The 72,089-nt window shown below is 35.0% G+C and overlaps 1 long non-coding RNA gene and 1 pseudogene across 4 annotated transcripts; one reads left to right on the plus strand and one right to left on the minus strand.

The window, feature by feature from the left end:
• The first annotated feature begins 25,803 nt into the window (after window positions 1-25,803).
• On the plus strand, window positions 25,804-48,745 carry LOC149568755 (uncharacterized). 4 transcript variants are annotated; one of them, XR_016362641.1, is made up of 4 exons: window positions 25,804-26,003; window positions 44,615-44,769; window positions 45,237-46,224; window positions 48,149-48,745. It is a non-coding gene; the product is annotated as an uncharacterized LOC149568755 (long non-coding RNA). The 4 variants fall into 4 exon arrangements; XR_016362643.1 differs by lacking the exon at window positions 48,149-48,745 and having other exon boundaries at window positions 45,237-45,283; window positions 45,498-46,286; XR_016362642.1 differs by lacking the exon at window positions 48,149-48,745 and having other exon boundaries at window positions 45,246-45,283; window positions 45,498-46,286.
• Window positions 48,746-53,289: 4,544 nt separating this feature from the next.
• On the minus strand, window positions 53,290-55,454 carry LOC149568756 (putative inactive methylesterase 20 pseudogene; annotated as a pseudogene).
• Window positions 55,455-72,089: the final 16,635 nt, after the last annotated feature.

A 72,089-nucleotide genomic window follows, 5' to 3' on the forward strand; every position in this document is an offset into this window, starting at 1 on the left:
ATATTAAATGCCACTGATGGTGCCAAGCATAACCGAATGCTTCCGAGTGCCTTTCTGTCCAAAAGATCCCATTCAGCCTCTGACATAGTTCCCTGATTCTTGGCTTTTCCTTCCAATGGCTTCCATAAATCCTTCTGATATAAATAGTCTTCCATTTGCATCTTCCATAACTGGAAGTTTTACCCATTAAACCTGTCAACCCTCAACTTACCCTCATCTGCCATAGCTCCCACTCAACTGTGAGACTCCCACTTAACCGTGAGACTTTCCTGCAGAGGATAACTGAAAGACAACCTTGCTCTGATACCACTTGTTAGGATAAACCACGGACAGGAATAAAAACTACATGCAAATATAACCAATAACAGAAAATAATAGAACACACAAAAAATGAACACAAGGCACCAATATTTAACGTGGTTCACCCAATCCCTGGGCTACGTCCACCAAACAACAAGTCCGATCTTATTACAATCCAGTGATTACAACCTGATTACAATCCGTAATCCCTTACAGCTCAATACCGCCGCAAGAACCAATTTCGTATCACCACATTATGAAAAATACCCAACCCTAAGCCCTTTTATACAAGTATTAAACCGCTTTAGGGTTATAACATGTCAGCCATATGTTGGCCATAATATGTCGGCTACTGCCCAAAAAAAAAATTTCAGGGTGATGCCTCGAACCCCACTATTTATGAAGTATGTATAATACTTTCCTGATCAGTCACCACAATCTAACAAAATGACTTCTACTACACCTAAGAATGCACCAATAAGAAAACAGTGGTCAAATTGAGACTTGGATAGTGCAATCAAAGACATTGGAGATAATTTGTATTCCATCCGAGCTACTACCAAGAAATGGGGTATTCCTTTTACAACCTTGTCAAATTGGTTGCAAGGTATCACAACTAGAACAAAGAGAGGTCCACCCACTATATTATCAAGTGAAGAAGAAATGGAGATAGTGCAATGGTGTCAAGATATGGCAGAGATGGGATATGGTCTTGAAATAACACAATACAAAGCACATGTTGCTCACATTTGTGAAACTAGGCCAAACCCTTTCAGAAATGGTTTTCCAGGAAAGTCATGGTGGAGAGGCTTCAAAAGAAGACATCTCGACTTGGCACTGAGAACAGTAGAAGGTATAGATAAAGATAGAGCTACCATGCTTAGACCATCCATAACAGCAGCTTTTTATGACAAATTGGTAAAATTTTACAAAAATAAACAATATGGCCCACACCAAATTTGGAACTGTGATGAAATAGGTGTTCAAGCTGGGAGAAATTGTGGAATGAAAGTGATAGCCAAAAAGGGCTCAAGGAGTGTGCCATATGTACTGTCAAAAAGTAGAGAATGGATCACCATATTATGTTGTGTTAATGTTGCAGGACAGAGCATTCCAAGATTCTACCTCTTCAAAGGTCAAAGGCAAATAAAAAATTATATTGCAGGTTGTGAACCAAGGGCTTGTATGGCAGCCCAACCACATGCATGGATGACCAAGGAACTATTCCTCAACTAGTTGCATCACTTTCCCAAATCTGTGCCTGGTGGAGTCTCACCTAGAAATAGGCATTTACTCATATTCGATGGTCATGGGAGCCATGTGGCACTTTCCACAATACAAGAGGCAAGAGTTCTAGGAATTGATCTCCTTACATTGCCAAGCCACACAAACCACAAGCTCCAACCTTTAGATGTAAGTGTGTTTTCTCCTTTTAAGAACTACTTCAAGAGAGAGAGATTGAAATGGATGGCAAAGCATCATGGATTAGAAATAAATAAGTCTAAATTAGCTACCTTATGTAACAAAGCATTCAAAAAGGCCCTCACTCCAGAAAATATAAAGGCGGGATTTAAGAGGACTGGTATCTGGCCATTAGACCCAACATCAGTTATAAATGACATGAATTATAGTAGAGCATTTTCGATTGTTGTTGAAGAGGAAGATGAAGCAATTTCTCTTGAAAGTATTCTATGATTTGCAGGAGTTAGTGAGTCTGATATTCAAGAAAGAGTAGAACAAATTCAAAGAGAAAATGATGCAGAACCAACAGAATGGAGCAGAACCAACAGAATGGAGCAGAACCAAGAGTAAATGATGCAGAACCAACAGAGTGGAGCAGAAGGGAAGCTACACCGGCGGAGGTGAAGGTTTCAGACGAAGCGGCCAGTGAAGATCTGCGGGAGGGCAGCGCCGAGGTGGCCCGTGGGCAGCGGCTGGATAGCAGTGGTCGGCGGGCTGCGCGGTGGCAGCTGCTGGGTGGCATGGCGATGGCCACCCGACGGCCCTATTAAAAATATATATATATATTTTAAAAATCCCTGAGATCATCTGTACAGGTCCGTACGACCCTGTAACCAAAAAATTTTGCCTCTCGTAGCTCTGTGTCCAAATTCGACAATTTTATATGAATCCTGACTGTAAATGGCCTTCCAGATCCAATGGTGATGTCGGTTTGGGCTGAAAGTGCTCCAAAAATTTGTTGATCCCCTGATTTAAAGAAAAAAATGCACAAGCAAACAAGGGTTTGGGACTTCAAATCATAGCTTCAAAAATTTTCAACCAAGCAGCAGCATGAAGACTCTGATACCATGTTGGAGTTGAGGAAAGCCAACTCCAAAGATGCCCAAGATCACCTGCATGTGAGAACCTGTCAAAGAGAAGCCAAGGAGGGGAAGAACATGGAGCAAGGGAAAAACCCTAAACGAACATGAGAAACAAATATGCAAACACAAGAAGAAATGTATTTACAATATGAAAAGTGATAATGTGATACAATGAGGGAGCCCGATTATAAAGAGCTCTAGGAATCTTCTAGAACAAGCTAGAAAATGCTAGGAGATAAGTGTGACAACTAAGCATACATCCACATAAGGTGGAAAGTCCTCAAACAATGTGAGAGGATAAGTATGACTTAGGAGAGAACAAGCTCCCGTATTATCAACAACTTATAACTAACTCCTAGACTACAACTAATAAATGAAATGCATTTACCTAAGTAAGCTTAAGCAATAGAATAAATAATTAATAATTAATTATTTACTCTAACAACTACAACATGATAATGCCACTATTGAACAGGGACAACATGATTCTACCACTGCTAAACAAGGTCAACATGACTCGATATAGACTGTGCAAGATACATCAGATTTAAGTATTCCAACTGAAGTGAGTATTCCTAATTACATCATAGAAGGTGCTAGAAACCTTTCTGTGAACTTGGACTTAAATAATGAGGATATAGGATTGTCACTGCCATCCCCTCCTCCATCTCTTCCAAACACATTGGTTCATTACTATGCAACAACAGAGTTTGGTGTAGAAAATGAAGAAAATCAATCAACAGAGAATGATGGCAATGCCAACATAGTGGATGAAAACATTATGAATATAGATAACAAAGAACTAGAAGGTAACCATATGCCATTACTATCATCTTTCTTGAAGTTACCAAATGCAATTGTTAATGAAAAATACTCTCATGAGAGTAGTGGCACGATCAGGCTCAGTCGACAGTCCCAAATACTCACAGAAGATGAGTTCATACAAATTTACATGGAATAAGAATCTAGAAAGAAATAAATTGAAGAATTGAAGGCCAAAAGAAAGGAACAAGCAGAGGAGAGAAAATCTAGCAGGGCTATCCAGAGAGAGCTGAAAGAACAAAAGAAGTCAGAGAGTGCAATGAAGAAGCAAAAGAAGGAACAACTTCAAATGATACGAAGGAAAGAGAGAGAGAAAAAAAAAGGAACAAGTGAAAAAAATGAGAGAAATTGAAAAAGTTAAAAAGGAGTTGGTAAGGCAGAGGCGTTTAAGCAATCCCTCAAATCATCTTACAGAAAATTCAATTCTCAAGGATATAATGAACATTTACACTCCTGCTTATTCATCTATTGCCAAGTTCAAACAACAATAAAAATTCTACAAGCCAAGCACATCTTCCTATAACACCTCTCATGGAGCAAGGAAAAGGAGGATCTACAACCATAGCTAATGGAGGGTCAAGTTCTAATATTACATCCATACCCATAGATGTTGTAGGTGTACATAAAAGCTAATATGAATGCATCACTAATACTGGCTAAGAGGTATATGTTCCTCGAGATAGTTTTTATTTTATTTGGGGTTTTTGATAGGTACAATAGTCATCGGACCATATTTTTTTCAAGTAAAATCTCCTTGAAATTGATTTATTTTATTCTATTTTTGCAGGTATATGATTCATCAAACCATATTTTTTGAAGTAGAAGTTTCATATTTTGTGGTTGGATGTTACGTACATGAACGATCAAACCATATACAGGTGCTCCTTGAACTAGATATGCCATATGTTATGAAGTATTTTGGCTAACTTCATATATTGAAGTAACTTGAGACTGGATTATGTTGAAACTGGATATACCATGTGCTATGAAGTATTTTGGTTAAATTTGAACATTGATGTAAACCTAGACCAAATTATAAACTGTGATGTAATGTTTCAAATTTTTGGATGGAATATAGGCAAATGAGTGATCACGCCATATACAGGCTCCTTGTAACTAGATATACCAATACCATTCACTATGAAGCATTTTGGTTAACTTCATGCATAGATTGTAATCGAGACCATATTATAACTTATGAAGCAAAAATTTTGATTTTTGGATGGAAGATAGGAAAATGATTGATCGTGCCATATATAGCCTCCTTGAAAGTGGGCATATTTACATAAATTCACATTGTATTTATACATGCATATTTACATACTCATCCATATGTTTGGGCATATTTGATTTTAAAAACTTCATGTGACTATTTCTTGTCAGCTGAAAATTTTATAAATACACTACCTAGTCTAGAGTTGTGTTTTAGTATATATATAAATCCATGCAAATATCTACAAGTACATGAATATATGTATGCTTCTTTGATATGTTAATGATCTCCATTTAACTACAATAATTAAATTAATAAAACAATAAAAACTGCAAGAATTAAATGAATAAAACAATAAACAAAATACAAACTCAAAATTGGGAAAAAATGGATCATTGCCTTAGTGAGGTCTAAATTAACCTCACCTAAAATCAATAGTGACTTCATCATACTTCTAAACAAGCATCACCATCTCAACAAGCATCAGCATCAGCATCTGAACAAGCAGTGAAGCTACAGTGCCATCGGTCCTACAGTGCACCTAAGATGCACACCATAATTATATATCCAACAATAAGAATATTAGAAGTGCGGTTAAATGGAAGAAGACCCATCAATGTTATATATGAAACCTATAGATGTATTCAAATAAAGTTGCATCAACAGCAAGAATTGACCTTCAAAGTTTAGAAGATGCATGGAAGAGCAATATGATGCAAGTGACATGAAGATGAAAAGACTATAAAATATGATTATTTAACTCTGTATACATTACATCCACCTGCAAATTCAATAAATTCAACTTGATTCACATCATTACCAAGCTATATTTTGCACTCTAAAAACTAAAGGAATAAATACAGTCAACAATGATATTGGGAAAAAGCAACTATTAATTCATCACAAACTTTATAGCATTTATGTGTTTAGGGGCAAAATGTTCCATATAATAATTCCTACTTGTCTTACAGAATCCATTTTTCCGTTTTTGGTGACTGCTTGATTTCTATGATACTGACCCTAGACTTTGAATTCCTTAAAGGATGTCTATAATTGTGCTAACTTTGCTTGCACTTCTCACTTGGCTCATCTCAAACATAAATTTCAAGTAAATATATAGGTTTTCCAACTCATTTCCATCTCATTCTCTCATAACATTGTTAGTTTGCATTCATGCAAAGCAAAGGAGCATCTTTAACACCCATTAAAACTTCGAGATCCATGCAGTAGTATAGATGAGGAATATGATATCTACCCACAAAGTGGACCTTAACAACATTACCAATCCATTTCTACACATACAGATAAGTTCACACCATTGGAAAATGAAATCAAATTCTTATCAAATGTACTGACATTTCAATGTATTAGTGCCTTTTGTTTTTTTTAGAAATCTAACATATGTGTAACAATAGCTGAAACTCCAGAAGCTTGTTATTATAAATTACAACCTTGTCAAATTGGTTGCAAGGTATCACAACTAGAACAAAGAGAGGTTCACCCACTATATTATCAAGTGAAGAAGAAATGGAGATAGTGCAATGGTGTCAAGATATGGCAGAGATGGGATATGGTCTTGAAATAACACAATTGAAAGCACATGTTACTCACATTTGTGAAACCAGGCCAAACCCTTTCAGAAATGGTTTTCTAGGAAATTCATGGTGGAGAGGCTTCAAAAGAAGACATCTCGAGTTGGCAGTGAGAACAACAGAAGGTATAGATAAAGATAGAGCTACCATGCTTAGACCATCCATAACAACATCTTTTTATGACAACTTGGCAAAATTTTACAAAAATAAACAATATGGCCCACACCAAATTTGGAACTGTGATAGCCAAAAAGGGCTCAAGGAGTGTGCCATATGTATTGTCAAAAAGTAGAGAATGGATCACCATATGATGTTGTGCTAATGTTGCAAGACAGAGCATTCCAGGATTCTACCTCTTTAAAGGTCAAAGGCAAATAAAAAATTATATTGCAGGTTGTGAACCAGGGGCTTGTATGGCAGCCCAACCACATGCATGGATGACCAAGGAACTATTCCTCAACTAGTTGCATCACTTTGCCAAATCTGTGCTTGGTGGAGTCTCACCTAGCAATAGGCATTTACTCATATTTGATGGTCATGGGAGCCATGTGGCACTTTCCACAATACAAGAGGCAAGAGTTCTAGGAATTGATCTCCTTACATTGCCAAGCCACACAAGCCACAAGCTCCAACCTTTAGATGTAAGTGTGTTTTCTCCTTTTAAGAACTACTTCAAGAGAGAGAGATTGAAATGGATGGCAAAGCATCATGGATTAGAAATAAATAAGTCTAAATTAGCTACCTTATGCAACAAAGCATTCAAAAAGGCCCTCGCTCCAAAAAATATAAAGGCAGGATTTAAGAGGACTGGTATCTGGCCATTAGACCCAACATCAGTTATAAATGACATGAATCCTAGTAGAGCATTTTTGATTGCTATTGAAGAGGAAGATGAAGCAATTGCTCTTGAAAGTATTCTATGATTTGCAGGAGTTAGTGAGTTTGATATTCAAGAAAGAGTAGAACAAATTCAAAGAGAAAATGATGCAATTGAAATGCAACTACTGTTGGAGTTGAGGAAAGCCAACTCCGAAGATGCCCAAGATCACCTGCATGCGAGAACCTGTCAAAGAGAAGCCAAAGAGAGAGAGAGCATGGAGCAAGGGAAAAACCCTACACGGACATGAGAAAAAAATATGCAAACACAAGAAGAAATCTATTTACAATATGAAAAGTGATAATATGATATAATGAGGGAGCCCGCTTATAAAGAGCTCTAGGAATCTTCTAGAACAAGTTAGAAGATGCCAGGAGATAAGTGTGACAATTAAGCATACATCCACATAAGGTGGAAAGTCCTCGAATAATTTGAGAGGATAACTATGACTTAGGAGAGAACAAACTCTCGTATTGTCAACAACTTATAACTAACTCCTAGACTACAACTAATAAATGAAATACATTTACCTACGTAAGCTTAAGTAATAGAATAAATAATAAATAATTAATTATTTACTCTAACACCCCCCCTTAAGTCCAACTTAGGGAAATGTCTTAAGCTCACAAAAGTAAGATGAATGCAGAATGGGTCCCGGCAACGAGACCATGTTAGGTACCCATGAACAATGCAAGAAAATGAAACCTCTATAAAACGGGGAAAGAGAGAAAACCACGTGGGAAAAAACCTCTCCCACAAAGAGGTAAGAACCTAGTGAAGAACTGAAGAAGCCTCCAACTAGGGAAATGTCCCCTAAAATAGGAACAAGGAGTGATCATGAAGAAGCATCACTGAAGCATGAAGAAGCCGCAAAATTTGTCAAACTGCTTGTTAGTAAACAATTTTGTCCTTCCAGAATTAAATACAAAGAATGACTTAAGATGCCCAAATCAAAGAACAATTGCCACTAACAATTGGAAATACTATCATGAGATTGATAGCTTTCCTCTGAATTGAGAGGTACAACTCCCTCTTAAAAGATATTCAATAAATGTGGTATCTGGTTATGTCTTTAACCTGAAGACACAAAGGGTTTTTTAGACATTCACCCATCAATATGGAATAAATGCAATTAAAGATTGCTAAACTAGAAATGAATGAAAAACTAGTAAACACCCATAGAACTATCTACCATGTTTCCATATTACAGAGAGAATGGAGAGAGAAAGCTATAAACATCTTTATGCAAAAGTGTGAATACATAACAACAAGATTACATATATCACATCTGACATAATAATAAAGAACTGCATCTAAAATAGAAATAAAAGGACTTCAAAATCCTCTTAGATCAGAAACACAAATGTATATGACTATAAAATCAAACACACTAATGTCCCTCTTTATTTCAGAGGCATGATAAAACAATAATAGTACTGTTTCATCCCCTTATTACAATCAATCTGCATAAAATGAAACTGCTTCCTCTGTTACAAAATAGAAATCTCTTCCCCTGTAGCAGTAGCTATAGAACTTCTGCCTCCAAAAAGAAGAACCCCCCCCCTTACATTTGAATCTTGCAATAAATAATAACTTTCGGTTGTCTTTTGGTTTCCATAACCGTTTCTTGAAAAATCAATTTAATTATTCTCAAGAATAATCTTCTTCTTGCCCCTTTGGAATTTTAATAGCTGAGCCACTTTAAAGTTTCATAAATTATAAAAAATATTTTATCAAATTTAAAATGAATCCCATGTGCATTCTTGGACAAGTGGCATATGCTGGTTACAGATTGCTATCATGATTTTGTAATTGTCACTAGTAATATATTGCTACACTTAAACAGTCATAACTTTTGATCCATCAAGAATCTTGCAAAATGGCTTGGAGAGAATTTAGATAATTAGGTTTCCTCAAACATATCCAAAATTTAGCTCAATCCAACAGTCGGATTAAATTTGTGGGCCCCGCAACATGACTTTTTTTTTTTTCTGACTGTAGCATATCTGTATTTGCTGGTGTGTTGATAGACCTGCATTCAGTCTCTCATAACTTTTGACTTTGGCCAAATTTTGAAGATCGCCTTGGTGGACCTTTATAAAACTTGATTTTGAACAACATATCCAAAATTTGATCAGATCCAATGGTGGAGTTAAAAGTTATGCCACCCGCATTGTTACTATTATTTTAATGCTATCAAAAATTTTGACTCTGCAGACTCGAACACGAAGTTGAAGTAGAAACCTTTGGTTCAAGTTCAAGTTTGACTCCACAAATATGCTGCACCTTGGAATGTATCAACAATTCAGCCTTTTGCAAACCCAATCTTAAAATGAAGCAGAAAATTGAAGTTCTGAATTTGATGGTTCCACCTCAGCATATCTTCATAACTCTATCTTCTTCACAGGTTAGAGTTCATAATCTATCATCAGCAATTAAAAACCAACCCAAATTGACTTTGCAGAGTTAGCTTGGGAGTTTAGAACGTGGGTGCTAAAAGCATGGTAACAACTGGCTCTGACTGCGGGTGTGGGCCATGAGGGACACAAAGAATCCAGCAATCTCTGGTTGAGACCAGTGTCTAGCAATTGGGCAACAGAGTCATGGGAACAAAGAAAGGAGAAAATTTGTAGAGAAAGGGAAGGACAAAGAGAACACCAAAGCAAAAAGCTAACAACAAGCCAAAAACCAGTAAACTAAAATTAAGCACAACCAAAACTTTATGTACAAAGAACTGGGAAAGCAACCTAGACTCAAAAGAATGTACCTGACTGCTCATGGAAAACCATTAACTGGTTCAGAAAAATATATGCCAGTGCAAAAAAGTGGCTAGAAAATGAGATGCACTACTCCAAGCAACCATCGAGCAGCTGATAAAAGCATGGATCTGAATATCATGTTTTGGACCAACCCTTGAATCACTATGCCAATTCCAAATAGCCATACACCCCCATAGAATTCTGATTTTTCATGTTCCCTCAATGCTTGATCTCCACATGGCTGCAACATTTTGATTTGATTGACATGATGCTGAAAATTTATTTCACAACTTCCTCTTTTGATCAAATTTTCAGAATTGCAATAACTTTTTAAATCTGATTTCTCTTTGATATCAACACCAGGCCTATTTTCAAAGTAAACATGTTCTAGAATAGGCTGATCACAATCTTCTAGAATTTCAAAGAAATCTTTATTTCCTCTTTCATGGAAATAAAAAATTTCATATTCAAATAATTCATTACCCATATCAACTTCAAAACCAAATGATTCTTGCACTTTAGTCTTCTCAAGATCTTGAGATGCTTTGGGCTGTAGAAATTCTTCACTAATCTCCATATAACCAGAATAAAAGCATTCATAAGCAGTATGCAAAATTTCAATTTCAGCATTATCACCCTTAAGTTTTTCTTGATCTTGATGATCTATTACACTTTCTTGATTAAAGTGGCTAGCTGAATATACTTCAGAAATATCAAATCTAAAAGATTCTAATTTGGAAAAGAAAACACCTGGCAACAAGCTCTTACTCATTTCAACATCAACAATGCCATCTAGAGGGTCTTCTTGCTCCCGTGGTAATTCAAGATTTGATCTTTCTCCTTGAGAGGTATAATGAAGATGGAAATTTTCATTTTCCCTACATGTATCAAGATAATAGTTGCCTTGTTGTTCATGCTGATTTATCACATTTTCCTTATTATCACCAATGGATGGGACAGCATTAGATATTTCAAAAGAAAAAGATTCAAGTTCCTACAAGGGCATAGCCAGTAATGAGCTTTCATGCAGCTGATTATCACCAAGTTCTCCTTCAGTAGAAAGCCCAGCAAAGCAAGTCATCATATTAGATGACTGAGGAAGATGGTGATCATTAATTTTAGCATGCAAACCAGATTCTTCATTTTTTATGCACTCAAATTGAAAATATTCATAATTAGCTTGCAAGGGGTTTTCTATTTTACCATTATCACTGTTGTACCTTTCTTGGTCTTGTTGATTTGTCGTACCTTCTTGAAAAATATTAGTTACTGAAATTGCACTAGAGGATCCAAAAGAAAAAGACTCAAATTCAGAAAATGGAGAGGCCATTGGTAAACTCATACTTAATTTATCACCATCAAGTTTTTTCTCAACAAGAGGCATAACAAGGCAAGCCATTATATTTGATGTTGGAGAGATGTGCTCATCATTACTCTCCATGTGCAAACAATTTTTTGACATATTAAAACAATTATTTTCAGCTGATGGGGTTTCTTGAAAATCTTCATCATCATACTTAACATGTAAATGATATGCTCCAGCCATATCACAAAGATTATCTTCAATCAAAGGAGGCGTTAGAAAATCCTCTTCATTAAAAACTGTCAGATTTTGACAAACAAAAACAGGGGGTGTTGATTTTTCTTTTCTAAAAACCAGCCTTTTTTGTGTGGGTTTTATCTTTGGATAATACTGCTGTTCTTGGAAGCATATTTCAGCCTGTGAGGGTTTAGCACATTTCATCCCACTTAAAATCATGTCATCATCTAAACTGATAGCCTCCCTTTGTACATCTTGTAACCTCTGCAACTTTAATCGTAGAAGCAAGAATTTAACTTCAGTTTGCATGGTAGCAATGAATATACACAACTGGTTATTCTCACTTGGCTAGCTAGCTAGAGGAATCTTACCAACACTTCTATTAAATCTATCAACAAAATCTCTCATGGCTTCCCCTTCTTTGATCTTAATTTGAAAGAAATTTAATAGCAACTTAACAACATCAACCACAGGCATAAACCTCTGTAGAAATTTTACCTTAAGATCATTCCAACAAGTGATGCAACTATCTAGTAAATTCTGGAACCAATCAGCAGCATTTCCCATAAGGCTTTGAACAAACAGCCTGATGGATACATTTTCTTCCTGCACACCAAGAATACCGCATGCAACAATGACTGCTTTAATGTGGTCATTTGGATCCTGAGTCTCATCTCCAGAAAACTTGGGAAGGTATTCCCATGATCTTTTAGGCAAGGTTGAATATTGGACCAAGGCAAACGGTCTGATCTGAGCCCCCCATGGCTGAGTGGCAACCACAACCATAATAAACACTGGAACTCCAAAATCAAGATTCAGCAGGTTTGAAATACAGAGTCGCCAATCTCTGTCCTCGGGGAGGTAACCTTTAGATTTTCAAGAAAAGAAAAGCACTGGAACTTGCTTTCTTCCCTAGTAGAGTCACCAAAAACTGTTAGTAAACAGTTTTGTTCTTCTAGAATTAAATGCAAAGAATGACTCAAGATGCCCAAATCAAAGAACAATTGCCACTAACAACTGGAAACACTATCATGAGATTGATAGCTTTCCTCTGAATTGAGAGGTACAGCTCCCTCTTAAAAGATATTCAATAAATGTGATATCTGGTTATGTCTTTAACTTGAAGACACAAAGGGTTTTTCAGACATTCACCCATCAATATGGAATAAATGCGGTTAAAGATTGCTAAACTAGAAATGAATGAAAAACTAGTAAACAGCCACAGGACTATCTACCATGTTTCCATATTACAGAGAGAATGGAGAGAGAAAGCTATAAAAATCTTTATGCAAAAGTGTGAATACATAACCACAAGATTACATATATCACATCCGACATAATAATAAAGAACTGCATCTAAAATAGAAATAAAAGGACTTCAAAAATCCTCTTAGATCAGAAAAAAAATGTATATGACTATAAAATCAAACACACTAATGTCCCTCTTTATTTCAGAGGCATGATAAAACAATAATAGTACTGTTTCATCCCCTTATTACAATCAATCTGCATAAAATGAAACTGCTTCCTCTGTTACAAAATAGAAATCTCTTCCCCTGTAGCAGTAGCTATAGAACTTCTGCCTCCAAAAAGAAGAACCCCCCCCCCCCCCCCCCCTTACATTTGAATCTTGCAATAAATAATAACTTTCGGTTGTCTTTTGGTTTCCATAACCGTTTCTTGAAAAATCAATTTAATTATTCTCAAGAATAATCGTCTTCTTGCCCCTTTGGAATTGTAATAGCTGAGCCACTTTAAAGTTTCATAAATTATAACAAATCTTTTATCAAATTTAAAATGAATCCCATGTGCATTCTTGGACAAGTGGCATATGCTGGTTACAGATTGCTATGATGATTTTGTAACTGTCACTGGTAATATATTTCTGCACTTAAATAGTAATAACTTTTGATCCATCAATAATCTTGCAAAACGTCTTGGAGAGAATTTAGATAATTCGGTTTCCTCAAACATATCCAAAATTCAGCTCAATCCATCTGTCGGATTAAAAGTTGTGGGCCCCGTAACATGACTTTTTTTTTCTGACTGTGGCATATCTGTATTTGCTGGTGTGTTGATAGACCTGCATTCAGTCTCTCATAACTTTTGACTTTGGCCAAATTTTGAAGATCGCCTTGGTGGACCTTTAGAAAACTTGATTTTGAACAACATATCCAAAATTAGATCAGATCCAATGGTGGAGTTAAAAGTTATGCCACCCGCATTGTTACTATTATTTTAATGCTGTCAGAAATTTTGACTCTGCAGACTCGAACACGAAGTTGAAGTAGAAACCTTTGGTTCAAGTTCAAGTTTGACTCCACAAATATGCTGCACCTTGGAATGTATTAACAATTTAGCCTTTTGTGAACCCAATCTTAAAATGAAGCAGAAAATTGAAGTTCTAAATTTGATGGTTCCACCTCAGCATATCTTCATAACTCTATCTTCTTCATAGGTTAGAGTTCATAATCTATCATCAGCAATTAAAAACCAACCCAAATCAACTTTGCAGAGTTAGCTTGGGAGTTTAGAACGTGGGTGCTAAAAGCATGGTAACACTACTAATCTGAAGAACCTCCGCTGAAGAAGAAGGCACGAACCGAGCATGCCTATATGGTAGATGATCCATCTCACCGAAATGCATAGGTAGCCAGCCACTGCAATCGCCTTGTACATAGGATCAACCACTGAATACATAGTTCACACTAACGAACCATCAAACCATGGATGCATTAGAACAATAGTATAACCCCCCCCCCCCCCTAATGCAAACGGGGTATGATGACAGGCAACTAAGAAGGTGGGCCGAAGTCTCCTACAGATGAGCTAAGAACGACGAGAGAGGAAAAGAGGTACAAAACACCCATAAAGACATGGTCAAACTGACTCTACATGGGGCTGATGTCATAGAAGGGACACTCACTTGACAAAGGGAGAATGCCTAAAATAGCAAACAACTATCCCCCCCATGGTGCTTTACGAAAATAGTGCATGTACAACTGACTCTAAACAACATTCATGATCCTCGGAATGCAAGAGTGGCACTTTATCTCAGTGCGATACATAAAAGTGCTTCGAAATGATATCTACAATGATCAAAACTGAAAAAGAGCTACAACAAAACAAAGTATAGCTAAAGACAAGAGAATCCATGCTAGGAAAATGATCCTCGAGCCTAAAACACTCAAAATATCCACCATATAGAAAAAACACCAAATCTATGATAGAAAAAGCATGGGCCAAAAACTAAGAAGAATGACCACATTTTTGAAAAGGTGACAAAACCAGCTTTTCAAAAATATAAAGTTTTCAAAAAATGGGCATGCGAAGCAAAAGATATGCTTGTCGGAGTCAAAAATAGAACTTTAGACTTTGACTGAAAAAAAAGCAATAAAAAGGCATCAAAACTAAAAATACCTTACCAATGTCTCTGTCTCGAAACCAACTTTTTGACGTTTCTTTCAGATTAGAAAAATACGTCTGTATGCTCAAGTTATGGCAAAAAAACACAAGTAGCTCCAAAACAGAATCAGGGGAGGTGCATGCAAGGTCTGATGACATCATGCTGATGTTAGCAAATCACTGCAAAAAAATTGACAGTTTTAAAGCCATTGCAACAAAAAAAAAAGCCACATGGCAGTCCATGTGGCAAGGTGCCACGTGGAAGCCCTGCCACATGTCACGCATTGGACACGTAGAAAACACTGACTGGGCCTCAAAAATCCATGTAGAGCTGACACCTGTCGAGTGGAGTGGAGCGGGTTGTAGAACCGATAGAGCGGAGCGGAAGGGAAGCTACACCTGCGGAGGCGGAGGTTTCGGGTGGAGCGGCCGGTGAAGTTCTGCGGGAGGGCAGTGCCAAGGTGGCCCGCAAGCAGCGGCCAGCAAGCTGCGCGGTGGCAGCTGCTGGGTGGCATGGCAGTGGCCACCCAGCGGCCCTGTTAAAAATATATATTTAAAAAAAAAAAATCATCGAGATCGTCTGTACGGGTTTGTACAGCTCTGTAACCAAAAAAATTTGCCCCTCAGAGCTCTATGTCCAAATTCGACAAGTTTTATATGAATCATGACTGCAAATGGCCTTTCAAATCCAATGGTGATGTCTGTTTGAGCTGAAAGTGCTCCAAAAATTTGTTGATCCCCTGATTTGAAGAAAAAATGCACAAACAAACTAGGGTTTGTGACTTCAAATCACAGCTTCAAAATTTTTCAACCAAGTAGCAGCAGGAAGGCTCTAATACCATGTTGGAGTTGAGGAAAGCCAACTCCAAAGACGCCCAAGATCACCTGCATGCGAGAACCTGTCAAAGAGAAGCCAAGGAGGGGAAGAACATGGAGCAAGGGAAAAACCCTAAACGAACATGAGAAACAAATATGCAAACACAAGAAAAAATGTATTTACAATATTAAAAGTGATAATGTGATACAATGAGGGAGCCCGCTTATAAAGAGCTCTAAGAATCTTCTAGAACAAGCTAGAAGATGCTAGGAGATAAGTGTGACAACTAAGCATACATCCACATAAGGTGGAAAGTCCTTGAACAATGTGAGAGGATAAGTATGACTTAGGAGAGAACAAACTCTCGTATTGTCAACAACTTATAACTAACTCCTAGACTACAACTAATAAATGAAATGCATTTACCTAAGTAAGCTTAAGCAATAGAATAAATAATTAATAATTAATTATTTACTCTAACAACTACAACATGATAATGCCACTACTGAACAGGGACAACATGATTCTACCACTGCTAAACAGGGTCAACATGACTCGATACAGACTGTGCAAGATACATCAGATTTAAGTATTCCAACTGAAGTGAGTATTCCTAATTACATCATAGAAGGTACTAGAAACCTTTCTGTGAACTTGGACTTAAATAATGAGGATATAGGATTGTCACTGCCATCCCCTCCTCCATCTCTTCCAAACACATTGGTTCATTACTATGCAACAACAGAGTTTGGTGTAGAAAATGAAGAAAATCAATCAACAAAGAATGATGGCAATGCCGGCATAGTGGATGAAAACATTACGAATATAGATAAAAACCAGCTAGAAGGTAACTGTATGTCATTACTATCATCTTTCTTGAAGTTACCAAATGCAAGGGTCAATGAAAAATACTTTCATGAGAGTGGTGGCACAATCAGGCTCAATCGACAGTCCCAAATACTCATAGAAGATGAGTTCATACAAATTTACATGGAATAAGAAGCCAGAAAGAAAGAAATTGAAGAATTGAAGGCCAAAAGAAAGGAACAAGCAGAGGAGAGAAAAGCTAGCAGAGCTATCCAAAGAGAGCTGAAAGAACAGAAGAAGCTAGAGAATGCAATGAAGAAGCAAAAGAAGGAACAACTTCAAATGAGATGAAGGAAAGAGAGAGAGAGAAAAAAGGAACAAGTGAAAAAAATGAGAGAAATTGAAAAATTTAAAAAGGAGTTGGTAAGGCAGAGGCGTTTAAGCAATCTCTCAAATCATCTTACAGAAAATTCAGTTCTCAGGGATATAATGAACATTTACACTCCTGCTTATTCATCTATTGCCAATTGTTCAAACAACAATAAAAATTCTACAAGCCAAGCACATCTTCCTATAACACCTCTCATGGAGCAAGGAAAAGGAGGATCTACAACCATAGCTAATGGAGGGTCAAGTTCTAATATTACATCCATACCCATAGATGTTGTGGGTGTACATAAAAGCTAATATGAATGCGTCACTAATACTGGCTGAGAGGTATATGTTCCTTGAGATAGTTTTTATTTTATTTGAGGTTTTTGGTAGGTACAACAGTCATCGGACCATTTTTTTTCAAGTAAAATCTCCTTGAAATTGATTTATTTTATTCTATTTTTGCAGGTATATGATTCATCAGACCATATTTTTTGAAGTAGAAGTTTCATATTTTGTGGTTGGATGTTACGTACATGAACGATCAAACCATATATAGGTGCTCCTTGAACTAGATATGCCATATGTTATGAAGTATTTTGGCTAACTTCATATATTGAAGTAACTTGAGACTGGATTATGTTGAAACTAGATATACCATGTGCTATGAAGTATTTTGGTTAAATTTGAACGCTGATGTAAATCGAGACCAGATTATAAACTGTGATGTAATGTTTCAAATTTTTGGATGGAATATAGGCAAATGAGTGATCATGCCATAAACAGGCTCCTTGTAACTAGATATACCAATACCATTCACTATGAAGCATTTTGGTTAACTTCATGCATAGATTGTAATCGAGACCATATTATAACTTATGAAGTAAAAATTTTGATTTTTTGAAGGAAGATAGGAAAATGATTGATCGTGCCATATATAGCCTCCTTGAAAGTGGGCATATTTACATAAATTCACATTGTATTTATACATGTATATTTACATACTCATCCATATGTTTGGGCATATTTGATTTTAAAAACTTCATGTGACTATTTCTTGTCAGCTGAAAATTTTATAAATACACTACCTAGTCTAGAGTTGTGTTTTAGTATATATATAAATCGATGCAAATATCTACAAGTACATGAATATATGTATGCTTCTTTGATATGTTAATGCATTAGTGATCTCCATTTAACTATAATAATTAAATTAATAAAACAATAAAAACTGCAAGAATTAAACGAATAAAATAATAAACAAAATACAAACTCAAAATTGGGAAAAAATGGATCATTGCCTTAGTGAGGTCTAAATTAACCTCACCTGAAATCAATAGTGACTTCATCATACTTCTGAACAAGCATCGCCATCTCAACAAGCATCAGCATCAGCATCTGAACAAGTAGTGAAGCTACAGTGCCATTGGTCCTACAGTCCATCTAAGATGCACACCATAATTATATATCCATCAATAAGAATATTAGAAGGTGCGGCTAAATGGAAGAAGACCCATCAATGTTATATATGAAACCTACATATGTATTCAAATAAAGTTGCATCAATAGCAAGAAGTGACCTTCGAAGTTTAGAAGATGCATGGAAGAGCAATATGATGCAAGTGACATGAAGACGAAAAGACTATAAAATATGATTATTTAACTCTATATACATTGCATCCACCTGCAAATTCAATATATTCAACTTGATTCACATCATTACCAAGCTATACTTTGCACTCTGAAAACTAAAGGAATAAATACAGTCAACAATGATATTGGGAAAAAGCAGCTATTAATTCGTCACAAACTTTACAACATTTATGTGTTTAGGGGCAAAATGTTCCATATAATAATTCCTACCTGTCTTACAGAATCCATTTTGCTATTTTTGGTGACTGCTTGATTTCTATGATACTGACCCTAGACTTTGAATTCCTTAAAGGATGTCTATAATTGTGCTAACTTTGCTTGCACTTCTCACTTGGCTCATCTCAAACATAAATTTCAAGTAAATATATAGGTTTTCCAACTCATTTCCATGTAATTCTCTCATAACATTGTTAGTTTGCATTCATGCAAAGCAGAGGAGCATCTTTAACACCCATTAAAACTTCGAGATCCATACAGTAGTATAAATGAGGAATATGATATCTACCCACAAAGTGAACCTTAACAACATTACCAATCCATTTCTACACATACGGATAAGTTCACACCATTGGAAAATGAAATCAAATTCTTATTAGATGTACTAACATTTCAATGTATTAGTGCCTTTTGTTTTTTTCAGAAATCTAACATATGTGTAACAATAGTTGAAACTCTAGAAGCTTGTTATTATAAATTAATAAAAGAACACATTACCTTTAATAAATCCATTTTGTAATAAAACCTTCATGAACCTTTGGCCTTTGGTAAGAGTTAAAATTCTGCAAATAGCCAACTTAGTGTACGAATGATATGTCACAAAATTAAACCAGAATGTTATGCCAAAACCAAATATGCACAAAAAGAGATGATGGAAGATAATTTTTCACCAACAAAGATGTAACAAGCACAAGTGCAAGGTGCTTCGGAGCACAAATACTCCAAAAAATAGGGTATGGTATCAAAGATCAAAACCCTAATTACAAAAAATAGAAGGTAAATTCATTAGAGGAAAATGAAATTATGTAACTATTTTGCTCAAGCCATCTTATTTCCTTTCCATATATGGTGTGAACACACACCTTTGAAAATATGCACAGATTGTCATGCCCAAAATACGAGGGCAAAAACACACAAATCTTTTTTTTTTTTTTAAACAATAATTAAAATTCATTAAGTAGATATGTTTGCGATCACAGTTTGAGTAAAAAGGTTCTCTACAATGTTAAATTAATACTCTCCTTATTAAGTTGATATTGACAAAAGTTATGATATTACATTAACTTATAAAGATATGCAAAAATTACTTAAATAACAATGTACATGAATACGGGTTTAGAATTAATTTAGAAATATCCAATCAAGATCAACTATAAATCTCTTAGATACTTATCGATTGACAATCTAACCGAGGTTGAAAGGTCACTTTTAAAAAAATTAACTAAATTTAAAAATGAATATATATATATCTAAAAATTATTAACTTTAAACATTTCAACTACCTTATCATTATAATTAACTATCTAAAACTTACTAATAACAACTTATCAACTAATAATATTAACAATAATCAAAATGAAATAAATTTTATAAACTAAACTAACATATTAACTAAACCAAACATCTAACCTACACTAACCATATCTATACTAACTAAAATAAACTAAAACTAATATAAATCCCAAACCCCACGTCATCTCTTACCTTTCCCAAAACTCAAGTCTGGTTAATACTAAAGCCCACCTACGTTACATATTAACCCACTCGAGAGACCTGCGCATAAAATCAAGCGCTTCCAAGATAATAAACTCGCTGCCCAAGCAAGCAAGTACTGACACAACCTGCCAATGAGGTGGCAAATGTGATAAAGAAAGGCAGATAAGAAAGAAATGCAAAACAACTCCAACCCAAAATAAAGGAAGAAAACTTCAGCGCTGAATAATGAGGATCAATTCCTTCTCCCAACCTCAGCACGTGGTCCCAAAATGGGATAAATTCGCACGCCAAGGACACAGTAAAAACAATAAAAAAGCATTACTCCTTGTTTTGACATCGCACGTGGTCCGAGGAGTAAAAAGGAAAACACAATGGTTAACAAAAAGGTGAGATGGGATTGGTGAACCTGCCACAAATAAATGCTTGTTTCCCCACAAATCTGCCTTGCAAGAGTATAAGAGAATTAGTCAGACATGTCAACTCAAGGAACTCGCCTAGGAAGAAGAAAAGAGGGAGTGAAGATTAATTGCAATAAAGTTTTTTAGTTGAGACAAATACATTAGAATATGGTAGGAATTCTTCTTCTTCTTTTATTCATAGAGGTTGTTTCATCCTTTTTAAAAAAATAGATTTATCTATTAATTTGATATTGAAAATGAGCTTACTAATTTATTTATGTTTTTTTAACAAGGAATAATAGGGGGAATCTTTTAAAGATTCTCTGTCTCAAGGGGAGAATTTAAATTGCTCCCCATACAAAAACCAGAGAGTTTTTGCTCTCTTGGCACTTTTTTTTTTTGTCTTATTTTTTTTGTTTCTATTTTCCAATTGATTTAATCACCAAGGGGGGAATTTTTTTTTGAAAAGCAAGTCAAAGGATTGATGCAACAAAATATACCAAGGATATGAATCATCTGATTTATTCAATAATACAAGAATGGTTGATTTGATAATCATGATAGCTTCCTTTACATTCATAATATGATTTCCTTATTATTATTATTTTTTGATGGATTTAAACATATATTTAATCCTTGTGACACATTCATACAAGATTCATTGATATCTCAAACAACTTAAATTGAATCGTCAACTCTAATCATTTTCTTTTCTCAACATAATTTTTATATTTAACATATAAGGAACTTGAAAATGTGCTCAATTAAACCATCATTAAATCATGTTATTCCTGATGTGCATCCATCAAATTTGAAATTACGATTAAATCACAAGATAAACAATTATACTCAACACCAATTTTATTGGCAACCCTGATTCAAAGGCTCAGCTGGGAAAGAATCAGGAAGAAAACTCGGCTTCGTTGCCAATCCAACAAAGTTTGAGATACAATTTACATAAGATTTTAATCTTGAATTACAACACTTAAATAAAATTTCCTTCATGACCCTCAACAAGGGTTCCATATCCAATTCTGCAACACATTTCTAGAACCATGGAGGGAACAGAATTCTGATCAGGTGACAACAAAACATAACCAAGAGACAATCAAACATGCATATTCATACATGGTTTTCACAATATGATTCACAATGAATCAACACTAGGGAAAGGTGGATTCTTCAAACTAGGAGAAGTCAAGCACAGCACCAACAGATGCCCAATCGGGACTATAAACCAAGAACTTTCGTTCTTCCATTTCAACATACCATAATCATACAAGGTTTGTGCTGACAGGTAGGGGCCCATAACACCCTACCCTTTCTCCCTCTTCTCATCCTGAGAAGAGACTCTACACTGGTTGGAGTCCGACTAAACAGACCTTTCCCAAAATTGGTCACTTCTGCCCTCTCCAAGGGTGAGTAATACCAAAACACCCATGCAAGAAAAATCTTAAAATTGCAAACATAAACATGGAAGGAAATCATCCAAAAATAGCATGGTTTCCAAAGCTTCCCAACATACCCACAAACATACAAACATTGAAACAACAACAAGGTAGCATAAGCATGAAACAAGAATGAAATCTGAACAAGGGAGATGAGAATTCCAACCTTCACAAAGAGGTAATGGCAATGAACAAGTTTGAGTAGAGCTTCCCTTCCTCCCCTTCAATCTTTAAGAACTCCTCTCTAAATGTAGAGATTGGGTAACAACCTCTACTAGACCAAGAAGGGCCTCTAAATAAGCCTCAAACTCAACCACCAAAAGGAGCAATAACTACACCCACCCACTAACAAGTCTAGAAACTCCTAACTCAACCCACATTATGGTTAAACCCTAAGTGAAGGTGGGGTAATGAAACTCATGGTAACTGTAGAACAAGATTTAGTATGCAAAGAACATTAACAAATAAAGTAAACATTCACAAACCAAAAACTAAATTCACATATATGCTTAGACAAAGAAAGCAAACAAGAAGTGTAAACCTCACAAGAGAAAACACTCCATGCTTTCTTGATTCTGTAGATGTGTCCTTTTGCTATGGATGTATGCTCAAGATGCTCAAAAGCTGCTTCAATGGAGATGGGTAATGGCAAATTGGTAGCTTTGTGAGCTCTCAATTTGGCATTATAAGGGTATGGGTATGGCTTTTGGCTCTCAAAAGGGCATGGTAACTTTAGCTCAAAGATTGTTGATGAAATGGCTTGGGATGGGATTCAATTTATAGGCTAAGGGGTAGAGGGATGGAGGGCTTAGATGCAAGGAGGGATGAAGGCTTAAGGAGGGTTAGGATGCACTCAAAGGAGAGCACATGGATTGTGCTTGTTTAGCACCAATGGGAAGGTGACACTTGTCACAAGGAGGATGAGTGTGAGAGGGTAGGGTAAAGGGTTGGTTAAAGGCATGATGAGTGGGGTTGAGTATGTAAGAGGGATGTAAGAGGAATGAGTGTGGAAGAGGGAAGAGTGTGGAAGATGGATGTAAGAGTCATGAGTGGGCTTGTAAGAGTCTTTTATGTTTTGTAAGAGCACTCATGACTTGGTGGTTGGGATTTTTGAGGGGAGACTTTGGTTTGGATTAGGAAAGTCTTAAACTTGTTTAAGGAATGTGACAACATTAGGGGGTGGATTAGGCTTGGGTTTAGGATTAGATTAGGAATGTTAGAGATGTGCAAGTGGATGGCATTAATGAGGGTGGGTGAGTTAGTGGCTAAGCTTGGTTAGTATGGGTGGATGGGGTGGATTAGGCTAAATGGAGGATTAGAGATAGGTTAGGGGTTTTTGAATTTGAGGATTTCATTTATCAAATAGATTTATTTAATAAATGGGGATTTTTGGAATTAGATAGAAGAATAGGATTTAATTGATAAATAATAGATTATTTGATTTATCAATTAGGACTATAGATGATTAATTAAATTAATCAACTAGGGGATGACAAAGGATTAATTAAATAGAAATTTAATTAATAATGCCTTTTTAGATAACTAAATAGGATTACTAAAATAGTGTAATCAAATTTAGGTGTCTACAGTAACCACTTGCAATTTTCGCACAAAGGTAAAATGAGACTTTTTGAGTGATCTCCAAAGTCAACAAAAGGGGCTTAGGGGTTGGAAAAGACCCCCAACCCATACCCATACCCCTTGGGTATAATTATTTCATGTCTTCAAGCCTTAGGAATAGGTTTAGAGCCACACAAAGGCTAGAAAATAATTAGGACCCACTAACAACTCTAAAAAAATAGATTAAGCACTAATCTGGATTAGGGATGACTAACCTCGATTAAGAACCAATTAGCAAACTGACACTAACTTAAATCGACTTAGGTCCAAAGGTTACACAACTAACCCCAAATCAGCACGTTAAAGGGCACAAACAATTCACGAGTGTCAAGTGACACTATAAGAACACAGTTTACGAACATTAACATTTACTGATCACAAAGAGATACATATATACATCTCACAATACAGAACTTGAATTACGAACAACAAGGTTTCCAAAAATAGCACATAGAGATCAGTTATGTTCCTCCGTCGGTTTCCTCGACTAAAATATCTGCACACTCATTGCACACATCAGTAGTCCTGAAAATCACATGTATATGTATCAAAAATTCACATAAATTGAACCATACATCAATCAGGGTTTCTTTCATCCTACTTAATTCTTAATCATTAAAAAAAAACTCTTAATCAAAGTACCAATCGTACATTTACCGATTTCATCAACATACATATACATAAAACATTAAATGACAAACATCACTATATCTGAAAGTAACATGAAATAATATAATATGCTCTAAGTATCAGATAATGTCTCGACATCTCGAGTCGTGAGTAACAAAAAGATAAAGTAACAACTAAGGCTACGAAGGGTCGAGGCGAGGCCTCACACAGATCTAAGCTATTTTTCACCAAAGGCTTGCATTGAAAAACCCAGTATAGAATGCATCTGCTAAGAAAGTGGATCTACGAAAGTCGACTCGTATTCGGCCGACCCGCAGGTCCTACTATTCATGCCACTATTGAAAAGGGGGCGCCAGGGCCTCCCCACAATTTTTCTGGTTACAGGGGACCCCCACAAATTATATAAGTAAAAGCCCTACCCTACATTAACGACAACAACAACGCCTCATGAACACCCGGCGCTGAATGCCCACCACAACTCGAAAGGCGCTGCCCCTACTATTGTAAAGGTGACCTGGACAGAGGATAGCTCGGTCGGGGGCGACATTGATGGAATGTCGGCTCCTACCCTAGAGAAGCTAACCACCCATCCCATTGTTTGAGTGGGCGAGTAGGCCATCTGCCCTCATACTGCACTATTGGTGGGCTGAAAAGATGTGCGCATTTAGGGTAAATTTTTCACCATACATCATACTGCCATAGCTCAAAGCAGCTTGGTATAAAGCTGATGCCCAGACGAAATAAACCCCATGCACAATCCACTGCCGACATGAAATAAACCCCAAGCTGCGTTTAGGGCACAATCGCAAATGCAAGGTCAAAAGCTTCAGGATGAATATGTGTATGCTACACCCAGGTTTGATCAATGCGTGGACATGTTAGGGCATAAAAAATCTTGTAAGCAACATTATAGTGTTTAATTTTTAGTTAGATTTTTAAATTAATAGGTGTTAGAAGTAGTAGTATAGGTATAACGGTGTCCATAATAAGGGCATTGATAAATTCTTTTGGGTTAATGGTGCCCAAATTTAAGGTAGGTTATAAACAATTTAGGTTGTAGGATGTAGTAAATTTGTGATTGTGTTAATTAATTGAAAATCGAAATGAATTAAATAGATTAGATTTTAAATAGGTTTATATATATTATTGTATATTTTAATTGATTTTTAAAATTATAATGTATTACTATTTGAATTTAATTGTGTTCAATGTGATCCACAATTGGTCTATTTTTGTTTCATATAAGAATAAAATATAACTAAAATAAATGTTATTTAAAAATATTAGGAGTCTTTAAATATTTAATATGTTGCTTTCATATCATGTACTTGTATATATTTTCATAAGAAATCATGTCTAAACAATCATCTATTGACAATTTTATTATTGAGCTTTGGTCAAATGTCTAAAAAGTCAATATTTGAACACTCCGAACTAAATGGATTATTTAGACAGCTTGCGTGATGAGTGGCAGCTTCAAACCCTATGTTATAATTAGTTAAGTGTCCATTTTACGCTTGTAAAAAAAAAGTCTCATGACATTCCATGTGAGAACTATGTATTGACAAAGTGAGCCCGCTCCACTATTGGTGCCTCTCCCCGAGATCCAAAAGTGCTAAAACGGCCAATACGGTCATCAAATTCGAGGGCGATTAATCTTTATTACCATCGAGAGGGCAAGCGAGACATTTGAAGTCATTTTCAGGGAAAATTGTAAGTGAAGCATTTTTTATTTGATTTTTTGCCAAAGCGTTTTTGGCAGTTGTAGAATTTGCAACGTTAGACCCAGGATGAAAACTAGGGTTTTGGTTTTTACTTGTTATTTTAGTTTTCAAATTTATTTGTGGCCGGCCTTGTGCGCAGTAGACCAAAGTGTGCTGGTCTTTGGCTGTATACAGATCCTCCTACGGTAACCATCCTCCAACATCATCTAGTTTTTTGTATCAGCGTGTCTCCCATGAACTTCCAGGGGTGCCCATGATCTTGCCCAGCTAGCCTGGCCTAAAAAATCGAAGCTGTCAGGCATAAAAAACTGACCACAAGGACCACATCTAACGTTGTCCATGGCCCTGGGTTCCACATCACCGCTTTGGGAACATGCCCACAAAATCCAGTGAACTTTTACCCTCACTCGATTGAACTAGCAATTCTGAAATAGAACTACTTATAGCATAACAGTTTAAGCAACTTATGATGGAGATTTTTGGACGGATTTACACAACTTATTCTAGCCGCAAAGTACAAAACCGAATTTGGTTATAAGCCCCACTTCCATTTTTCAAATCTCCCAAATTTTTGTCAACTGAAATTTTACAGATTGTTTATGTTAAATGACAAATAAATTTTAACAAAGAAAAGGCAAATAATTTTAAACTGATGCAAGTAGTTTTTCCCTCTCAGTTGGTTGAAAACACGATATGGAGAACTACATTAAAACACATTATGAGAGGGAAAACACAATATGGATTTGGGTTTGGGAAGTTTAAGTTAGTTGAAAATATTGTTTTGGAAATACCGCACGCAAACAGAGAGCCAAGCAACAGTCAAAAGAAACAAAAATATTGCTAATAAGAGTTCGCAAAACTAATATAATATAATATCTGGTAGGAAGATCAGTAGGATGTTTTAGAACCATAAACATTTTCCAGAATTTAAACAGTATATGCTTTAGTTAGGGCTCTGTTAAGAATTATTTCCTAAAATCATGTTCTACTTATTTATCGCTCAACAAATTAAAAAAGAATTCAGAAACAAATACTTGTTTGAATGCATATAGAAGTTACAAAACTCAAACAATTTTCAGAGGTCAAACAAACACAAAAAAAAATAATACAAATTTAGCAACAATTTTTACCTCTCATAAACAAATGGCCAGCCCACAAGCGTATATCCACAATTCTCAAACAGCCAAGACAATCTTAAAATCTTCAGACTTCACAGAGAAACAAAACCTGCTAATGTGCTTGTAGTACTGCCAGAAATAAATAAGATTAGACAACTTTCCCAAATAATTATTTTTATTTTCTATGGCATTGAAACGATGGAATCATGATACAAACTTTACATGACTCAGAAAATAAATGTTTAATGACTTAAATCATCTAGTGCAGTGTTCTTTTGATTTCGGTTTTCTTGTTTAACGTATTTTTATAGCAGCAGTCAGACATTGAGTAACTAGTCTTGTCGGGGGCATATACCAAGTGCTGTGTGTGTACAGTTTAAGAGAGGGCTGTAGAAAAAATAATCTTATTTTTACCCTTAAACATCTTTCCGGGGGAACCAATGAAATGCTTTGCATATGCAGAGTGCTAATGAACATGGTTTCTAATTACCACTTCTACGAATGCATCACAGACCATTGCCTCCTGAAAACTAACGTATCCTGATAGATCTCGCAGCCTGTACATTCAAATATGCTTTAAATGGCATATATAAATGGACACATTGCTCTGTACTGAAAGCACTTGTTAGCCAAACAGATTATCGTAGCAGCAATATGGACATCTAGAAGACTGCCAATGTTATTTGCCCTGTTGCTCTCCACTATTTGTTGGCATAGATAGAGTGTTTCAGCACTTAGCAATATCAATACAGTTATCAGACCTTAGAATTACCAAGCTAGACTATGTTGTAATCAACGTACTGTATATATGTTTTGTAAAATAAATCAATATTGGACTGCTTCCACTTCTTAGTTTTCAGATTTCAGCTGAACAGATTTTGCATTATTTGCTGGTTATCTATGCATCGAGCTCTGATTTCCTACAGACTCCATTATCTTTGCTCGACTCTAATTTCTCCTCATATGTGTCAAACTCCCGCAACAACACACACACACACACAAAATCTTCAACATAGCATTTTAACTCAAATCTCAATACAAATAAAACAATTTGCATACGTTGATTTCCTACTATTTGATTTCATGCCTCTGCACAATCTACAAATACATCACATAAACACACTGTTTACACAAGGAAGGGACTCAAGCTCGAACAGAGCTCTTGTTAGATCCACTTTTTGTCATTGTGAACTGATTGAATTTTCTGGGATTTAATGGTGGGCAAGAGTAATCTTGAGTTGTGCTTCGCTACCGGTCCTTTCGAAGATTTGAGTCCCACGATAGGTATGGTTTCGAGCTTACTCCTTTCCTTTTTCCTGTAATTTTTTAGTATCTTTTAATAGAGTTAAGGCCTTGTCAACAACACCATTTTCTGCATATCCTGAAATAATTGCAGTCTTCGAAAGTACATTTCGAGGCATTTTGCAAAAAAGTTTCTTTGCCTTTTAATCCTTTCACATTTTGCATACATGTCTATCAATATACTTGCAACTCCTACATGGGAAGGAAAAAACGCTTTCAATTATGTTTTGATGTATATGCATACCTTGTTCCAAAAGCTTCCATTTTAGCACAGACTAGAACACCATTCTGTGCATATCCTGCAATCGTGGTATTCCATTGTACCAGATATCTTTGAGGTACATAGTGAAACAGTTTGCGTGCTTTTTGTATGCTTTAGACGTTTCCTATACAACTTTAGCAGCGCACCCACAGTTACACCAATTGACAAAAATCCGTTTTCCAGTAGCTTGATGGATGTGGATACCCTCTTTCTAAGCTTCCACTTTAGCACAGGCTGAGAGGATGCCGGAATATGTTGTCATGTCCAGCTTAGTGCCTTTCAATTGCACTTACTTAAACACATCCAAAGCTTTTACAAGGAACCTGTTTTGTGCATATCCTGCAATCATTGCAGTCCATGAAACCACATTTCTATTTTTTTCGAACAGTTCCTCTGCCTTCTGTATATTTCTGCATTTGACATACAGTCTATCAGGGTACTCACACAAACAACTTATAAGAATCTGTTCTCCACTATGCTCTGATGGATGTTTATACCCTGTTCCAAAGCTCTTATTCTGGCACAGGCAGGGAGGACTCTGGCAAAGGTGAAACTGATTGGGTTGAACACCTGTTTGTGGCATTTGGAGAAAGAAGATTAACAATGCCTTGTGATAGTAACCATGTCTTTTGTACGCTGCAATTTTCAAATTACATGAGAAGCAGTCCTGCTCGGTCATTTCGTCTTTATGAATACCAATCTAACTACCACACTTGACACGCATGCTAATAATTTCTTTTGAAAAAATGCACCTCTAGCAAAATTGTCTCCCATGTTGATGATGAAAGAATGAATTAGCCAGCCCTTTGAATGGGCTTTTTTGTGGGTAGTAAGAAGAGTCACCAGTTTGCAGTACCTCTTTCAAGCAAATCTCTTTACCCATGCTCCATGGGGATTTGTTCTCTGGCTTGGTACCTCAGTAAACCCAATTTAATGAGGGCTGGTCGGCCAGCTAAGCAGTGCTTATTACTTTCCTTTTGTTTGTTTTATTTTAGTTAAATAAATTTAAGCTAAGTTACCAGAGTCTCTCCAACAACCCTCAAAGTCTGGTTCAATTCTGTACAAAGTCTGGTCCTTGTCAAATTCTCTCCATATTCTCTTGTAGAGCTGCAAATTTGCTGCAAATTCTGTCAGAGGAACCCGGGCAGTATTTTGACGAATTTGCTGTCTAGACCTGGGCTGAATTTGGTCTCGGAACATTTTTTTTAGACTTTTAAAAGTGTTTTTTTGATCTCTCAACCCTAAAATGATGTTTATATGTCATTTATGCATTTTGTGTATGAAAATGAAAACTTGCTTATAAAGGAAATCCAAATTGACAATAGGTGACATCTAAATTGATGATTATAGAGGAATGCCTTTAACAAGATATGATATGTTTGAATCTGGGGCTTCAAATTTGTATCATCTTATGACATACCCTGGTTAGAAATGCTCTAATCATCTTTTGACAATTCCTTTCATTCTCAAACTGTCCCCATGATATGGAAATATGTTCCATGCATGTGACCAAGCAAGTGCATCAAGTTGTATGTAGTGCTAAATGATGCAATTAATGTCCTATTGAACTGAAACATAGATTTGGTGGTGTATTATGCTATGTTCCTTTACTATTAGTAGATTCAAGTATGGATTTATTTTTTGTTGCATATATATACACACATATATATTTTTTTTAAAAACATATGTTTTTATACGGATGAATCCAAAATGAATCCAAACCCAAGCCCAAAAAAATTTAACGAATTCCGAATTCAAATCTCAAACCTGCATCCGTACCGGAATCTGAACCAGCAACTTAGAATTTAAGTAATAAAAATTAAATTAAATAAAGCCAGGCCTTGGCGACCTAGGATCTAATCCATAATAATTTTGAATAACATTTTTTTTTATGCTAAGGCTGACTTGGCTGACCTATGTTGGAGCTCCTATTTAAGGAATGGCTTTTGTTTAGCTAAGACATGCTTGGTGGAATTGTGAAGTGTGTAGCACATCTGTTCTATTGGGATGAACACCCCTGAAGACCTAACAAGGTGGGATGCAATCACTACTACAATTGCATGTTGTTTTGGCATACTCATTCAATTTGAGTTTCATAAAACACTATATGTCTTGTCTACAGGCACAAGAAAGGTGGAAACATGTTTAACAAAGGAAGCAAAAGCAATCTAGAACTTGCCTTCACCTTCGTATTCGATAGAGCTCAAGTGACAGTGATTAGTATCCAGTGTACAAGCAAATTGAGAAGTAGTGTGAGAAACCATTAGCAAATTGCCAAAATCATTATAGATGGCTATGGGAATTGGAGTCACTAGTGCATAAGTACGGTGAGCTGCAGGAGATCTCATGCTAGAAATCACTACAAGTAGCCAAGTTTCAAAATCTTGCTGTAATGTTGCTCAATGTGATAGATAGGAGGTTGATAGTACTCTTTTTGAAGATTTAGCTAAGCTCCTAAGAGGATTACTAAAAGCCTTAAATCCTACAACTTTCAAAAAGCCATCACATGAACTCTTAACTTGGAAGACTAAGTGGCAAGGTACAACTTTAGTAGTAAGAGGACAACTTCGCCTATGCAAACGAAAAAGCCTTTTTGAAGAAGCTCAGTACCCCTCAGGATGCATAATTCCACCTAACGTGGGAAAAGCAAAGTATGATTTCATGGTGTTAATGGAAGGGTAGTGAGTCACCTCCTCAATAGCTTGTGTAGTTAACTCATCATTCACAGAATTATCTCAAGTTACTGTTTGTCCATTTGAAATTAGAATATTTTTACTCTTTGAGCTAGTTAGAAGAAATATTCTAAGTAGAGAAGTGTGTCAATTCCAAGGTTGGTTGAACTATTAATTTTTATTTCTTCCCCCTAGAAAAATGAGGATTATTGAATTGAAGGAAGGAGATAAAATCCTGGATTTCTTTGGGGAGTAATATAAAACACTTGGAACAATATAAGTGCATGAATTCCCAAAGAAGCATTTCATTAAACTTCTAATTGTGATCATAGAATCACTTTCTACCAGGAGACCTCTAATTCTAAGTTCAAGAGCATGCTCAAGGTCCCAGATTAGAGTGAAAAATTCTTCTGCATTGATAGTATCATTGCCAGCAAATACTGAAAAAGGTTGCAGCAGTTTGCCTTTCCAAACTCTGCAGATGTTTTCTGCTCTTGCAGGTATGGAACTTCCCCTTGACTGCTGCAGTTTATTTATTAATATACTTATATTAATCTTGGAGAGACTGGATGGTTTTGTAATAGATGATTTTCAAAAAATAGAACTAGACATTTCATCACTCAGCATTCAAAGTTGTACCTCGTCACTTTCCAGATCAGACATTATTCTCCTTCCTATAGCACCAAAATTGTAGAAGTTAGATACCACAGAATGCCATACAGTTTTTTATCAGTCCACAAGGTAGGCGCTGGGACACACTGACAAGGGTGGGAAATGGCGTTGTTTTCTTATTGATTTTTCATTCTGAATAATGTCCTTCCAGATTCTGTAACACTGAGCAAATAGGTATGAGCCCTGAACCACCATGGCTAAGGGTAAATGGCTAGGAAAGCAAGAGTCTACATTGGACAACCATGAGCTATTCAGTCAATTCATAATGCTTATCAAGAAAAAATTAAGCATTTAAATAATAATATAAATTGTTACCTTTTTATCTGAGATTGTTGTGTAGTCTCCTGATTATAATTCTATATATTGACACCATGTTATCTTAACATCTGTACTTGCACATACATGTGTGTGTGTGTGTGTGTGTGTGTATAATACATGTATGTATGTATGTATGTATGTACGTACAAATGGAGGTGGCCCAAATAGCATGATGCCAATACATAAAAAAATATGAGGAAAGATAACCTTTATTATCTTTAATGTTGGCTCCATATTGTTAAGCGATTGCCACCTTCACATCGGCTTATGTTTCTTTTAAAATTTAAAAGTGGTGGAGTTACTTGTGACTGATGGCTGACCATGCACCGCCACTCTTTCTTGTAACTAAGATAGCATGCAGATGATCTATTTATTACTCTCCCCGCTGCCTGAGAAGCATTCCTTTTCTTCCTGCAATCGTTTCCGAGTTTATAATTATTGCAAGAACTCCCTCTCATGGCCTCAAGCCAATTGCAACTTCCATTGATAGTATATCGTGAATCCCTACATCATATAGCGAATATCAAAGGTTGCGTGTAACATACCATTTCTCATAGGCTGGAATTTAGAGAACATATTCAGAAAAATAAGTGATTTCATTTCACAAGAGTACGTAAAAAAAATTAAAACAACAACTATTTCAGATTCATATGAAGGAAATTAATATAACTTCCATAACTAACTTTTGCAATCACACTCAATAGAAACCACACACACACACACATTTCAAGGGTAACATGAAATTAAAGTAAGAATGAGCGAAAGATAAAGATTCATACATGAGTCAAAATATCTGTCAATGTGTTGTACAAGCCTCGACATCTAGTGAAGAGGAGAAGCATTAACATAGGCTTAACCTCCCAACTATGGACCTTGACATATCCCCACACAATCTCATACAAGAAAGGCCCTCCCTACCCCGGGGTTAGGCTTGGGGCACCATAGTCTTTCCACCCAAGCATTCCGGTGTTAGAGTGTCGGCTAAGCAGCAGACAAGGCAATGGAATTCCTCCAACAACCTCCCCTCTATCAACTAGCACCCTGACCTCTAGTGATCAATTGCAGTGTTACAACAGTTGGGAAATTGTAACTGAGTGATTGACTTCCCTCTGAATTCGTAGGTATAGCTCCCTTGAGTTTGCGATTTGCAATGAATTTGGTTTGTCCCTAATTCTAAATGGGATTTGTTATGACTAGAGAACAGAAGAGGTAAACCAAGTTAGGCCTAAATAGGAACTAACTCAGGCAAAGATTCAGGTGCTAATGCTAATCAAATTTGTGAACTTAAACATCTTATGAACCCTCAGAGTTTGAAGATACAATAATGAATTCTATCTATGAAAAGGCAATTTAAAATGTTTCTAACTTTAATATGCAGGGGACTAACTTAAAGAATAATGCAAGAAAAAATCTCTTTTTAACCTCCAATAACACTATTATTATCTTTAGTTTGTTGCATTGAACAGGGGAACAAAGCTCTGTTTATTCCTTAATTCAACTAAAAGAGACATCTTAAACTATCACAAACAATGGAATAGTAAATAATTGACATAAAACACATTCAACTTGTCTCTGCAACATGAAGTATTTCACACCAAAAATTAGCCGGCCTTTCATTAATCTTTCAATTAGGTACATATAGGATTTTGAAATGACCGTTGCAAAAAGGAACTAGACCGGTTCATCTCCTCAAAAATGACAAATGACAAGGAGCTAGTTATCAGTTACAATTGCTCATCAAAATACGAAAGGGTGGGAGAAATTTCACTTCGCCTTCTTTCCCTTTTTAGACTTTGTCTTATAGGCCTTGGCGACGACAATGATTGGAATAAGATCTTCATGTCGGTGAACATGAACGTTGGTGTATCTGAGGAGCCACTTGGAGTGCTCTCGAGCTAGGTCTTTGATAGCATTCAACCTTTCTTGTATTTCCTTCGTAGCCACGTGTACACATCCGCTGAGCCGTTGGAGATCCGACACTCTATTTTGGTGATTAGAAGATTTCTCTATTAGATTATCTAGATAACTAGAGGAATTCTTCTGCATGACAGCAACTCCAATTACTCCCTTTCCTTGCCCACTGGTTTGGGAGTCAGTATGTAGGCCCTATAGCAATTTGTAGTTTTTGTCCTGTTCCTCTTTGACTTTGCCCTCTATTTCCTTTAATCCTTCTTTTGCCATTAAAATCATTTCAGCTTTGAATTGCATATTCTGTAGCCATTCAAATAAGGGCTCATCTCCCTTAGGCAGAATCTTGGCCTCCACTGCTTCCTTAGACTTCATTTGCATGACCATTTTCAATAAGGCGATGTAATCCTCACTCTTGGCCTTTTCTGCTGACATGGTAGCCCAATTAGCTGAGATGTTATCTTCCTCCATTTCAAGCCTCAGTATTGCATTACTGAGTCGCTCTATGATTGCAAGTCCCTCAGAGTTGAGTTTTCCACTCCACTCCCTACCAATTTTCTCGAAGTTCTTGTCTTCTTGTAGCTGGGAGATGATAGCTTGAATGTTTGTGGCTGTAGGGTCGCTGGTAAGTGACACTCCCGAAATACTTGCTAGCGGGGTGATTAGCTGCCTAATGAAGCAGTTAAGTTCGTGGATCTCTACCTTCATTCTAACTTTGGCTAGTTTGAGACCTTCAAGTTGTCCCTGTATCACTTCATATGTTGATTTCCACAAACCCACTTTGGTGTCGTGTCTAACTTCTCCGAGGTCCAGAGACTGCAATGTGAAGTCATCTGTAGTTAAGTCTTCAATTCTCTCCTCCTTGGTGTGCTTAGCCATCTCAATAGTTAAGTCTCCTGTATGAGGGTCTTATCCAAGAATTGATAGGGTCTTCTGCTCCTTAACTTTACTTAATGTCAATCCATAATGGATAGCTAGAGATAAAGTTTGTTTGTTGGGGACTCCCTCTTCTTTCCTCTTCCTCTTTCTGTCCAAGGTATCCTCAAGCCATGACTCGGTGCCAATTACCTTGGACGTAGTCCCTAGTGTATCTTTACTGAACATTGTCCTCCTAACAGGAGTCAATGTCTTTGAAGCTGAAGAGAAAGGATCCTTTGCAACTGAGGGAATGAGTTTTGGAGCTTGAGGCACTTTCTCCGCTTCAGATGCTTTTTCCGCCCCAAATACTTCTTTTGCTGCTTCATCTGACTCTGTAGATTCACTTTCACTACTCCCTCCATCTCCAAGGTCAACCACTTGTATTTGGGGGCTACTTGGTAGGAGTAATGCAGTGCTTATGGATGGAACTGGATTGTTGTGGGGTGAGAGAGCCACTGTGACTGCACTATCCTTCAATTCTTCTGCCTTCTTCTCAGACTTTGTCTCTATTCCAATTACTAGCACTGAACCATCTTGACAAGTTTTATCAAGTGGTATGTTCTTGTTAGGAGGCTGATCTCCTCCTCCTGCTAGCTGAGTGGGTCTTTGAGTGAGAGGTAGGATTGTGCCTGAAACACTACTTTGAGAAGATGAAGGTGCTGCTATATTTGCAGAGGACTGGGCGGGCGTGCCTTTGCTTGTGCTTCTCCGTGTCGTAGTGCACTCGGCCCACTTAACAGTTCTCTTGTAGATTCTGGCCATCATCGTATCTAGATCCTCCACAACATCTGCAAAGGGTTCTAAACTTATGGGAGTGTTTCTCAGGTTGGTCAAATAGGTATTACTATACATATTTTGACCATCGTCTTCAACTCCATCTACATCAATGTTCACCTTATACATCTTCACTTGGTCAATTGTTAACCTCGCAAAGGCTCGATCACGGCTCTCGAACCCATCCTTGCAATTGGCCCAATAATCCTCAATGGTAGTGATGTGTTTTATCGCACTCCCAATCTGCAGGACATCTCTGGCATACCCATTTGGGTCGAACATAGGCCTCGAGACTTCATACATGTCCAACTTATATTTTCTTTTCGAACACCATCATGTTCTTAGCATCAGACCAAGTGTTGCAACTGAAGGCTCCAACTTTCATGGGGAATTCGTATCTTTTCTTCTTTAGGCTTCCGCTCAGTATGTTCACTTGCAAAGCTTGCCATATAATCTTGATCAACACGATCACGATCAACACAATCATGATGAGAACTAAATAAAATAACACCCAAACTAATTGATGGCAACCATGGCTTCTAGACTGAATCTCCTTTCCGGGCATCCCTGTAGTTCCCTGCAAATCCTCATGGTAAATGCATCATTTACCTTAATATAATCCACATAACTATTTTGTAATTGGAGACATGGATAAAACTCATAAGACTTAACATCATCAGGGAAATTCTCTAATCTTGGAAGGTCGGGCCATAATTGCAATGAGGCCAACATGTAAATCAAGAAGGAAGACATGTGGAATGTATTGTAAAACTTGGTTGTCTAGAGAGCATTGGACAGAATTTCGCTTACCTCTTGTGCCCAATCAATGTACTGGGTATTTGAGCATATGACTTGAATTAGAAAGAAATATTGCTCAATGAAATTTAAGGCTTCTACCTCACCTTTCAACCTATGTAGAAGAACCAAAATATCAATGATTTTTGGCTAAAGGTTGGTTCCAAAAAAAGTTTTGGGAACTTTGCTCTTATCACTTCGTGGCTTCTGGAACCATGTCCTCATGATTTCCTTCCTCCAGATCATCTTCTTTGCTGAGAATTTTGAGATAGCTCCACCAAAGCCTAAGTCAGAGAACTCCTCCCACTCTGGTACACAAAGTCAATTCACCACTGTTTGCCTATCAATTAAGATTAGCACCGTATCATCAGGTAGAACAATTTGCCTGGTTTCTGGCTTGTAGTGATGAATGCATTCGTAAATCAACTCAGGGGCTTTAACTGCAACCTGAAAGCCAGCGGCCTCGACTAAATCGCATCCTCAGAGTTTCTCAATAATGGGGTGAATTCGTTTAGACTTCACCCTCCTTTGGAAATCTTCCATGTCATAGAAACGGAGAGATGTTTCCATGAAACTCTGCAGTTGGGACTTGATCCCAGTCAAACCATTGAAACTCGTGAACTTGGTTGCCATGAGTTTGTGAATAAAATTTTGAATTGAGAGATTGAATAAGACAACAAATGCAATAGTTACAAACTTTTCAGAAGCTGTGTATTGATAGAATGAGGAATCAAAGAACAGATCTAATTGATTCAACTGCTTAGTGCATCTTTATATGAGAACCTCGAATCATCCGTTATTCTTCAATATTCGCGCTACATGGACGAAATTTAAGGAAATACCCATTGGATAGTAAATGCAAAAGCTCAATGAACGTTTAGGGGTCTTTTCACCATTCCATTGAGCTCAACAGTAACTTTTTGTAAGCCCATTACTTACTTTTTCGTTTTCCTTTAAGTTTCAAAAAGTTACCATTGGGGTACCCTGTTGAGGAAATTCCACCAAGTGAGATTTCGACTATATCTTCTTTCCATAATGGTTCGATCCATTCTAATATCATTGTAGCGTACTCTAAATCTAGTATGGGTTCCAAATTCAATCATTAGCTTGATCTTTCTTGAATAGTCAGAAAACTGTCTTCATGGGTTGGAAACCTGCCGAGGAGAAGACGATTTTCATTTTTCCACTAATGCTTCCTTCTAGGTTGAATCTTTGGCGATTGCTTCTCTAGTAGTTGGGGATGCTTGGTTAAGGTGCGAGGACTTGTTTGAGAACCATTTAACATCTTTCTTTTTGCCTCAAACTGTTTTGCGAAAAATTGTCTTCATGGGTGGAAAACCCGCCGAGGAAAAGATGATTTTAGGTTTTCTGCCAAGGCTAAATATTTAAGTAATAATGAATTTGAATAATGTTTGGGAGTCTTATTTTGGATTCAAACATCAATTTCTTTGAAATTCTGCACCTTTTGGATCTTCTTGAATTATGTACGTCTTGAAACGATCTTTCGCAGAAAATTGTCTTCATGGGTGGAAAACCCGCCAAGGAGAAGACAAGTTCCGAATTTTCGCAAACACCTGTTTTATCAAGAGGTGACATCTCACGAGCAAATAGAACATATATCTAATCTGCAATGAGCAAATTCAATCTCTATTGTTCTAGGTACTAACTTACCCGACCAATCACAAGGTAAAAGACAAACCCACCAGGCTATAGAGAGAGAAGGCGAAATGGAAAATCCGAGAGAGATCACCTAGCCTGCGGGAAACTAGACCTAGACTTGAACATTTTGGGAAAAAGATTGATCTCATCTAAAATGCAAAACTCACTTTTGTCAATTGACTAGGAAACAAAAGTGAGGCAACATGCAACAAGCATGCCTCTAACCTACCTTAGCCAATGATTTAGATGGGCCTTGTATAAGCCCGATCACCACCGCTCAACTTGACAATTGAATATACTTTGGAGTTGGACAACCATGAGCTGACTTGGTCTAAGCAGTCTTAATTGTTTATTTATGCTTGACCCTTTTGGTCTCGGGTGTATCTTGGGAGATTTCTAGGTAAAAATGCATTCAACTTTTCATTCAGAATTTATTTCCTCCAATCTGATTCTTATCTCAATGGCATTTGAGTGATACCAATGTATAAGTCAGATGTAGGCCTAATGAAATATAATGGAACCAACTCTATGTATAATGTATATGATATGCATTTTACAAGTGTTTGTTAAACAATTACAATGGAGTCTATCTGTACATGATTATGTAGGTCCATATAAATGATAGCACCCGATATGCATGAATAAAAAAAATATAATAAGATGAAGTAGTTCATAGGCTTTCATAATCCATACACTTTAAGCCTCTGGTTACAACCATCATGCTTATACATGATCGTGGATGTACATTATCACCATAGTCATTCATTTCCATCATGGAAAATCATCATGAAACAATCAGAAAAGACAGAGAAATATATAAAAACAAGCTTGAGTAAATGATTGCATGACTTGAGAATGATGTTTATGATCAGTTGTCATGATCTGACAACACAAGCTTCAACACGAAAAATAGCTTCTTGTATTGCCGACAATGGTGTGACTGATTCTGCAGTTGTGATATCATGATATGTGGAACAGGTATGGTAATGAGTCTCCAAAAGGAGTTGTAGTAATGGGAAAGATTTCTTGCTCGCTAACTCAAAGCAATCAAGTGCAAAAGAAAATGAAAATCAAGAGAATATTTCCTTGGCAGTAGGGAGTGTAAAATAGACCTCTTGCATGCTCCATCGGTTACAAGAAAGGAGTGTCATGCATGGCCATCATTGGTCATAAGAAACTCTTCAAATCTTATAAAATTCAAAAGGAATAATGCCGGTATAAAGGTGGCATTCACTCAATGACATGGAGCCAATTAAAGACTTAGAGATTATATTTCTCAAGATTTATATAACCAATAGACATTGGCATCATGCTAATTGGTAATACCTATAGTTGTATGTACATACATACATACATACATATATATATGCATGTGCAATTTTGGAAGCACATATAGTTCCTTTTATCAATATGTTGATTGTGCATGCATGCATGTACGTGTGTGTGTGTATATATATATATATATAGGTGCAATTATAGATGTTAGCAAAAAAATAACATGGTGTTAATACATAGAGTTACTTCTGATGACCACTCAATAATCCCAAGGTGAAAAGAAGGTAACAAATTATTTTAAGTTATTAAATGTTTAATGTTTTTCTTCTGCATTAAGAACCAATTGGGTAGCTCATAATTGTCCAAGGCACACTCTCTGTTGCCTAGCCGTTAAATCCTTCACCAAGATAGTTAGATCCCATACCTAATGGTTTGACAATGGACCTTTTTGGTGCCCTATTCCTTAAATCCCGTTTAGCAATGCTTCCCCACTTCGTCTGCTACTATAATTAAAAAGAGTATCTCCATGATAATAACATATTTCTCAATTATAATCAAAACTGATTCATAATTATCATAACGACTAACCACCAATACCAATGACACTATTTTTATAACTTCTTGAGAAAAGAAATAATAATAATCATTTTCAATTAATTTGTAGCTAACAACTAACACATCATCTTCATGTGAATCAAACAATCAACAAAAATTTTCATTTCCCACGATCATAACATTCAACTGATTTTAACTAACTAATTACTAGTCACATGAAATATATACGGCTACATGATTATTTAAAGAGACAAAGATTTGGAATGTGACTTTGCGAATCATACCAACACTATTGCCAACAGTTTACAGTAGCATTCATTGCGTTGTAGTTCATTGTTCTCGTGTTGCGCTAGACAGAGCATCAATTCAACTACAAGTCATGCAACCATTGCTTATATTTTATTACCGTATTCTCTGTTCATATTTGATTCGAATGTTGAAATCAATGATGTAAATGAGTTTCTGTATTGTCATTGTTCATCGTTGATCATGAATGAAGCAACAATGGTCGTAAATAAAGGCTATAGAGTGTTGTCCAAGGAAATAATAGAAATTTCCGAATCTCTTTTGTCACCATGCTTATCAAGTGCTACCAATAATACAGACCTGCAACTGTAAATAATTTGTCATCACTATGAATGTTCAACGATCACATTGCCAATGACATAAATTGTGCATGAATATATGAAGCAAGCACCGATATATTACATCACACAAGACATCGATCTGACTTATACAGCGTTATTGACCATATACTTCTGAGATAAGATCAGTTCAGATGAAAATAAATCTGAATTGATTGATACTTGCATTATACATGGCTCGGAATTGTTAAATCTAGAGCCCAAAAATCCATGAAGATAACTAGCAATAAAAAAGATAAAACTGAAACAAAGAACACCAGAAATATCCTGGGAAAACCCTTCAAGAATGAAGGGAAAAACCCAACCACACAACACAAATATATCTTTATTGATAATGAAATGTTCAAATATACAATATCCTTTGCTTGATGCAAATATATAACTATAGGAGAGAATCTTCATATTATAACCGAAGATCTCTTGAGATTCTCATAACTCCTATAATTAATTATGACTCTTCGAATATTCATGCCTCAATGCATGTGAATGACACATGTCATTTACATTTATTATTACAAATTAAACTTAAGTGTCATTTTCAACTCAAGATGACAAAAAATGGTAATAACATCCAGATTCTGAGAGATAAAGATCTCTATCACAGCTACAAACTTTAACACTCCCTCTTAGCAAGAGTAAGATCTTTAGCTCAACAGTCACACAAAGCTGCAATAAAAAATGTAAATGATAAATTCTGATCATACGAATTCAAAATATAATTCATAGAGTTGCTCAACATGAAAACCTGAAACAAATACTTGTATTCATGGAATCGCTCAACACTGTAACAATTAATCACATTCATGGAATCACTCAACATGACAGATAGTTAAGCCTTTTATCATGATCTCATGAACTGTCATGGAATCTCTCAACATGACATCCAACTCCCATCACGAAATCTCTCAACATGTTGACATCATGTACTCTCTCAACATGATGTTCATGGACTCTCTCAACATGATGACATCATGGACTCTCTCAACATGATGTTCCCTATCGCATAGTGAAAGAGTTATCATAGCTGATTTTACAATCTCATTTATTCACACAAGAATAAAATAGACATTAACAAATTAAGACTTGATTCCATTTCAGTCTCAAATTTTATAAATACCACAAGCATCACAAGCATATATGAGAATGAAGGGGATTTCATCGGCACTCCCTCTTTAATTATGAAGCCTCCCTCTAGATCACAAGCTCCCTCTGGAGTTCTAAGCTTCGTATCTGAATGCATTTATATATCTTTAACACTATCTCATCTCATGATTCTTGTTGCATCCTGCAACCAATAGAAATTAAATCAATCTATAATAAAAATTAGAGATAAGATTATTTTATTTCTGAAATAAACATTATAGAATACTTATCTCTTTCACATGAATTGTTTTTCAGTGAAAATCCATCATCAACACTTTATAGAATACTTTGAAGATGTTACCAGTATACTTAGAATACTTATCTGATGTAGTATGATCTCCTTTTATCATGTAGGATTAATAACCAGTATTTATATATAGGACTGCACGCTCTCAGTAATGCATACAGCAGCAACACATAAGTTCTAACCAATAATTACTGAGAAAAACTTAAAAATTATTCATCCCATAATTCCATTCAGTTTGAAAGTTTCCTATGAGATAGGACAAAAAGTTAGCTTTAAGCATCTCATCATAAATGAATTCCAACCAAATATATATATATATATATAGGCTGGACAGAGAAATACTTAACTTGGTTTGCTCAGCTTTCATTACAGTTTGACTTATGAATCCCGATATCATAGAAGCAAAATAATACTGTCAAAACTGAGAGGTTGCTTATCCACATCAAGTTACTCCAGTTATAATAAACACATGGCAACATTAAAAGAAAACGGTTGCCCTCATAATTAAATCGACAATCATAAAGAACCCAACAACTTCCATAGATCATCAATCATAATGCAAGAAGAGTACCAACTGAGACATACGATGACCAAACCATCTCGCTAGCATATTGCAGGTGTTCACTTGATGCTAAGAAATATGGTAAATGTGTTGAGTCACACGAAGCTTTCCAAATGCAATTTTGGAAGGATTGTCTGACCGGATTAATGCCGGTATAGTTGGAGTGTAGCATAAAACTATAGCAACTACTTGCTTTGCCATAACTCATCCCCCATTTCAATTCAGAGAACTTATGAAACTCAGATTGAGAGAGCAGATCAATTAAGTACAGATATGCATGCAACTAATATTTATGATGCCAAAAAGAAATTGAAATGGCAAAGTCTTAGAATGAAACCGACGATGCCTAGAATGGACATAAATTGACGTGACACAAATAATAATAACGGCACATAAAATAAATGACATGCTTAAAATATCATGCAAATAATAAAAGAACACTCAATAGTTACACACAAGAATGTTCACAGTGGACATAAGCAGAAGCATCCACCGCACGTCTTCAATTCATTTACCAAGTCTGATTAAAAATGTATATGGAATAACCAACTCTAATATAAGCCACAGAAGCCATTATAATAAAACATCGGAAGACAACATCAATAGAAAACCCGGCACATCTTGCCACAATACTCTGAAATACTGAAAACATAGATGACAATAATACCTTAAGATTACTGTGACATCAACATGACAGGGAGCATAATGATAATAATTTTAACAACGTTGAAGATTAATTATCCACGCTAGAGAAGAAATGACAGAAGCTATCTTTACCGAAACTGACCTAAGAAAAGATTAGCGACTTATTTGGATGCTAAGAAGGATAGCACACATGAGCCACAAAAAAAATGCTCGCATTCATGAAGGAAAATAAAATAAAATACAGTGCCAAGACATAACAAAGTCAACTTGAAAGAGGCATCCAAAATAAAAGAAACAAAAGGTGAGCACATTACGCTAATGTAACTGGAAATAAAGAATAGATGCAAGTAATTGAATTCTACTTGCTGCTATCTAAAATTAACTCAAAACCAAATGTCAATGAGTATATAAAAAACTTCCTTCATTGCTGTAATCAACCTGGCTCTGATACAATGTTAAATCTAGAGCCCAAAAATCCATGAAGATAACTAGCAATAAAAGAGACAAAACTGAAACAAAGAACACCATAAATGTCTTGGGAAAATTGTTCAAGAATGAAGGGAAAACTCAGCCACACAACACAAATATATCTTTATTGATAATGCAATGTTCAAATGTACAATATCCTTTGCTTGATGCAAATATATAACTATAGGAGAGACTCTTCATATTATAACCAAAGGTCTCTTAAGATTCTCATAACTCCTATAATTAATTATGACTCTTTGAATATTCATGCCTCAATGCATGTGAATGACACATGTCATTTACATTTATTATTACAAATTAAACTTAAGTGTCCTTTTCAGCTCAAGATGACAAAAAATGGTAATAACATCCAAATTCTGAGAGATAAAGATCTCTATCGTAGCTACAAACTTTAACAAGAATCTCCCAAGTTACACCCAAGACCAGAAGGGTCAAGCATTAATGGGTGGGGAGGAGAAGCATCCTTGCAAGAACAAATGGATGTCAATAAATGAAAGTAATTAAATGATTAAACTGTAAATACTGAGTCAATTCATGGTTGTCCAATATATAATTCTTGTTGTCAAGTTGAGCAATGAGTAGTTACTCTAAATACCAAAATGCTCAGTGGTTGGATAACGTGTTCCCTGTCTATTTTTCTAGGTAGGTAGAGCTTTTCTTGGATGAGATTGTGTGGGGATATTTAAGGGTCTACGGCTAGAAGGTTAAACCCCTGAAAATGCTTCTTCTCTCCACCAGATGTCGAGACACGCACAAGACAGAGATAAGTTATGCATTCAAAAAACTGCTGGTAACAGGTATTTTACTTTAATAAATTTGAAATTGCAAGTTGAAGATATGTTAGATTAATTAATATTGTTTAATCATTTATTCCCTTCAATGCTTAGAAATCAGTTCCTCTTAATGTATTCGAAAAATAGTTAAATGAGTTGATTTTCCAAATGAACATGAAATGTATCTATATGCATGAGATAGTCTTATCTGATGGTTGTTATATCTGTCTTTCATTTATGTGAATAATGAATATGAATGTATCTTTTAACTATATGTTATTGCCATAATTAGCAATAGGAAAGAAAAGGGATGATACAGTGGTATTTGATGCCCTAAATGGTATTGGTCATAATGATAAAATGGTATTTGATGTCCTAAATAGTATTGGTCATTATGATACAATGGTATTTGATGCCCTGAATGGTATTTGTCATTTCAATATGGTTGTATAACTATTTGTGCCCTAAGTGGTATATGTGGACTAACCTAGGTTTTGCAGATGCTGCCCTAGGAGGATTTATGGGTTCGGAATTTAGGGTATGGAAAACTTAAATCTTCTATCTAATTTCATTGATGATGCCTTCAAATGTTAGCTATGATATTTCAGTTAGAATGATTGTAACCATTAATCTCTCTTGTATGAACATAGCTGTTATAACTGTCTTCTCATGAATGTGAAGTAATAATTGTATTTTGATGTTATGCTAGTTGTTAGCTATAATCCGGAAAATGGGGTTGTTTCTTGTTACAGTTGGATATTCATCAAGACTAGCAGTTATCTATTGGATTCTAATCATGTTGGAAATCTCGTTGATGTTAGCCCCATGATGGCTTCCATATCATTGCAAGCATTTTTCTACAATTTAGTACTCTCCTTGCCAGCTTTCTCTCAAATCTGCTTTTTAGGGGAACTGGAATACCACATGGAGACAGGCATCCAATGTTATAGTCATTTGACAGGAGTTTATGAAGAAAACTTGCAAGAATATCATTGCAGACTGCTTATGCATAATTCTACCAAGTTTAATCAATGTGGTTGACCCCCCCACCCATCGCCACCGACACCATCTTTTTTTACTGTTCTAGCATTTAAGAATTTGTAACAGCAGGAGACATTTTTTCTTACCTGCAATGGTTGTTTCTTTCTGCTTTTGTCATCTTCATCAGTGGTTGATGGCTCATATGCTCACATAACTGTTGGTAATTGAAGTCATTGCTGCCTTTGAAGGCTTAGGATACTCCAGGTCATGAAACGGCATACTATTTGTAACTGTTGTCTGTTTCTGTGACACAGCAATCAAGTTCCAAAGCACTCCCTATTTTGGCTATCAGATGTGAGGAGTTTTGTTCTGGCATAGCAGTTGGAAAGAGTGTTTCTTTCTTGGTTGTAACAGGAGGAAGTAGTAGCTCAGCAACTATGACCGGGCCAGCCCCTATAACTTCTGAGATGTACACACAGACCTTTATGTATACAAAAGGTAAATTAGGTTTCAAACTTGCAAATAATAAATAAATATTGACTATGTTTCCAATGGCTTAATCATGTACCAAATGAAAAGAATGTCATTGAAGAAATTTTGAACTGAGACAAATGGCAACATTTCATGAGAAAGCTGAATGAAATAAGATTAAAAAAAGATTCCACTAAGATCAAGAAGTGAAAAAGGAGAAACTTCAAATTGCTAAAAACAAGAAGAAAAATGAGAGAGAAGGCTGTAATGTACATTGATGTCCAAAAATCATCAAAACAAGTCTTGGAACAGTAAACGTCCACTAAGCCATCTCTAATTATAAAGTGTAGAAATACAGAACATGGATCTCAGAGATGGAAGAACATATTCAAAGGTACTAGAGAATAATCTGGAACCCTAGCTTCAGAGAATAGGACAACATCTATCCATCATTCAAAATGCATTATGGGGCAGCTTTTTAGTAAGTTGCCCCATGATTGGAGCTTCAGGGCTTATTTTTATGGCACGGGAAATTCCCTTGAAATGAAGAAAAGTGGCTATAGGATAAAAACAATCTTTATCTATACTTTTTAGTACTTAGATTTTTAGCAGTTGCATTTGTGGTGGAGTTGAGATAGAATCCTTATCTATACTTTTTAGTTCTTAGATTCCTAGCAGTTGTATTTTTGGTGGAGTTGAGAGTTTCTTGAGCTTTAGGTTACTTTTTGGCCACATGATGCCATCTGAGGGCATGTACATATTTTTAGCATTAGCTGCTACTAGAGAATCCATGTGACCACCATCTTCCTAATATACTCAATTATTTTTAACATTGCCGGATACCCTGATTGTCAAAGGCTCCTAAAAATTCTTAGCTGCACCTGATGAGAATGTTTTCGTAGTACCCTCCATGTGACCATATCCTAAGCTATTAAATAAAAAAAAAGGAAGATAACAATTCGCAAAAGAAAACAGCCCAAAAAATCTGAAGATGTATTGTTTAAGAGATGTCTCTCAAAAAGCTTTCTTTAGAAGGTTTCTCCTCAATAAGTTGGCTGCTTCTGAAAATTGTACTCTATGAGCCTGTAGGAACAGAAGGGGTGGAGTCCCATGGAGGGGGCTTAGGCTCCATTTATTTTTTGAGCAAGAGGAGGTTGCAAAAAAAAACAAAAAAAACTACAAGCTCCTACTTTTTAGGCTAGAATATTTGTGTAAAAATGGGGTGGGCTAGAAATTGCCCCACAGCTTAGGAATGTTCTCTGTCACTTTTCAAACATCTAAGCTCAGATTTTTGTTACAAAATTAATTTTGAAGGGAAAATCATTTTCTTAACATGTTTTTAAAATTTAGACAGATATGCACTGACAACACCGCCATCTTTCTTAAATTTAGGAGCTTAAAGTTTGAAGCTGAAATAGACTACAAAATTCATGGGACTGTCAGTTTTAATTTTTTTTTAAAAATCTCAAGCAGCTACCTCTCTATTAATTAGGAAGTCCCCTTCCCTTCCATGAGACCCCAGCCTATGTCTGTCAGGCAATTATTTTTATTGTATTTACACCAAGACTATGTGGCCTTTATGGACTTGGAAAGGTGTCATTGCATGATATGGTTCAGTTGAAGAGGTGTCATTGCATGAGATAAACAAAATAACAGCGAAAATAGCATCTAGTTGTGTCACTCAAGTGTCAAATGTCCCAAATTTTGTCACACATCTCAGATGCACCCAGTTATAAGTGTTGTAGACTGTTCAAAATCACAGTTTTGAAGTGCATTTGCATATAGAATCTCATTCATGTCACAAATGAAATATTTTGTTTATTAGCAAGAAGTATTCCCAACATTAAAAAAATAAATTAAAATGATAATTAATAAAAACCAAAGAAAAATATTAGAAATTATTCAGAACTGCCTGAAGCGATTCAAGTCTCTGGTCAAATATATTCTACAGGTCTGTGTATTGTGCTCCAAACTCTACAAGTGAACCTGCACCTGGGAGCCTCACTCGATCTGGAGAAAACAGATCCTGCAACTCCATTAAAGACGGCACGGGTCTGCAGTCACTACCATTAAAAAGGATAAAATGGGAGTGACACACTCTCCGGATCATGGATGAATGGGGACAAGCTTAGAATTTGGTGGGCCCTTTTTGCACACTTTGGAGAAGTCTGCATGGCCATTGCAGTGGGTTAATGTGCTATGGAATGGTTTTTCCAGGTTTGGGCAGTTCAATGGAGGAAGTGAAAGAAGGTGAACATAAGGTAACTCATTCAGGAAAGGGAAAAGCCATAGTTCCATGGCATTTCCTGACGGGCACATGGGGGCTGTTTTGGGGGACCAAGGGCCTAAATTTGAGGACCACGAGGGGGCAGCACCAATATGCAAATTGAGGTGAATTAAAATCTTGAAAGCAGAACTTTTCTTTCACTTGTTTTGTCAAATGATAAGTTACTGTTAGTAATTAAGATTCTTTCTACAAGTTAGACCAGTAAATTATCAATAGCATTTAATGTTTGGAATTTATTCATTCAAAAGATATTCTTGTTCAGCTCTTGTTTGAAAGTGTGGAACATGGTTCTGAGATGAAATCTTGGTTTAGCATTATGTTATCTTTCATTTGGCAATTCTTCTCCCCATAAACCTTGGCAAGGATTGTTGACTAAAAGGATTATATTGATAAAGAATAAGCTATGACTCTGCACTGTGTGTGCTGTTAAATATTCACTAAGGCATTTTTTATCAAACAGCTCACATGCACAAGCATGCTTTTACATATTTCTGAAAGCATTTTGTCAAACAATAATGGTTTTCCATAGTTATGAGGCATCAGTTCTATGTCCCATTCTTTACTGGTATGCTTGACTGCAGAGTGTTGGGGTTCAAACTTTCAATGCCAAATTTGCTCGAGTCCCAGACCCTAATGCCCTTTTGGCCTTCTTGTCCCCATCATAAATAATTAATCTGAGATGTTTCCTAGTGGGTCTTCCTTTGTCAAAGATTGTGCATGTGTTGTCATATTCACTGTCCATGTACCCATGTGCTATCAGGGGCAAAAATCAGAGAAAAAACTAAGTCTTCGGTGCTTTGTGTTCAGGTTTTAATTTCCCTTCCCCGGCTACCATATTCATGATCTCTCTGATCTCCAAAATCTTTTGCTTTCAGGACCAGAGTTTTGGCTATCCCTTCCCTCAAGTGCTTACCTCTTTGCTCCTCAATTCCCAGAAACTTTTTCCCTTGATGTCCAAGTTTGACAATGCCAAATCCAAGTCCTTTCCTTGCACACCCGCCCCCACCTCGCCAACAATTGATTCATTCACAAGTAAATTGGCCAAGCAAAAGATGTAATAATTGTCACTCATATATTAATATTTCTTCTTTAAATTCATTTCACAACAATTACAAATTAAATCGACCAAGCATTTTCAATCTTATATATGAGTGCTGACTTAATAACTTCTCCAACCATATTGTGGCAATAAACCCAAACCACCACTCATATGCTTGCATTGGAAAGTGGTAAGCTCCTTATGATAGGGTCATTTCTAAACCTCAAGAGTTCATTCATGATGCCCCTGTCTACATATGACCTTTGGGAATCAAAGGCTTTGTAGTCATTACCCAACGATAGAGAAAACTCATCCTTGCCTCTTGTATGAGATCTCCAATCTCTTCTAAATCATTATATTAATTAAAACTCTACTTTTAAATTAGCACAATTACACTAAAATGATAACAACACATTTCCAATAAGTGTTAATTCCATACCAATCATAACTATATAAGCACACAAATTCACAAAGGGTCATATTATTCCCTAACTCAAGTTCACACAATGGTGGATCAAGCATACATCACTTATACAAGATGACTAGTTGATATGCACATCACAACTATAAAAGTGACTAGCTCATACACTTTCACACACATTGCAACTACTACATTGAAAAACTAACGTGCACATCACAAGTACAATAATGACTAGCCTAAAGTAGACATCACTATATCTAGTGTGAATGATCGCACACACGTCACCTATGTATATACAACATGCATGTAGATACAACCTATCATCCACAACATCCTACCATCTGGCTTATTAAACCCATAAGTAGATAACATGAAAAAAGAATGCCAGTGCATCTCATATTACATAAGCATCCATCCTTATCCACTGCAATCTATGACAACAATCAAGTATCTCATATTAAACTAGAAATCCCATCATTTTCCAAATTTGACAATCAAACATCCCATACAAAAATATATCATCACCAACAAGGGCATGAGTATAATAATGTGCACAATACCTAAGATCAAGATTTCCACAAATCATAAATCATCTATTTGTCATTAAATGACCATATAAGTTACATAATCAAGATGTCTTATGGTTATATTACAGACCCAAGGTTAGAACCTATACTATCAATCACACTAACTAAATTAATAACCAAACCAAAAAATCCTACTTTATACAAACCATAGTTCCTTGACTTTGTGAGTCCTAACAAGACTTTGCAAGTTCAAAGCCAAGTTGGCTCTTTCTAGGTTTTCTTCCCTGGGACACTGATTCGCCAAGTCTTGATCCCAAGACTTGGTTATACTATGAAAGTTTTGAGAAATTTTAAGGGAGTATTTTTGCTATTTGACTTGTTGCACTTTGTGTGTATCATGCTTGCAAGGGTAATTTCTTGATATCTCGCTGATCTGTGTCAAGTTTCATGGTGATTAGGAGTTGATTATTCCAACCTATGTTCATGATGGCTCATTGGGCTATTTGGAATCATGGTTATCTACCTAATTATAGCTCAACAGTGTTGCAAATTCCCTATTAGACTTGTAGAAGAGTGTTCTCCACAATTGACAAGTGTTCTTAGTCCATTGTCAAGGTATTTACATCATCTTTGCATGGGTGTATGGTGCTGATTTCAGTTTGACTTTTGTATAGTGTTGTTGATGAAGTTGGAATCTCGCTGGATGAATTTACTTGATGTCCCACTTGGTACAAAGTAACCTCTGTGCTCTTTCAAATGGTAGAGGTCACATAGGTATAAATGTAAATTTCTAAAGGAAATATAGATTTCATATTCCATGAATATTGTAGAAATTTGACAATGACTCTATTTATATTTCAATTGTGTTCTTTAACTTATTTCTTTCAGACATTCACATTTATACTTATGTGATCAATGCAAACTTGTGTAAGTGTGCAAAGTAGTTCTATTTATCTCCATTATTGTGTCTGTGATGTTAATTTATTAAATGATGCATGAAAAAAGTTTTAAATTCTTAAAAAACTTTAAATTTCTTGGGGTTTTCAATTTGTTATGTCTGAAACCAAGTCCAAGTCCAAACATCGAGCCTATGTTCGAGTCAAAAATCGTCTTCCCATGTTTGAGTTGACTCAAGTCTTGTGACTATGATACAGACACTGAATAGGAAACACACAATTCTTACAATAGAGTAACACCAATACTAAACTCCTAAAATGGGTATATCCTACCATCCATCCTATGTATACTATCAGTGAAAAACCTACCTAGAACATATAAAATTGGATAGGTATCAAGATCTAGCACTTTTGTGCTATTGGTAAAAGTTGACAAACCCTATGATGCGACCAAATACTTCTTTTGGTCGAGCACACTGCCTAACTCCTGTCATGTTGAAGTGATGATAAGTTTATATATGGGTGAGTCATATGTTTTACAATTTCAATTATCACTGTAGAATGAGTGGAATATATAAAGAGACGGTTTGTCTACCTATCCCTCACAGAATTCCCAACTTAACTCTAGTTGCAATGCCAAGGAGCCAACTCCTATATTGACCTCAATTTAGTATTGTGACATAAGAAAGTACAAAGATATTGATCTAAAAATATTTTCAAAAGAATTTTTTCCCTAGCTAATTAATCTAGTTAAACTACCCAAAAAGGATCGAAAAAACCATTTAATTGTTGTATAAGTTTGGGGGTCAATTTATCAATGCATATTCCAAACCTTGATTCCACACAAGATGGCCTCTTTCCCAACACATACCTAAACCAACACAAACTCATAAAAATCAAAGGCAATTTAATTTATTCAAGGTTCGTTCAGAAATACATTATTTTGACAAAAGTAAACTGCAATAAGTAGTTTTGCATATGTGACATTTTCATGTAGTACCACTCCAAAATATCATCATAGAAATTGTCTAACCAATAATCATGAATATAGAAAACTAACATCAAAATATATTAATTATCACTAATACATTATATGTCAATTTTTGACCTTTTATTTCAACCAAGCCCTTAATTGGCTTGTTGAATAACTACTTCTTTTGTTTTTATGCCCGAGTTGGTCAAAATTTCGACCAAATTAGGTTTTCCCAATTTGGTCAAAATTTGATGAAGTTGAGTTCATAATATTTTTTTTTTTAAAAGAAAAAAATCAACATTTGAACAAGGAGGTTTGGATGCAATCTACGTGTGTGGGAGCTATTAAAGGTTAAGCTATTTTGGTACAACATTTTGGTTAGGCTATGATCTTCTTATCGACTAACACTTCTTTACATTTTTTATTTTATAGACTAAGAAACCTTTTCTGAAGTAGCCAAAGGTTTTTGTAAGGTAAGAGTCTATAGCATTTTTCATCGATCTATTTTCATTTAGCTTTTGTTTCCAAATCTACTCATCAATACTTGACATCATTTATTTTTCTTGTTTTAATGCATGACTGTGATCATCATGTCCTTGGAGTCTTAATCGCTAAACATCATGGAGTTTTCCTTAATGCATATTGTCGATGCTTGAGTTTGTAATTGCCTTTGTATTGATTCTCTACACAAATTGTAGAAGTCCACTCACATGTGTCTTCATGGCTATCTATCAACTGCCATATAATCCTAATTGTAGGATATCATATTTTAGAGACATCATTTTACTATCGTGGATGAGATATGGTTTCCCTACATTCTTCACTGGTTTAGGTCATTTCTAACACATAACACTGCATAATTATTATAACTTTCTCATAACCAAAACCTCATACATGGATATCATGGTGTCCTCTCTTTGCAAGGATTGCATTATCATGACAACACTCATCATTGTGATTCTAACACCATAACTTTTTTTTGAACATTACTTTCTCCTTTAATTACTTCAGTTGGGCTATTTTGGTACAACATTTGCCTTCAGAAAGTAGGGCCAATCTTCAATGATATTGGGAGACCATTCTCTCACATTATAATTTGTGTGTCTCCCCATGATTCAATTCTTGTTTGCAGCTCATTTATCATATCAATGGTAGAACTCCATGATTGCCCTTCTTTCTACTTAAGTTGTGGAGAAAATGGAATGGATAAGCTTATGTAAATTGAAGTCGAATTGATTTTTTTACAAATGCATATAAAGATTGAATTTTAGAAGGAAAGTAGACTATCATTTTTCTTTTATATTTTTAATTAAAGTTAGGAGGTTTCAGAAATATGATTTAAAACTTAATTTAATTAAATTTAATATACAGAGAGATTTTTTTTTAAGGCACTTATTACATCTTAGCACAATGAAAAAATTGATCCAACTGCATACATATTCTAGAATCCAAATAATATAACAATAAAACTCAGTCAACCTGTGCTAAGTGACTTACCTCAAGATCCTACACAAAAATAATGTAGACCAAGAAAAATGGGCAGAGTTCACAAGAAATTTTTACAAAATCATATCATAGCAGATATTTTACCCAATTAAATTGGTCTAGTTACTTATTAGCTAGGTTGATTACAAATTCTTGTAGAACTGTCATCAAATTAGGTACAATAAGATGAACAATCAGTTGTTCCTAGCTAGCATGACCAAATATAGTTTTCCAAGGTGATAAAATTGCATATGCAGATGCATTACTTGCATGCCAAGGATGAAGTGCATCCCCCAACTTATAACGAATGGTTGGATATAAAGGCTCCATACATTGGCCCAACAATGGAAGCCAAAGATGTAACCATGCATGTATTGGCACAATCTCCCTACAAGGATCCCAAGTATCTACTACTATTGTTAATTTGGGCATCACTATATGATCTATAATGTTATGAAAAACTTAAGCCGATAGTATCTTCTCCCATGTATCTAGAAAATGTAGCATAGGTTTAGGGTCCCTTGGCTCCCAAGAACTTGTAGTAGCTATTCGCTATTCTCACTGGTGGAAGAATAACTTCAATGAAGAGTTGAGTGTAAGGAGTTGAAGAAGGAAGTTCTGCTTCTGTGTAAATGCCATAATCACGAGGCTCATTCCCTTGCAAAAGCTTTCGCCACAATGACATTACCTCTAAACCATGCGAAGGATGTTGAAGTGGTCCCCAACCTTGAAACACTCTTATAAGAAATGGAAAAGAAAATGTAGATGCAATACATGACAAATTGGACAACTTGTAGTCCTCCTGACATTTGGACTGTAAATTTTCAAAGACACTTGCAAGTCATTGCAATGTCATAGTACCTACCACAACACTTTCCTAGATTCTATCCAGTGGCTCCCATAATATCCTTCTGTTATATTGCCACAAACTCTCTCATGCTTTAAATTTAGATTATGAAACTTCTGAATATATGTCTCTACCATATCTAAAATCAACTTCGTATTGTGTTGTAACTCTGGCATAGGTGTTTGATTGTCGATAGCTTTCATTTCAAGTTTTCAAGATTGGTCAACACCCTCACTTGCGGGCCTCTCATGTCAAGCACTTTAAGTAGTGTTTCAACACCATGTTCTTGCTTTTGAGCTAACAATTCTTCAGGTGCATTTTCTTGTAAAAGATTAATTTTGTTGAACAATTCACTAAGAGGCATAAATGTTGTCACAAATACGACTCTGATCCTCTCTGAGAATTTATCCATTATTGAGCTCAAAGTCATGCCTCCAACACTGTGACCCACCAATATTACCTGCACCCAACAAATTAAAACCAAATGGAAGTAAAACATATCATTTATTGAGAGGAAAAAAGAAGTAGTGTAGAGATCATACTTTTTGATGGGGAGCAAGAGAGTTGAACAACTCGATAAGTGATTGATTTATGTTGGACCATGTTTGAATTTGACGGGCATCCATTGGGTGAAGTCCATAGGAGGCAAGATCTATTGTGGTGGCATCATGGCCTGCCTTTCTTAGGAGAGGGAGAAGTTTTTACCAACACCAAGCTCCATGACATCCTCCATGAACCAACACAAAGCGTGTCTTTGCCCCTGCCAATGCCTTTGCCTCCATCACTGATTTTCTTTATAAATTGACTTTTTCACAAGAGTTGATTATGAGAAAAGGGAGAACAAATACAATTAATATTTGGCATCATGCCATGTCATGTCAATAGAAGAAAAAGATGAAACACATCTATTTCACAATTAAGTCAAAGAAAGTAGAAAGGAAAGATTATTTGCATCACAACTTGATTGAAAACAATGACCACTAAGACGTGCCATCATTTTTTTTTAAAGAGACCATTAAAGGGAAAGGGAGTTGGATGATGAGATATATCATCTCACATTTCTTCATATTGAACATAGAAATTACATTCAAAACTAGCAACTTCAATGTTGTTTGAAATAACCATCTACTACCAACATGTGTCATCAATAGTTGATTATAATAAAAGATGAACACATATAAGAGATATATCATATCATATGACATGAATTAAAGGTAAAAAACTTGAATGATGAAACATATCTATATGACATGATCAAGTGAATCAAACAAGTCATAGATTACTAGCGTTACAATTTGATTCCAAAATCATTGTGGCTTTATCACACAATCTCACATTTCACTAATCTTTGTTGAGCATAGAAATTGCAGTCAATACCAATACTTTTATTGATTCTTTATATAAACATGAACACTAACAATTTTTAACTAGAATTGTCTATTTTCATTTGAAGATCACAACCAAATTGATAAGGAATTATTCTAATATGAGATTTTCATGAACATAACCCCTCTTCAAAGATTCTGTTATAAATCAATATGTTGATGGTAGCTTCAAATTCATTTTCATTTATTTTGAAAATCCTTGAACTCTCTATAAGCCAAAACAACAGCTTTATATTATTAAGAACTTAAGAGTACATGAAATTAGCTATTTAATAGCTATGGATACCCTTTACAAATAACATGTTCATATATTCTTTCAATCTTTTTCTATTCCTTTTCACATATTTTGATATACTTTTTCATGATCTAGTGGTATAAATGTTGTTATTCCAATATATATAATTTTTTGTTAAAGATTAAATTAAATTAGTTATGATAAATCATTTTAACTCTTTGTCATATATTATTGAGATGCTTGTCAAAGATAAGGAAGAATAAAGTAGTTTAGTCTTAAATTAGTTATGATAAATCATTAACTCTTTCGAAATGAGTTTATCATCCTTGGTCACCAAATAAATTGTGGGGACTCTTCCATATCTCTCCTAGGTCTTGTTGGATTAGAGAAGGCTTCTTCATAAGCAATTTCACTAGCTCAGTATCCTGCACTTTCATTCAAATATTATCTTTTCCTCCTTAGAATAAGGTTCTGAATTGGGATAGCTCACTAATCACCATGGCAGAAATGAATGTTTGTTTCATTATGTTTGAGCAAAGATTACAAAATATCTATACATACATTAATAGATGAGGAAAGCCCTTTTTCACACATTATTTCGATGTTTGTTTCATTATTTTTGAGCAAAGATTGCAAAATATCTTTACATACAATTATAGATGGGGAAAGCCCATTGTCACACATTCTTCACTATAACTGATAAAATCTTACTGAATCATAAAAGCTATTGGAAGTACTAGGCAACAAAATATATACTTAAGAAACTTATCAAGAAACATGGTTATATAGAACAAATAGTTTTGTCCTCTTGTACATACATGTCTCACCCACCTGCTTGAACAAAGTTCTTAAATGTCATATGTGTATTTAACCAAGTCAAGGCTCATACTAAAATGGGTAGCTAAATACCCTTTGATGCTTTGCAAAAACAATTATGCTAAAATAAAATAATACACAAAGACAATGAACGACCATGAAAACCTCTGCAAACACCAAAGAACTCTATTGCTTTGTTTATATATCATTGATTATCTATTTATCTAGTTGTTGTGGAGGTGGGAACATCAAATTGAGGACTTGATTGAGAAAATTCTAAAAGAAACCTCTCAACTACTTTCAAATTTCCTTCTTCAATTTCCATTAAGAACCATAGAGTATGTAATTTCAATAAAAAAAAGTGGTCTTGATCATATCTATATATGAAACGTAAATCTAGACATTAGTCCAAAATAGTCCTTAGAAAGTGAATAGGAGCTTGGGGATAATTTTATTTTAGAGCAACTTAAAAGTATTATGAAAAATGAAATAATCAAATAACCCTCCAAAGTGAATAGTTTTTCGTTACATAACCATGAAAGAATTTTTTGATGAACTATGAACTATTGATAAATGAACCATGAAATATTTAATAGAAGTTTTTCATTACATAACCATGAACTATGAAATGAAAATGCTAAGGATGCTAACAAAGTAACACCTTTTACCACCACCCACTGATATTGAGAATTCCAATATAAAAGTGTCATAGTTCGCCTCATCATATGTTTCAAAACCTAGTTAGAAAGAAAACAACCCTTCATATACCATATAATCTAAGTTCCATCACATTTGGTTCCATAATTTTTCACATGATTGTACTTTGTGTGTGTGTGTGTGTGTAATTGCACCTGCGCCTATGTAGTATTATAGAATGACAAAAATCCTTAATCACATGAAAATACTAAGTCCAAATTATGGTGGAGGAAAGATATTAGGAAATATGATTTGAGAAGGAATGTACAAATTGGTTGGCCTAATTTTGTGAGCATGATTTGTCTGTGTATTTGTAAATCTTGTATAATGTTGTAATATTTTATTATTTTTTATTATGTACAAGACACTACTAATGCTCATATGTTTACATTTTATATATTTATAGCTCGAATATTGTCCTATGAAGAAAGAACACGCCTAGTAATATGAACCCAAAACAAAATAATGAGACAATTGCTAGAGTATGGTCTCAATTCCAAAGAGAAGTTGATAAATGTAACTGTCCTTGCAAAAAGTTTAAGGGCTCAAAGAATAGAATAATTCTAATAATAACAACCTAGAATCATTGTAAGCAACACGGCCACGTTGAAGGGGGGCACAATTTTCATCGACTAGTGAATATGGATTTCCAACTGGAGGAACATGGAGGTGTGAATATCCAAGCTAAGGATAACACTCCCGTGGAAGAAGATGATCATGTGGCAGAGAACACAATTGAAGATGATAACATTGGCATAGCTAGTAATATGTTAGAGGACATGATTGAAGAAGATGGTATTGCTGCAACTGATCAAAATGATCATGATGATGGTACTAGCACATCCGATAATGATGATGAAGATGGTCTTAATATACCTATACTTAAGAAGGCATGTGATCCCCTATACCAAGGCTCCCAAACAACTCTTCTCTCTACTATAGTGTTGTTGGTGAACTTCAAGGTTGTGAATTGTTTATCCAATGTAACAATGTCTTTTTTTAAAAATGTGCTGGGTAAACTTTTTAACATGACCGATAGCGCTAGCGCGACACGCCCACCGGTACCACAGGGACGAGGGAGACTAGAACCCGTGAGCAACCCCCTACAACAGGAAAGATTTAGCCAACCGATCTAGGGCCCCCACCCATCCAATGTAACAATGTCATATATGCTAAGGTATGTCATTTTTCCATCTTCAATGTTAGCATACCATTACTATTCATTATATTAATAATTCATATTTGTTGTTATAGGTTGATTGGTGAGTTTTTGTTACTACCATCAAACATTATGTCTTGTTCATACCAAGAACTATCTAACATTATGAATCAAATTGGAATGAAGTATTAGACAATACATGCATGTCCCAATGATCACATTCTATATCATAAACAACATAATTTTGTAACAGAATGTCATGATTGTCATATTAGTAAATATCGGTAAGATCAAATAACAAAAAATGTGTCTCACAAGGTTCTTTGATACATTTTCATTATTCCATGTTTTGAACAATTATTCAGGTGCACTAGCTTGGCACAATTTATGGATTACCATGCACACAATAGAAGTCAAGATGACATTATGTGAATGTCTGCAAATGGTTTTGTATATAAAGACATAGAAAAAATATGACCACACTTTAAAGACTAACATTGTAATCTCAAGCTTTCATTGGCAACAAACAGTGTCAATCCATTTGGAGATATGAGATTTTTTTACTCAATGTGACATGTTTTTATTATTAACTATAAGTTTCCTCATTAGATGTCCATAAAGAGGGAGCACATAATGTTGTTAATGATTGTAGCAGGTATTTTTCATTTAATAGTTATCTAAATTAATTTATAAACAGTGCATCAAAATAGTCATAATAATTATGTAATGTTTATGTTCATTCAATTACTAGGCAAGTACCAAGTTCAATATATGAACGTGTATATTGAGCCCCTTATTGACAAGTTGTTGAAGTTATGGAACTGGATCACTATGTATGACATCTCTAAACTAACAGGACAAAGAGAATTTCAATTCTATATAATGCTTGTCTGGACAATACATGATGCCCCCAGGTTAACTCATTTTTGTGATATGTTATACTGTTAAGGCCACATATTTTTGGTATGTTATATTGCTTACACATTATTGTTATATGTTTAAGTTGTGCATGGTAATTGTACATGATCTTTTAGGTCTTCAGACAAAGGGAAAATACTCATGTACAATTTGTGGTCCGAAGGTCAAATCTCATCATTCAAGAAGTTTAGAAAAGTAGGTGTTCGATGAGTTTAGACACTTTCTCTACAATAATCATAAATATCAAATTATTGAAAAATATTTTTTAATGGAAAAGAAGAGACAACATCAAGGCTACAAAGAATGACACCTCATCTATAGAAGTTGGAATACAAGTGACTAAATCACCAAGGTAATGTTTATCTGATGATCTTTGTTTGAAATTTATATATTGATATTGTCTTTTATTTAATAATGATGTAATTGATGCTCATGAAGGTCATTAAAGCATCAATGACCAACTTCTTAGAGGAATAAAAAAGTTATCCTACTTAATTTAGTAGGCTACCGTACTACAAGGATCTCCTAATCATACATCTGTTTGATGTTATGCATATTGAAAAGAATGTAAGAGACTATGAAAAATATTAGATGGAAGGCGTGACATAGAAAATATTGCCAAAATTTGTAATGACATTCATGAATCCAATTATGCACTAGAAAATTTTATTGAGTAAAATAGCAATGGAGACCACATAAATATGAATGCCCTTGGTTATTAACAGAGCAACACAGTGATGCAATAAAAGAAGTCATTAAAAAAAAAATTCATGAGATTTGCTACAAATATAAGCAGTCTTGTATGATTTTGGGTCAGGGTTAAAACCACATGATTGACATACCTTCATCAAAGTAATTCATGTTCTCTATTTATAATATATTTGTAAAATTGCATGTACTTTTTATTGTATTATTTTATAATATATTGAAAATATCATTTTTAATTATTGTAGTGCATCCTACCTCTATCCCTCCCACACTAATTTGACAATAGTATTAAACAAGTGATATATGATCTTGAAAAATATATGAGGTTAGAAGTGTTATTTGTTAGATTTGTTGTATAGATATTATATTTGTGACTTGCTCTACTTTTTATATAATTTATTGTATATATTTTTATCTAAAATCTCGTTTATATATTCTTACATGTTGAATCTCTTTTATGTGGTTATTCTCTAAATAAATTGATATAAAAGATATAAAATATTGGAAGAAAAAAATTTGACATCTTATGTGTAAAATGCAAAAGTGTCTACCTTCAACTTTTTTCAGTGCTCAAGAGTACTACCTTATATATCAAGTTGAGGAGATTAAATTGTGAACTTGTAAAAATTAGGTCAATGTGGATGGTTGAAAGGCACTTAAAATTTATGAAAGGTTTGGTTTGACAAAGAGTATGTCTTGAGGGTTCTATGGTAGAGGGATATATGATATACCAAACCATGATGTACATTGATGAATATCTTTCCAAGTTTGCAGCAAATATCAATGTAGATCACATTTGGGATCCCAACTCTATTAACAAATTTGAAGGGGAGTACTTGATAGGGAAAGGTAAATTAAGGAGAGTGAGGTGTAATTATAAGATGTTATTGTAGTTTATTAATTCTTATAAATCTTCTTGATATAAGTTGTTTCTAAGTGGTCTAGTTGTTTTCTTTATAGTTGGTCAAGAGTGGGATGCACTACATTTGTATACTATAAACAACCTTAATTGAAAGATGGTATGGATTCAACAATCTCAAAAAAATGGTCACTCATTAACATGGAATGGTGTTGCATCATAAGTTAAAGAAGTTCATCATAATGGAGATCCCAATGTTAGGCCAATCTAGCATATAGTTTAAGAGATAGAAAAGTAAGTATAAGATTACTAATTATGACTTATAAGTTTAATATTAGCTCATGAATCGATGCAAATAATCTTGACATATTTGAATAATTGTAGATCAAACACCACAAATCTATGTACTACCAAGGCCATAAATTTTGTATAAAAAAGTTAAATGAAATGAAGAAAACTTGTGATTCTGAGATAAGTGCAGTTTTCGAGGTCACCAATACTTTATTTAAAAATGACATACATCCTCAACAATTTGAATATCGATACTATGTCATTTTGGATGATATACTTGAGTGCGACTTTAATTCATTCAAATTAGTTCTATTTGTCATCAAATGGTACAAGCTTTAGCTGAATTAAAATGATCTTGATAGAAATGTTATTAAACATGATAGTGGATTTACAATGATTAATACAAGGTCATTTGAGCTAGTTGAAGATGAGCCATATGTTCTTCCAAGATAATGTGAGCGAGTGTTTTAATTTGGCATTCCACATAAACTGGGTTGATAATTTGTTGTTAGACATGATCCAAGAGGAAGGCCAATAGAGTAGAATGTGATGGAAAAAGAAGATACTGAAGAATCAGAAGACGAAGTAAATGATGATCATGAATGACTGTTACAAAATGATGAAGTAGAAGAAGATGATGATGATTTTGGTGATGCTAATGATGATGGTGATGATGATGACAATCATGATCATGGTGATGAAGATGGTGATGATCAAGGCGATGATGGTCATGATAATGCTGATGAAGATGATGATGAAAATGGTAGTGGTGACGATAATGATCAAATTGACAAGTATGATGATGTTGATGATGATCAATGAAATGTATGTTGAGGTATGATCAATGTCAAGTATGATGGAGTGATTTATTCATAGAAATTTGTTTGACTTGTATGTTTTTATAATTAAGTTATTATGTGTTGAACTCTACTATCATGGAGTATATACAATGATTTTGTATAGCTACCACACATAAAATAGAGGTAAGGAATTAAAACATATACAATGATTTCGATGAATGCATCATGTAATTTTTGTCCTATGTAATTTGTAGTGTATATATGATGTGATTATTGGATAACTTAAGATAAAAGATTTACAAAAGCAATAAGTTTAATGTCTTTGACTAGGATCATGCGTAGTGACATGGATTGATAGGTATAAGTCAATAGACCTTATAGATATAGTTTTTTATTTGCATATCTTCTATTTACTGTCAACATCAACTTTAGTCCTACTATTACTCTCATTTTATGGATTGCAGGTATCACCAAATAGTTATTTGTTTGATCTATCTTCCTTGAGTGAGAAAAATGTGGGAATAGAAGACAAAAGTGAGACATCTAGCAGGTCTAAAATAGGGAGATCAACTAGAGGTCAAAAGACTAGAAGAAAATTCAATAAACAAATGCAATTTTTTCTTGTTGAGGGGGGATAATGTTCTTATGATAATGAGAGCGAAGGCAATAGGAAGGTTCCCTTAAATTGGTACACACATCTTTAGAAAGAATAGGTACCCAAGGAACTACCTTCAGTTAATACTAATTTTTCTATTAACAAAAGGATATATCGCATAGCACCATCTTCATTACATAGTTTGGGCCTCCATGGATGGCATAAAGGTTAGTTATAATAAAATTGTTGAATTGATGGAGTATGTAGGACCTTGTTACAATTACAACAATTGGATGTAGATTGTGCAATATAAAAAAAGTATGCATAGGTATGCACTGTCACCAAATTATATAAAATGCAAAGAAAATGATCAAAGTAAAAGGCTCGCTATGTATATTGATGGCAGGCCAAAAGCAACAAGGAATATTCTAGGATTTATAAATAGTTCTCAACCTATGTCAACTAATAAGTGGCCAAATTGTATATTCAAGGCATGCAAGGGAAATCATGTTTTTGTATGTGCAATAAAATCAATAAGAGTAGGGGAAGAGTTTCTAATAGATTACAATTTCAATCGTGTAGATACAACAAAATTCACTATCATCAAACTGGTTAGTACGACATTTAAACTAATTGCCTCTAATTAATATTGACTCCAATAGACAATCTAATATTTTATTAATAAACATTTTTACTAAGTCTATTACTTTTATTTCAGTACTAATTGCTAAGAATTATTAATATTTGTCATAGGGCAAGATGAATCCACCACAAGCCATAGGTGGAGATGTTCCTCAAACACCTTCTTCAACAAAAGTAAACCTTAATTACTATAGTCGTACAAATTATATAGAAACAAATGTCATATTATTATGTTATTTTCTTTATGGATTCAGAGTTATTTTGATGGAATTTTACTGATATTGATGTCACAACTTGATACTAATTAATGGGGAAAAGAAAAAATAATAGCAGATCAAATGCGACCTAAAATTGAGGCATCATTTTAAAATGACATCATATGTAGCGCTTACTCCATCTTCATAGCTATTGAGCTAATAAAAAGATATAGTGTGGTGCTTCTTCCAAATCTCCCATCTTTGTGTATATGGGGAATGAGGAATTTATTGAATTGTTTACTCAAAACATTAGGTTTATGTTTGACATTGCTCCTCAATTCAAGGCCCTTCTTCTCTTCATTTCAAGGTATGTTCTGCTTTTCTCTAATGTACATTTCTACTCCATTATTAATGTCTTGATGACGAGGTTAACTGTGTGTAACATAAGTTGAAGAGGGACAAAAGATATAATTGATTTACAGAGAGAAATATAGAGACATGGTACCTAATAAATAATTTTTTGATTATTGGATTGTATCTCCTAACAGAGATAGAATCAGGATATGTGATGTCACAGATAGATATAGGATAGTCTAATGATGATGTTAGCGAGTGCACAAGTCTTGGAGTCACATTTGTGAGAAGTTGTATATATCATGAGCCAACACTGCTGTATTAATTAATTATCTAAATAAGGTCCTATTATAATTAATTGGGAAAGTCTCAAGGCCAACTCAAAGAATTATTTTGAGGGCTTGGTATAAAGGAAAGAATTTTCCTTGGTTGTAAAGCATGATTGTGATGTCAAAAATTAAGTGTAAAGTGTGTGAATAGGAAGTAGAGTGTTTGGTAAATGCGAGTAAGCAATCCAAGGGATTATTGGATGTGAAGTTTGTGTTCTAGTATCGAGATCAGAAGGAGTTGAAATCTGGGTGATAGGACAGTGGAAGAGGAAGGAGAAGTATAGTTCAATTCTCTTATTATGCAAGGAATAATGTAAACATCATTTAGATAGTGGGTCCATTGGTCTTTCCCTTGAAGTTGTTTGGATAGTGGGTCCATATGCCTTCCACAACTTTTAATAGGGTTGAAATATCCTAACAGGGATTCAAAGTCTCCTAACAAGGACTGACATGTACTAAATGTTTTCATAGACTCTTAATAGGGTCCATCCTCTAACAAGGAATATTTATATTAGTACATCTTCTTGTGGGTACCATCCCCACCGTGGTTTTTCCTTTGATTAAGGGTTTTCCTAGTTAACATATTTGGTGTTATTGTATGAGTATCTTGTTATGGTTGTTGATTATATTGTGCATATGGTTAAGGTCTAATAATGTTGATAATTGTAATAATAGTTGGATAACTAATTCACCTGCCTCTCAGTTATATTGGTAGACTATATATTTTAACAATTGGTATTAGAGCATCAAGTCCTTCAAGAGAAAGCTTAACAGCTATGGGAGATCACTAGAAAGTCACTCCAAAAAAGAAAGTCCTAAGTCTGATGGAGGAAATTTTGACACCTAGAGGATGGTGTTTCTTGGTGAGACATCAAAAAAGTGTAAAGAACTAAGCATCGAGTTTCCAGATCTAGAATCCTTTTGTTGCATACAAAAGAATTGAAGAACATGTAAAGATAGATCCAGATCTGAAGAAGACATGAAGATCAAAGAAGGTTTTATTCTGCTTATGAAAAGAGAGCCAGAAGGTATGAATTTTTTTTGTTTGTTGGACATGTAAATAGTTTGATTATTTTTAACCTAGATGCCCTAGGAGAGTAAGAAAAACTAGAAAAAAATTGTGTTTTGATGAAGATGAATAATTTAAAGCAAGTCTGGAAATATTCTTGAATGACTATGATGATAATAAGCTTGAACTAAATAAGAAAGAGGAAGTACAAGAAGAGATAGCATCAGTAACTATTTTTTATTAAAAGGCTAACCATGAGAATGTGGAACTTTTCTTTGAGATTAACAATGATCTATAGAATGATGTACAAATTGTTGAGCATAAAGGAGAGTATATATCAAAACCAAGAGATGAGATAATAGTTGAGTTAGCAACTCCTACCTCTAATAGAAACCTGACAAAGAATCACCCTCCAAAGAAGATAATTAGAAGCAAAGATAAAGGGAGTAATGACAAGAAATAGAATAAATGAGGAATAATGTTTGATTTCTCAAGTTGAACCCAAGAGTGTAGATGAGGCATGCAAAGATGATCATTGGATTCGGTAGTGAAGGAAGAACTAGATCAGATTGTGAAGAATGACACATGGGAATTGGTTCCTAGGCCTAAAGACAAGAACATCATAGGAACTAAATGGGTGTTCAGAAACAAGATGAATGAACAAGATGAAGTTGTAAGAAACAAAGCTAGACTAGTATGCAAAGGTTACTCATAGCAAGAAGGGATATATTATGAGGAAACATATGCCCTTGTAGCTAGAATGGAAGCAGTGAGAATGTTTTTGGCTTAAGCAACACACAGGAAGTTCAAAGTGTATTAGATGTACATCAAATCAACCTTTCTAAATGAAAATTTGAAGAAGAGGTATACATTTAGTAGACTGAAGGATTTCCTTTGACAGAAATCAAGGATATGATATGCAGATTGAAGAAAGATCTATATGGTTTAAAGCAAGCACCTAGAACCCGATATGCAAGGTTGGACAAGTATTTGACAGAGCTTGGATTTTCTAAAGGTACAATAGATAGTAACTTGTATCTGAAAGAAATTGAGAATGGTTTGATGATATTAGTAATATTTGTTGATGACATAATTTTTAGAGGTAATGATGAAGTAAGTGATAAGTTTTCTTAAGAAATGAAGAATAAGTTTGAGATGAGCATGATTGGTGAGACAAAGTTCTTCCTAGGTTTACAAATTGTGTGAAATAGTGATGAAATTTTCATTTCACAAGCTAAGTTTTTGAAAGACTTGCTGAAAAGATTTAGCATAGAAAGTTGTAAGCATGTTGGTAGATCAATGATAGTTTTTCATAAGTTATCTATCAAGGATGAGACACCTACAATTGAGCAAAAGAAGTACAAATCCATGATTGGAGTTTTGCAATGTTTGACTCACTCTAAACCAAATATATAAAATGCAGTTGGGATTGTAGCTAGATTTCAAGATTATCCTAAGGAGTATAATTATGTTTTAGTAAAGAGGATATTCAGATGTTTGAAGGGAACGTCTAATTATGGGATATAGTATGGCAAATCGAGTGATTTAACTTTATGTGCTTATGTTGATGTGGATTGGGCAAGCAATATGGATGACAAAAAAAATCAATGATGGAGCATTTTTTTCTTGGAGGAAGATTGGTTTCTTGGCTAAGCAAGAAATAAGATTGTATTTCACATAGCATAGCTGAGGGAAAGTATGTAGCAACAACAAATAATTGTAATCAAGTCATATGGATGAAGCAAATTGTGAAAGATATTGGGATAGAATTTTTAGAACCTGTTATCATATATTATGATAATACAAGTACAATAAGTATGTGTAAGAATTGCATTATGAAACTAAGAATATATCTATTAAGTATCATGTTTTCAAAGAGAAGTTTGCAAAGAAAGAAATCAGATTGGAGTACATTAGTACCAAAGATTAGATTGAAGATATCTTTACAAATCCCTTACCTACAGATACATTTCAGTACCTAAGAGGTATGTTTGGGGTTATGCCCCTGCCCACTTCATAGTAGATGAAGCAGAGATTGCATCATTCCAATGCTACAAAGCACTATTGTTTGACTAAACTGAATGTTGATGCTTCATGTATGGGGAGTATCTATGATGAGTAGAGTCACATAGGACTCTTGGTAATTGTTCTTGAACAATTTCTTTGGACACTTGAGATGGTTGAAGACTTGGAGTAGATGATTGACATACTAAGGCCTTTGTGATTGATGTCAATGGAGGAGATGTATACATGAAAAACATCTCTACTTTATTAGGGAGATTTAGAAAGATTCATCTAAAGAGAAGGAATAACTCTATGGGGGAGATACACAACATGAAGAGGATATTATTGATTATAATTTCTTTTCTTGATTTAAAAGAAGGCAAAAAAATATTCCCACACTCATAAATATAATATATTTTACACCCTTAATATTTTTACATCTATTTACAATTATTATAGATAGATTGAAGCACCAACCAAAAGGAATTATGCTTTGGATGTATTTTGAGGATGAATTTTTTTAATATGAGTACTTAGACAATACGATAGATAATTCTATAGGAATTAATGATATTGATAATTAACAGATGTAGCTATCCTCATGATAAAGTGTACCATCGTACAACACTCATATAGGAAAAAGGGATACATAGATACATACATGAAAATGCCATGGCAATTAGATGCCTCCACGACATGATTTTTGATGTGAATGTGGCCGAAGTGACAAGTGACTTGTGAAATTTTACCAAGTAGCAAATTCCCATAAGTTCACAGCATGGACTTGTGGTGGCCAATGTTGTCAGAAAAAATCTTAGCTCACATCTGAGACACTTATAAATGCACTTGGTCACTTTGGGACTGCAAGTTACTTGACTGAAGTTTACAAATCGTTGAATGGGTAGATTGTTGAAGTGATTTAGTTTGGTACCCAAGGGAAAGGAAGGGAGTTAATATGCTTAATGCCTGCATTGAATTTTGTAGAAACTTGAAGCATATGTCTAATAGGGAAAGAACAATGAAAGAACCAGTTATAAATTTGTGGCTTTCTTAAGCCAAAACACAATCACACATTTTGTTTTATGTTTTCAATAGAGATGAAGATGCATCTAGGTTATTTTGTAGTATCTATTATCAAAAAGCATTTGGAATCGACATGGCAGGTAATATATCGATCTGCTATTTGATATCAGTTATTTGCATATGATATTGTCACATGTAATTGTGCTTTACAAAAAAATGAGTATTGAAATTATGTTCTATTATGTAGTTGTTGTGTCAAAACCCCACTACAATTTGGGGGTCGCTGGTTAAAATCATAGAAATTATACAAGATAGTAGGTGGGTTTTACATTTTGTATTCATTTTTGAAATGCTTCATCTCCTTTCTTAATGTTTGAACATGCACTTGTGATTTTAACAGATTAATAATTTGGATGTGTGGCCTTGTTTTGTACTTTGAGTGTCAAGACTATAGTGGGATTTGGGCACAACATGACACGTTGGTGAGATAGAAGGTTGGTTTAGTTGTTGTATTCATAACGAGTGAAAAATGTTTCATTTTTTCATGTTTGAAGATGTGATCATGGTTTGAACAACATATTAATGTTTGGTTTTTTTGAAGGGTTCTATTTTTTAATTATATCATATCTTAAAATATTTACGATGCCAAAAAAAATACAATTGGTAGGAATAGACAATGATGTTAACTGTTAGGATGAGAGACTTAGGGTAATGCCAAAAATCCCAACTAGAGTTAGGGTGAAAAGAACAACTAGTGAAGTTAACCATGCCTACAAATGGTTTTTCCTATTGGAAACTACAATTGGAACAATTTTTATATTTTCATTGATGTCAAAATTGATTAGTACAACAAATGCTATCTGAGTAGAGTGTCATATGAAGATGATTGATGAAGAGGGTTTGAGAAGAAGAGATAAAAAGAGGAGCTAGTGGAAAGCTTAAGTTATATGGAATTACAATAGGCACTTAATCAGTTAGGTTTCGGCAAGATAATGTGTTGTTTGATCATAACACTAAGTGGAGAAGATAGCTTTGTTGAAGCCTAGAAGAAATGATCAATAAAGGAACAAATACATAGGCTTAACTGAGCTTCAAAGCAAAAGATTAAGAAACTTATAGTTGAATCTGATTTATGCTACTGTCAACTAAGTAAATAGTAAAAGCCGATAAAATTCAGTGTCAACTAAGTGCCAGTAGAGACAGAGTAACTGAAAAGCTAGACTAGGTGAAAATAGTGTAAGCTGAGTGAGACAAGTTAGTATTGAGCAAGTTATCTAATGATGGCCAAGCCTGAGGAACATAGCTTTAGTCAAGTGTCAACATTTGTTATTTTGTGAAGGAATTGAGATTCCTAGCTGACATAGTTGAATTCTTGAAGTATGGAAAGAATTTTGAAGATAAGAATTGATGAGATGGAACATTTAATTCAAGGGAAATTGTGTTTGAGTATTTCTATGCATAGATTCAAAGGGAAGTTTGGAGAAGTTTCTAGAATGAGGAGGAAACAAAAAGATGGATGGATTCCATGAATCTAACCTAACCTTAAGATCAATGGTGGTGTTTGAGTGGAAAAGATCAAAGATGCCTATTTAAGGAGGTGTAAGGATTAACCTAGAGAGGTTAGCAGATCTAAAGAGGTAGGAGTAGTTGTTGATTCTATTGATTGTCAAATTTGAGCAGAAGGTTGAATAGTGAAGTGTTGAGGTGAAGAGTGATTTCTTGAAGTTTTGTCAAGTGAATTAGTGATGGAGATGATAATGGAGGCTAGTCAATAAATTAGTTGTTGGGTCAAATTGTGATCTATATTTGTAAAGTGAGTTGTATTTATTCAGATCAACCTATTGTTACTTTCTAACCATTGTATTAGTTGAAATCCTTTAATCAGCATTGACCTAACAGTCATGTGTAAATCATTTAATCAAGGTGACATTCTAATGGAATGTTCTTAAGTCCTCTAACAAGTCCACTCCTAATAGGGTGATTAAATCATTTAAAAGGATTGTGCCTAATAGTGTGTATTATAACTTTTAACTAGGTTGGCTCCTAACAGAGCTCACTTCAGAAGAGTAAAAAATTGGTGACATGTTGTCCATCATTTTTCCCAAATTGGATTCCTACATTAAATCCTAGAGTCTTACTTGTGTGGATGTTATTTGAGATGTTTTCTTGTTAATTTTTTACATTATGTAAGTTTGTTATTATTAGGATAGTGGACTACAAGTTTATGTTACAGATAATGCTATAGCAACTAAGCTACTTAATAATTAGATCTAAGTTATTTGATGAGTTGAAAAGTTTAATGGTACATCTGGACTTGAGGATAACTAATTTAACCCCCCACCCACCCAACCTTCTTTTTTTTTCTAAAGCATTCTAACAATTGGTATCAAAGCTTTGGTTCTCGTAGAGAAAAGTTTGAAGGGTCTTAAAGTTAAAGATCAAGATGTACATAGAGGAGATACCCAAGTTAAACAAGGAGAACTATCCTGCATGGAAAAGTTTGATGAAGCTACATATAGTTGGAATTGGAGATTCAACAATATTCTACTTGAAAAATGATTATGTAACTATACCTACACCTTTGACAACACAATAGATAAAGGAGAAACAAGAACACAATCATGCAATGTTGAAAATTGCATATGCCCTAAGTTACTCTGAGTTTGACAATATAAAGGATTATAATACAACAAAGAAGATATGGGATAAATTGGAAAAGATCCATGGAAGAGATAATAATGTACTAAGAGCCAAATCAAAAAGCTTAAGAGAAAAGTTTGATGACATGAAGATGGTAGAAGGTGAGAACATTGCTCAATATGTTGGAAGAATCAAACAAGTTGTAAATACTATTAGAGGAGCCAATTGAAAGATTAGTGATGAGACTATGATCAACAAGGTATTGAGAAATTTACTTCCTATTTATGTTATTAGAGTGTTTACAATACAAGACATGAGATGTACACCTAGTAATGATCTAACCTTGGATAGTCTGGGTTGTACACTCATTGCTTTTGAATTGTTAAACTTTGATAATTTTAATTCCCTTGCTATTGAATCTGCTTTCAAGTCACAATTTGTTTTGCATGAGTCTAAAAAGAAGAAATCAAAGTATGAGGCTAGTGAAACTGAATCCTCTAATGATGATCTTGAGGATCTCAAAGAGTTAATGGCTCTAGGAGACTTCCAAGAGGTAAAGGAAAATACAAAGGTAAACTCGTTATTTATTTTTCATGCAATAAAGTTGGTCATATTGTTGCAAGATGTCTTGATAGGGATGACAAGGATGAGAAGAAAGACAACAAGTTCAAATGAAGAAGTGATGGAAAAGATAACAAAGGATGCAAGGACTACAAAGGAAAATGTAAGAAGTCTTGTTACATTGCTGAAGAAGATA

This window comes from Cupressus sempervirens, chromosome 3 (genome assembly GCF_028749045.1).
Source record: "Cupressus sempervirens isolate cs-2001-9-10 chromosome 3, ASM2874904v1, whole genome shotgun sequence".
Lineage (NCBI taxonomy): Eukaryota > Viridiplantae > Streptophyta > Pinopsida > Cupressales > Cupressaceae > Cupressus > Cupressus sempervirens.